Raw genomic sequence first — 72,089 nt, 5'->3', positions numbered from 1 at the left:
CTAGCACAGTTCGCCCTTTTGCATCCTGGTAAATGCAGTTCAGAGTTAGCGCTTACTTGAAAATTATCTGTAGTTTTTCACCAAAGTTGGTGCAGACATTGATGTATATCTCTAGACACATGTCTCTGGGTTTAGCCCTTCGTCAGTAGAGAGTAGAGAACAAAGAAAATTCATCTGGGGGTTGCTGGAAATGCTGACAAAATCCGCTCAAGTAAAGTACCACTCACAGGCACACTGGTGCATCTCCAAAGCTCTTCAGCTCACTGGCTCAAGGGAGCTTTTTAAACAGGAATGGGGGTTGGGAGCACACTGTCTCACATCTCAGCAGAGTTCGCCCCTTTGCATCCTGGTAAATGCAGTTTACAGTTAGCGCTTACTTGAAAATGATCTGTAGTTTTTCACCAAAGTTGGTGAAGGCATTGCAAGTGGTACTTGCCCTGAAAGGATCTTGGCAGCATTTCCAGGAACCCCAGATTAATTTTCTTGGTTCTCTACTCTCTACTGGTGAAGGGCTAAACCCATTTACACGTGTCCAGAGATATACAGGAATGTCTGCACCAACTTTGGTGAAAACCTGCAGATAATTCTCAAATAAGTGCTAACTGTGAACTGCATTTACCAGGATGCCAAGGGGTGAACTGTGCTGGGATGTGAGGCAGTGTGCTTCCAACCCCCTTCCTGTTCACAAACATTACTGTTAATCTTCTGCATTACTTTTTCTAGCGTTTTTCATCAGACTCTCTCCTGAATAAATATGGGGTGGGGCAACCCCTGTATGAGCTGGCAGGTGATGGCATGCCCTATGCAACGAGATGGGCTTCGGTTACCCGACGTCTATATACATTATCTGGTAACATAGGTTCAATACCTAAAATAATGGGCAATAGCTAACTACATATCCATACAAGTCAGGATTGAACAAGAGATAATTAGATGACACTCATTGGTGGGTCGTATCTGTTCACCGCCCTGATTGCCACCACAAAACATGGATGTGCTTGCCTTCACGAGCAAAGAATGGTGGGACCTAGCCCAAAAATTGCCTTATGAAACTCCCTACTCCCCGAAGCTGCCAGCGGCAGATAATCCCCTTTTGCCTCTTACTAGTGAGAGGGTTGTCAGGTGCCTATTGTGGCAGGCAGATATATAAACGTTTGGCGGCTCATTTGAAAACAATGAGTTTATCTCCTATCGTAGCTTCTTTGCCAGCTCTGATCAGACTTCATTGACATACTACTGCTTTTTCAGGCTCCACTCATTGGCTACGGCTAACCTCTTCACATCTCCTGCAGCACTGCCAGACATACAGCTCCTCAAGACATACAAAGATAGGCCCAAAGCGGAACACTCAGTCTCGTATCTCTCCTCTGCGTTCCTAGCAGATACACTGGATAAGTTACTACAACCTACACTTAAATGGGAGACCTCTTCAGGGCATCTGATGTCTGATAAAACATGGTAATACTGCTGAGCACAAGTGAAAAGCACATTGCTCTGCTACAAGTATAAACTCATACAATTTAAATGTCTGCTCCAATGACTACAGTCCTGAATGCATATCTAAATTTATTGAGGACTCAGAAACTAAGGGCCAGATGTATGAAAGCCTTTTCCCCATGTAACCATCCTATTCTGCGAGTCGGTAACCTGTTACCGACTCGCATAATAGGTTTTTGAGTCGCTATTAGGAAGGGGCGTACCAAGGGTGTCCCTTTCTCATGGCCAGTCACTGGGGTAGGTAATATTGCTTTGCGACTGTGAATGTGGTAGGAAAGCAATCGTAGTTCCCTCCAACTTCAAGTTGGTGGTAACCCATTTGCAAACAGAGAGGGGTCCTCAGGAGACCCCATCCCCTTTCTGAATGGAAGTGAAAATATTTTTTCAAAGCAGGTAGTGGTCCCATGGACCACTTCCTACTCTGAAAAAATGGAAAAAAATGATCATTTTTTTGTTTGAAATGCATCCTGTTTTCCTTTAAGGAAAACGGGATGCATTTAAAAAAAAAGAAACTGCCCCATTTGTATGTGCACTGACGGCACTCTCCACAGGCTCCTGACTAGGTTCGAGTGGCTGGGGGGGCCCTCCATATGCTTTGCAGGGGGGCCCCTCAAGTTTTGTTACGCCAATGCCTGAACGTTAGATGAAGCCCATCCATTATAACAACCTAACACTTTAACCTGTTATGGCTCATTCTTCTCTTAATCCTAACTCTACCACCTACTTAAACACTTGTGGTAGCCTTACGTATAAAATAAAGTGCCATTTTCATTAGAGCTATTCATAAATGTGGAGGCATATTTACAAGGAATTGGTGCATGGGTCCCAATGCGCCACTTTTCTTGCGCCCCCCTGCACTCCCCCTAACGGCACCATGGTTGCACTGTATTTACAATACGGTGCACCATGATGGTTGTTAACACAACAGAGTTTAAATTGTTGATGCTATAGTGGCACTTTGCTGCACTAGCGCCAAAAATGTTGGTGCTAGTGTAGCAAAGCACAGGGAGTCCCATAGGCCGATACAGAAGCGTCAATTTAACACCTGCCTTGGCGCAGGCATAATGGGGCTCAAGGGGTTGCAAAGTGGAGTAATGCATGCAACTATGGCGTGGGGTTATGTCCTACTTAGCGTCGCTGTAGTATTAAAGAAAATGACGCTAAGGTGGTGCTAAGAGGCACTAGGGGCTTGTAAATCTGTCCGTAGTTTTTTCTTATCTGATTGTGCACCAGTGTAGTTGAGGAGTACCTTTGCATACTTGTAAGCAAGTTGATGTCTTATATAATATTTTACTTTTTAAAAAACTATGCACATATACCTACAATTCGAAGGCGAAAATGGTTAATAGTCTAGTATTAACATTTTCGCCGTAAATTGAAATAGAGTAGCAATTGTAGGAGGTCAAGACATTTTTAAATTGCAAACTAAAATACTTGTGAATAAATAGTCACAAAAGGCTGCATGAAAGCTAGGGTACAGTTGGTTGAGACACCTAATAGTAAAACCAGGTCAGATTTTCAGGATAGTCAATAAAACATGCACATCATCTCCAAAAACATTCACCGTATACAACTTGACCTGATGCATATTCATTCTGGATAGTCTAAAAATTTCTGGATATTACCTGCACGGTGACTCCACGAATTCCATCCTCAATACAATTCTTACATGCAGTGATACATCTCCATGTTATACAGTGTGTTAGTCACTGCAAAGGATAAATAATCAAATCATGACGAAAGACATTAGAGTGAAAAGTGCTCACACCAGATTGGTTTCATGGTTTTCCTTGCCCTACATAAGAAGGTTGGAATATTACTCTCAGCATCAACAGAAGCTATGTTTTCAGTCTGAGCGTGCCTAAATGCATTATATGAATCATTTACTCTGTGTATCAAAGATAGATAGTTCGTGGAAGGAAATGCAGTCTTACTGTTTTCAATTCCCCAGGCCGTTGTTGATCAAGTCGAGTTACATTCCCAAGTTTGACAGATGAGATGTCTGCCTGACGTGACGCAGTTGCTGCTCAGAACTGTTTTGCACCTGCTTTTGTTCTGCATTTAGTTTTTCTGAATATTTGTAGAAGTATAGCTCCGTATTGTACTTTTTGTACATTTTGCTTAGAATGTAAATTCAGTTTTATTAGTAAGAATGCTTCTTATCTTTTAAATGAAGTACTTAATGAATTCCTCAAAACACATTAGGCGTGGTTTTTTTTATAGCTTTTTTGGTCGGGCAACGAAGTATTTAAAATTCCGCAATATGGTGCTATTATTTTTTTATTTTTTTATTTTTATCAGTACATTTGACCACCAGTAAGTATTCAGTTCTGGAAAATGAAGGCAAGCTGCCTCATTAGAGGTAGGCGTGACTGCAGATCAAATGAACCGATAAAGAATTGATTCCAGGTACACACGAAGAGATAGAAAATCAGTGTTTAAGACAGAGAGCATGGTTACTTCTGTTTAAGTTTTTTGAAAGACGCTCACGCCCCAAAACAATTTACAACCTCCTGTTGAAGAATGAAGTTGAAATCTGTAAGTTTAGTAAAGTATATAATTTACATCATATCGTACTTCATACCCCTGATTAAGTACCTGCAATTGTGGGCAGGTATCACACTTCTCTGTGGGAGTGCTTTGAATGGAAGTGTGAGTCTGTCAAGTGGTCTGTATGAGTTTTTGTTCTTGTGCACGAGGACCAAAAGTGCCCTTTTTAATGACTTCTGTCACTGTGCCTAGAGGTAAATTGAAATAAAACACCTCATGTGCATCGTCTCCTTACTTTTACTAATTATTGCCTCATATCTAATGTGACAGGACAATTCAGCCAATCCGTGCTCGGTTATAGAAATGTGTTAGTCCCCTACTTGCCCCATCACCAAATAGGCAAAGTAGGCACCTGCCTATGTGCACCACTTCTTTTAGGGGCAGCGTGACAAAGGATCAAAATAATACTGATTTGATTTTTAAAGAAAATTACAATTAAGCCATCTTAAATTGTTTCCAAAAGATAGAAATAAATGAATTAACTTAAAGAAATTACAACTTCACATTAAAGGCTCCAGGTGCACCTAACAGTTCGGCCCCGATTTAAGAGGGCCTGCCCCTTGCGACATTAGTGTCACTTATTTTTTACACAAAATCGCCGCACAGATTTACAAAGTGGCGCAATGCATGCTTTGCGCCACTTTGCAACCCCTTACACCACATTATGCTTGCCCCAGGCATAATGTATGCAAGGGGTACGTTCCCCCTTCAGAGGGGGGTGAAAAAATGGTGCACAGAAATCTTAAAGATTGATTTGTGCCATTTTTGCTGCATTTTTAATGCCTGCACAGAGTAGGCATTAAAAGAAGGTACACCATTATTTATAAGTGGCCTCAAAGTGCTTTGCAGGATTAGCGTCATATTTTTTATGCTAATCCTGCAAAGCACCAAAGCACCAAACTAGTGTAAAAAAATGTTGATGCTACTTCCCTAACTTCGGCCACGGTGTGCTGTATATTAAATACGGCGCACACATGGTGGCATTAGGGGGGTGCTAAGGGATGCAAGAAAAGTGGCGCTCCAGTGGATGCAGCACCACTTTTCTTAAATCAGGCCCTATGTCCTCAGTTCATCTTCTGTCAGCTGTCAGTTTGTAAAAAACAATTGGTGCAAACTACGTACGTGTAATGTTTAGTTTGGGGTATTACAAAAATGTATTTATCAAAATTGTTGATTGGTAAAATTAAAAACATATTAGGAGATAATTTATAAGGGGGGGCTGAAATTTTGACTGCCCTGGGGGCCTCCACAGGGTTTCATCAAGCACTGTGCCTGGCCCATTGTCCCATATTTCACACTCTCCATGAGGGTGCTCTAGTAGAGCAGAAGGAGTATAATAGAAAATGGTTGGTAGAGATGCAGAGGAATATAAGCAAGAGTTTTGAAATGCAGCAGGTGATGGCAGGCAACACGAGGGTATTTTGTGATCTTTGGTGTCAGTACTTAAGAAATATCATTGAGTGTGGTCAAGCATGCAAACACTACCTTCTCTAGCAGGAGTTGAGAACTGGATTTCTCTTGCTGCCCCCCACCCATTTGAAGTGTGGATTCTCCCTCCCAAAGTAATTATTGAAAAATAATCGCAAAGTGGTGTTTTTTTTGCCTTAATTTCCCTAAATGTTGCATAAAAAACATACATGTTAGAGGCAGTTCAGATAATATCACGGGATACAATTACGCATGGCCGATTGTTTTTTTATCTTTTAAAATTATTTATTTAACCAGTTTTTCAAGAATCATAGTACTCTACAGCATGAGCACAGTAACACAAAATACAGCAAGGGTAAGACCAATAACAACTATAATCGCAGTGGGTGGCTGCACCACCAGTGTCACATTCTAGATTAAATCATCAAGAAGAGGAAAATAAAGGAAAGAAAGAGGAGAGAGAGAGAGAGAGAGAGAGACTCTCATCCATGTCTATGGAATGGAGGTGGTGTAGAAGAAGTTTGACAGATGCAAAAAGAAACCGAAAGAAACAAACAAACAAAGAAACAGGTGGCAGTGAGGTCTGCGGGAACAAAATACCATACTAGTTGGGGTATGGAGCATGGCATGGGTTTCAAGTATATATTCACACAGAAAGAGAGAATATATTGTCTGGGGGTGTTGTAAATAAACTTCCATAGTGAGTGTGATATGGGCCAGTCTGAAACTCATACAAGGACCCAAAAGTCAAGGAGAGCAATTGGGATTTTAAAAGATATGACAACGCACAGCTCACCAACCCCCAAGAAGAGTCCCAGAATCTCTACGGTCCAGAAGAGGAGGTGAAGAAAGGGAGAGGAGTTGGCCCAAAAAATTGAGGAATCCACGGTTCTGATCCAGCATCTGTGGTCTGAATAGTCTTTGATCTCTCTTCTGAGGGGCAGGGAGATAGTTTTACCAGATTATTCAAATCCATTACAGTGCAACTCAATAGTCACATATTAAACCTCAGAGTCCAAATGAAAGTTTCAAAGGGCTTTATTAAAGACTTGAAGCCAAATTTACATAGGTGAGTCTCAAAACCATAGTATAGATATACAACATCACTAATGGAGAATTAAGGCGTAGGGCTTCTCTCAGACTCGCTAATCTCTATTGCACAATGCGCTTCTTGCCAGTTTTCAGCACCTGCAGCTTTGGAAAAATAAAGCTTTCACATTGACGATTAGAACATGCAAAAAGAATGCTGCTTTCATTCCAACCAACTAAAATGAATACGAATATACCTTTAGTTCAAATATGTTTTAAATGTCTAACTTGCAGAATATAAAATGATTATAAAGAATAACATTTCTAAAATACTATAACATAGACATTCTGCAAAAGAATATCAGATGTGGCTTACATTAAACATTAGCTTAATTGTGCACTTTTTTACTAATATATTTCAGTGCACTACGTTTAACAATTCGTTTTACACATTACAAAAAGACAAAAAAAACACCCCTTCACCTCATATTTAAAGAATCATAATGGCATAGCCACGTTATCCTCCTTTAGCTCTATTAGCCTTTCAGGAACGGGGACAATAGCTGCTAGTAAATGTCAAGTTTGTCTGCTAATGCATGAATAAGCTCCTCTTAAGATGCCATTTTGACTTGGGTATTTGCACAAAACGCTAGTGCAGGAGGCTACAGAGCTTTCCGAGGTCAGCACTGTAGCAATGAAATGGCAGTTGTGGCACATTAGAGGTGAGATATCCACCAAATCGTGTTACTGTACCATGTGATGCGGAAGTGGAGAGAAAATAGGTACAGTTCTGCAGAGGGTAGCTGTTACTGCCATCCATAGATCCCAGAGGGCCAGGCAGTTATAGAGAATATGGGACATGTTGCAGCCCGAATATTTGCAATGCCAGCACCCATAGTGATGCAGGAGCCCCGCCATTCCAATGTGGAGGGAGCCTAGTACAATTCCTTAATTGATTTGAAAATGCTGAATTTCCTCACCCTGTGGTCCAGGCCTTTAAGGACTTCCGCTCAAAGGTCATCAGCATAGGAAAAGTGTACCATCTCCTGACAAGTAACATGCAGACATTGTGATTGGGAAAAACAATACCTGTGACTCACCATTAGATTTTGAAGACCCATCATCACTGACTTATGGTGGCCCCAGAGATGAAGATATGAAACTATAAGTGGGGAGTCCAGTACCCAGGGGGTTTGCCTAATTTACTCAATAGGCAATGCCTGAGCTGAAGGTACCTCCATTTCTCAGGGAAATGAAATTCCATCCTCAGGGCCTCAAAACAATTTCAGAGCCCCTTCGTCAAGTATCTACAAAATTTCTTCAATACCTGCCTGACATATAGGCCAGCAGCATAATACACCTTCTATGCGGATACCAACAGTCTGCCAAAGGAGCACTCCTTCATGCAAATACATGTCAAGTGATAGGAGAATGTGGACATGCCTCCAGGAGTCAACTATTGCTTGGATCATTGGATTAGTGAGACTGACCATAGATGTGCCAAGTTCATAGAGTGAAGACTCAGTGCACTCCAAAAGAGCTCTCTCTCTATCAAAACGCAAAGGAGGGGGTTGGCACACCCTGTTGCATGAAGGCACCGTGGGTCCTATGAGCCAGCAGTTTGGAGATAGTCAGTTGTGAATGAGCAGCGCCCCAAATAAATCTCTTGATGTCTTTATCAATGGAGTGCAACATCAGGAGTGGTGTTTGGATGCTTTTTGGAGCATGACGAGATGACCAGTCCAGTCCTGTATGGGCAATATTGCAGATACTGCAGATGCTGCAGATGCTGCCGAAGCTGCGCGGCCAGAAGTCTGGCAGCTTTTCCTCCTGCTCATAAAGATGATATTTAAGTTTATGGAGTGAGTATCCACCTATGAGGTGAAAAGGACATTAAGGCCTATATTTATCAAATGCTTGCACCGCCTTAGCATCATTTTTTTTTTTTCCCTAAGGTGGCACAAACCCAACACCATAGTTATATTTTGACACTTGACCCTTCTAATGTAAAAATGTAGGAGTTAGTGCCATTTTTAGGGAGCCCCAATCCACCTTGTTTCTCATTGCGACAATGAGATGCAAGGTAGGCGTTCCATTCCTAAAAATGATGCTAGTCCTCTAGCACCACATTTACCTACAGACACAAAAACAACACTAACTAAGGAAGCGGATCTAATAAATGGTGCTAAGTCCGATAAGTAGGAAATTTGAACACCTGGTAAGACCAGCCTTAAAAAGTGGCCCTACACCACCACTGAAGGAAAACACACAGAAGGAACATTTGAAACCTCCAGGAGAACATAGAAGTGGTACTGCTCTAGCTTTGCACACTCCGCAGACATCAGCGAAGACAGCCGGTCCCTCCACCACCTCTGCAGAAATCCCAAACACCACAAAGGCAGCGCAGAAGGTGGGAGAGGATCTTCAGATAGCAAGATGTGATCAGGATGTATCCACTGGACTGCAAATCGCCTATACGCCTGCTGCATCACATTGCACCACACATAACAGCAAGGGTGCAAACTCCCAACACAATTTCACCCATGACCAAACTTCTTGATGTCCTCCATATGCTGGGGTCTGGATCTTTTTAGATAACGGGTGCACAAGTGGCTGGTATGTCGCAGCCATCCTTCTCGGTCCTCCTTCCTAAGGTCCTGGATGCTATCATATGCCTCACCCCCCCACATCTGCTTCACAATCACCCAGCATCTGCAGCAGAAAACAAGCAAAGTTTTTACCAAATCACTGGGTTCCCATATGAGCTGGGTGCAATGGACTGCACCCATGGGCAACTGGTGTCACCTACAGCAACAGAACACCTATATAGGAACCGCAACCACACATATTCAATCAATGTGCAGGCCATTGTGGACCACCGTGGGCTCTTCACTAACATCCTTGCAAAATATCCCGGCAGCATCCATGACGCATACATATTCCACCAGTGCAATGAGCGGTTCCAGGATGGCCAATATGGCAATGGCCTACTCATTGGTAAGCCACCATACCAATCATAACACACACAATGTACCAACCATCTAGGACAAACAAGACAAACACCACATTAAATACACATAGGCAGGAATACATAGATGTACAGACAACAACACATATGCAACATGCCACACTGCACTGCATTCATTGCACTTCAAATACACATACACCCACATGTACATAACACAGCCACACCCTGACTGGCACACCACGTGTGCACAGGTGGAGCCAAGTCCCCTTTTCATGCAGAAGCTGCTCACAAACCAGTACAAGTGTCCACAGGTTGACAACTAAATACAAATGATACGCACATTACACCAAGTAAAGCAAGGGCCAGCCATGTCAATGGCATAGGCCATGGCAATTTAAAGAAAGTCACACATGGGCACAGTCCCACGTAAATCATGGTGTACAAGCCTCTGGCAGAACCTAATTCAAACTTTATTCAATCAATTCAGAGTTAATTCATTAGTGACCACTGATAACATAATCCAATCAGAACTTGATTGAGAAAACATATGCTCTAATGCTTCAGTATAAGCTAACAAAGATGAATATGACAACCTTAAAAGCAAAGTTCAGCAGCCAGTTTGTCAATCATTTGTCACTGTCAACGTCACCCAAAGGAATCTTACCTAACCCAAATTAGCATCAGCATGTAGGACTTCATGCGAAAACAAGTTAGAACTTGAATTTGAAAAACATCTAGCTTGGAGAAAAACTATAAAAACAGTGCAGTTGGAACCTAGAAGAAAAGGCACAAAGTTAATCAGTCACATTGTCATAGTTACCTATCCACAGAATGGATCAGCAACAAAGTCAGTCTTCGTCTTCAGGTCATCAATCAATCAGCAATGCATCAGGCTCTCAAGCACATAAGCCCAATGACAGAATCTCGAATCGCGTCTTCTGACGTCATCAATTCTCCCCTCACATCTCCCTGCATCTCATCTGAAGTTTTTGCCCCTTGTCGTGACTTTTTATTAAAGTTTTCCACTCCATCCCCCTAATTCCTAATTGGTCAATTAATCACCAGCTATGACTCTACCCAATAATATTAATTTTGCAAATCTATGAATTCTAATATTTCTCTGTTCTCAGTTCATTGATTGGTTCACTGTATGATATCCTCATCATCCGGCTCATCAGGTATCGAAAATGTTGCATCTTCTTCTCCAGTCAATGTCTCTATTGTTCGAGTCCTGGGAAAGTACATCGAGTCTGTCTTACATCAAATTTGTTACATGTTTAGTTCCATCATCTCCTGGTAAGGTTAGTTCAACACTTTTGCTTCTGTTCAATACGCTAATAATTCAGCTTCTGCATGAGGCCCGGCAACAAGGCCACAACTTTGGCTAAGTTAACTCTACAATATAATGCAAAACATAGGTTATAAATCTTAAGATGACACACTACTACATTGTTATTACACATTTTCATTATTTCATGCATTTTTTCATCATTTTAGTGCAAGTTCGTATAAGTTGACTGTCACTCTCCGTGGGCACATTTTCAACGTCTACTTTTAAATTCTATCAATTTCTTGTTAATCAAAACACATAACCATTCATTAATAATTTCTAATTAGCATATCTGCTTCAACAGTCCCTCCTTTGATGACTAAATATGTCATCACACCTTTCTTCACCATCATTTCACAATTCGGTTTCTGATGTATTTTGTCTCCTCCTCAAGTCCTCCCTATAAATTCTTTCCCTGTTTCGTTCTTCCCTCCTCTGATTATTTTTAGACCTTCTCAATTTTATCTTTTGACATAATTTGCATGAACCCCATAATTCTAATATGAAAGCAATCACAATTAATATTCCCTGTATGATTTTTAACAATACCCCATTCCAAATGTTACTAAGCCAATTCCTACTGAATCAAATCCTTTCCGAAACCTTTCCCAAACACCTGGTTCTTTCAATTCCTTGAAATCCTTACTTGAGTTAGTCAGGTTAGTGAGTAGGGACCAGATGTAGGAAGGTTTCATTTTGCGAGTTGCAAATTGCAAGTCCCAGCGACTTGCAATTTGCAACTCACAAACGGAACTGCAGAAAGGTGTCTCAGACACCTTCTGCGACTCGCTATGGGGTCGCAAAGACCCACCTCATAAATATTTATGAGGTGGGTCGCAGTTTGGGACCCCATAGCGAGTCAAAGCACTCACGGGGATGGTGGCCTGCTGGTGACAGCAGACCACCATCTCCATGACTGCTTTTAAATAAGGCAGTTTTTTTTTCTCTTTGCAGCCCGTTTTCCTTAAAGGAAAACGAGCTGCAAATAGAAAAAGTACTCACACCTTTTTGTTTCGTTTTTTTTAAGACTATATCATGCACTTTAACTACTTTACTCAGATATCTAATAATAGGAACAAATGAAAACACATCATGGTTAGAATAAAAATACTGTATGTACTCTTGATTATAGAACCTTGTTAGCAGCAAGCTATAGCGTATTCCATAGGTTAAAGGTAAACTATGGTATGTAGCTCCTTCCTCTACTGACAAAGGAATTTGCGTACATACAAGACAATTCCTCGCATCCATCGTTTCAACATACTCACTCAATAAGCGAGAGAAGACATTAGTAGAAAGCTCTCCTTGAGCATTAGTATAGTAATGCTAGTACTTCTCATCTAATTTAAACCTCTCTAAAGGTAATAAGGTAGTAGTTTCATGAGCAGAATTAAAGTGGCTCTTTTCATATCATGAACAGACATTCCCACAACCATCACTATAAACAAGATCCCACACATAATTGCCAACCCAACACTCGTGTATCTACAGCGCCTAGCATTTCTACCTTGGTTATTTAACTCAGCCATGATCAGTAAAGAATCAGAAAGCAGAAGTAACTCTTATATAAAGTGCAGTAAAAAAAAATCAAAAAGAGAAAAAGAAAATTCTTCTCTTACAGTTCAGTCTTATACTCAGGGACCCTTTTTCCTTTGTCAAAATCAATTAGCACCTTGTCACATTCAGTTTTGAATGTGAAATCAGGTTATTAATGTTTCCTTAGGTTTTTCCTTAATAGTCTCTTTAAGGTTTCTCCAGAATAGCTCAACAATTCAGCTCTCTGATCACCTTTAGGTTATATCAAAGTACTGACTCTGAACTTCTCTATCAAAACAAAAAGACATAAACTTGTGTTGCCATTCATTTGTAGTTACATACGCCCATTCAGGACCTGCGTACCGTCGACTTGCTATTCTCTTTCTTTTCAACCTTCGGTCACCACTTAGTTCTCCTTCACTTAAATCTTCTTTTCTCGTAGTATCCACCTTTTCCTCTATTGTTTCATTAATGACCAATTCCTTTTTCTTCCCTATCTGTGATTCAGGCCAATTATCTCCTTTTCTTGATCCTTCTGTCAGTATTCTTCTCAGGACTAGACTCTTCTCCTTCTCTTTCTCTATGGTGTTTTCTCTTGATGGACCTGCAACGGGCTCAGAAGGAGTCGGATCACTTTGACTTTGATCTGTCTCAACTCTTCCCCCCTGTTGGTCTGGCACTTGCTCTGTATGCTTTTCAGCACCATCTGCTTCTAGGAGAACTTCTGCTGAGCTAGGCTCTCCTACTGTATCCGTTGAGATTGATTCCTCCGCACCCTCTTGCAATTCTTCACTTTCATCTCTTACAGGGCTAATAGAGCCATCTTCCACAAGCTCTGATTCAATTTCAGGCACTATTGGCTCTTTTTCTGTCTCAGATGCAGCAACCTGTTTCGCTGTTGTTGGTGCTTTCAACAACACTTCTTCATGATCCGGTGGACATACCACTCTCTTTGTATGGCTCGCGTGTATCCAGTTCAGAAGCCAGACCCTTGCAGTAGTCTAACACCATATCATCTCTAATGTTTACACGTGCATTGGCTGGAACTGCTGGCAATCTCATTGCTCTGCCCATGAGTATCTCATGGGGTGACAGCCCTGTTTTCTTGTCAGGTTTGTTTCTCATTGACATCAACACCAAAGGCAATGCATCTGGCCATTTCAAATTCGTAGCTGCACACATCTTTGAAATTCTTGATGTCAATGTACCATTTATCTGTTCCACTGATCAGGGTGGTAGCTGCAAGGCAACTTTTTCTTGATGATTAGTGCTGCACATAAGAGTTTAATCACCTCTTTGTTGAAGTGAGTTCTGCTTTCTGACTCTAAAGTGATTGAAAACCCAAAACGTGGTATCAGCTTCCTAAGCAACAACTTTGCTACTGTGAGACTGTCATTCCTTCTTGTAGGGTATGCTTCAATCCAGTGACTAAAAACACACACAATCACCAACACGTACTTCAGACCTCCACACGCAGGCATCTCAATGAAATCCAATTGCAATCTGCTGAATGCATCTCCTGCTCTTCCAATGTAGCTGAAATTCACCACCGTTCCTTTTCCCACATTTAGCTGCTGACACATTATACAGTGATGACATACTGCCTCTGCAGCCTGCCTAAACTTGGGGTTAAACCAGTCAATTTTTAACAACCTAACCATGGCATCCCTCCCAATGTGTGCCTGACCATGGTAATACCTGGAATTTGCAATAATAAACTATCGGGCAGGACCATCTGACCCTCCTCAGAAAACCAAATCTCATCAGGAAGCTGAAAATATTTTAATTTGGACCAGAGACGTTTTTCTTCCTTGTTAGCATTACTTTGCAATGTTTTCAGTTCTTCCAGAGTATCAATCACTTTCAATGCAAAACTTGTACATGTATAATCTTTTTCATTTAAGTTTATTTCGGTAAGTAAAAACATGCAATAGAAGTACAGTGCAAACATCATAAGTTTTTGATTTTTTTTAAGATTAATAGAACACTAAAGATATAAGCACAATAAAAATTTAAAAAAGATAATAGGGAGTTAAAAACCAAACAAAATGATCAAAATATATGTCTCCTAAATTTGGAATGCACCACACAGCAAGGACCCTATTCCCTATGCCCGTAGGTGTTCAATAATACAATAGAAGAGTGTCTTTGTCCTAAAAATTAAATACTAAAATCAGACATCAAAAAGTCAATACATATGCATACATAGATCTAAAAATTAGATACCCATTCTTGTTCTTTAAAATAGCTAATCTAAGGCGCCAGATTGATTCGAGAAATTTTGCCACTGGTAAAACTACCTGGGCAGATGGATCAGATTTTAAAATTCTCTCAACATGGAGATAGGACCTGGCGCCTATAGATTTGCAGAGCGGGATGATCCAAAAAGCTCTTTGTTTGTGATATGCATAACAGTAAAAAAGAACATGTGAAATAGACTCTTCACGTTGGCAGCCCATCGGACAAAGCTTGGATCTATTAGTGGGACAATGCCATTTGTAAGTTTGAGAACACAAAGGGAGGGACCCTATTCTGAATCTAACAAAAAGAGCTCACGCAAATGGAGATAATGCTATATCCATGTAAGGCTCAAATTCGTAATGGCATTTAATTGATAAATAATTGTCAGATATAGACAGCGGGGCAATCTTAGTAAATTGCACAATCTGAACGTTATGCCAAAAAGCACCCTTCAATAACTGCACAGCATTTTTAGGAATGGAAAGTGGGTCCAAACTATAGGACCCTAAACCTAGATGGGTTAAGGACTCTTTGACATAGGCACACCATTTCGTTTTACTAATAGTGTTGCTGCCCACCAGTTTGAGAAGCCCCCAGCGAAATGGAGAAAGGGCGTCTGTTATCCAAAGCCGGATCCAATATAATAAAGGCCTTAAAGCGGCAATCTACGAGATAGAAAAAAGATTTAAATCCATGCGGATGGGCAGAGATGGAGTGCTAGAAGGAACTTTTAACAATGATTTCAAAAATTGATTTTCCGCCCTTGCCAGATCCACCAGGTTGCAATGGCCCCAAAGTCCGGCACCGTATAGGGCCCCCCGGGCTTGAGATTTGTATATTTCGAGGGCGGGGGACATCGCAAATTTGGGAGATCTAGAAGCAAATCTTACGATGCCACCTGCTCTTTGCTTCAGGCACAATAAAGATTTCTGACGGTGTGCATGCCAAAGATGTGAGTCTTCCAAATTAATACCTAAATAGTCAAAAGTGCCCACTCTTTCAAAGGGAGCACCATCTAGGTACACTGGTCTTTTCATTTTGCACCTGTTGTCCCCAAAACCATATATTTGGTTTTTACTGAGTTAATTTCCAACCCATGGTCCTTGCAAAACTCCAAAAATCGTGATAGCACTCTGGAAAGGCCTGTGGCAGTTCGCGAGAGTAGCAGGGTGTCGTCTGCAAACAAAAGACAGGGGAACTTCTGCCCACCCAAATTCGGGGCATCACCATGACAGTCTGAGAGGTATGGGATACAGGCATTAATAAACAATAGGAATAGGGTGGCCGCAAGAACGCACCCCTGCCTCACACCTCGCTTTGTAGAAAAAGCTGGGGTCAGGTCACCAGCCGAACCCCAGCAAACTCTGGCATAGTTGTCAGAATAAAGGTCTTTGATAATATTAATCAGAAAACCCGGAACTCCAATATTGCTCAAGACCTCCCAAAGCTTGGCACGCGGGACGAGGTTAAAAGCAGATTTCAAATCGACAAAGGCCACAAATAAATGGCCGTTGTCTGCGTCTACGGTCTTCCACTTGATGGTAGTAAATCGGAAGACCTGATCGATGGTACTGACCTTGTCCCGGAAACCAGCCTGGAGATGGCTTAAAACCTGTTTTTTTGTTATCCAGTATTTTAATTTGGATAACAACTGGAAGGAGAATATTTTTTGCAAGTTATCTAATAGACTAATCAGTCTATAGTTCCCAGAGGAACTCTTATCTCCTTTTTTTATGTATAGGGACAATAATAGCCACCTTCCACGTATCTGTGTAAGATCGAGTTGTCAGAACAATATTTGATAACTTATTGATGTACCGGGTCCAAACAGGTAAGTCTGATTTATACAGGTCCGACGGAACACTGTCTAAGCCAGGAGCCTTCCCTATTCTTTGAGCACGGATTGCCAACTCAGTTTCCTTTAGGGTAAAGGGCGACACAGGAGGAAAGCACAATAAAGAATCAGTAGGAGTGTTGTTCAAATCAGAACAGGACCCATAGAGTTCCCGAAAATGGGAAAGCCAAGATTCTGCATCAATGTGGCATTCAGGAGTAATTGAAAGGGCGGGGTCTCTGCGTGAGACCAAGGTCCAGAAAAGTTTAAGATCATGGGCACTAGCTGCCTCCACCAAACACTCCCACGATTTTTCCTCATCTTTAAGTTTAGATGACTTACAAGTAGAAGCATAGTTCCTTCTCGCATGTATGATGGCATCCCAGCTCTTTTGCTTTAGAGCTTTGGACAAAAGGCTCTTGGCCTCCCGACACTCCTTATCAAACCACTTACGATTAGGCAAGGAAAAATTGTTTTGAGTTAAGGGTGGTTTAGTAAGGAGCTCCTTAAGATCCATGAAAAAAGTCGCATGAGAGGACATAACTTCTGAGGGAGATAAGACAATGGAGTCATCAAAAAGCTGATGGCAAGAAACTAGATCACGGAGCTTATCTTTGAGCACGTTGGATTTCAAGAACGAAGACCATCTCACTACGCACCTATTGCTGGATAATTCCAGCCAGTCTTTGGGAGCCTCCAAAACGTGAGATGGAGTGAGCCCTAAAAAAAGAGTTGCATTCTATTCAATTTGTAAGGGGGCATGGTCACTAGTGCACCGAGAACCCACCTCTACATTGACTATAAAATGCCAAACTTGCAGATCAAAAATAACATAATCCAGAGTGCTACTGTAGTGGCCTCTGTAGAAGGTGGGTCTAGAATTGTCATTTGAAAATCGGCCATTTCCAAAACGAAGGCCATAAGTTACTACAAGGTCTATTATCTGCATAACCCTAGGGGAAGGATTACATGACACTGGTTGGATTAAAAGCGGGGGAGATTCCATGCTTCATCTTCGGCCTGGAGAGACTCGGCAAAGGCTGAATCTAATTCAATTTGGGCATTGAGATCACCTGCAATAATAACACAGTATTTAAAATGAAGGTCAGATAAAAATGTGTGCAACAGATGAATGGTACCAGACTGGTGGTTAGAAGGGCCTGGCCTAATATAAATATTAATAATACATAACACTGGAATACCTGTAATAGGCCATATTACTATTGCAAGAAGATTGCAAGAGTCAACAGTGATTTCCTTTACCCTGCCCACCTCAGTCAGCTTAACCCAAGTGCATAGACCCCCAATCGCCCTTCCCCTAGAGGACTGAATCGCCTTTTTAGTAAAACAACAATAGCCTTGCCTAAACACACAATCCATGGACCAAGTTTCCTGAAACATAAATATGGAGAAAGTTTCAACATAAGCCCCCCAGTCCGGATCAGATAATTTGCTCTTGATGCCAGCCACATTCCAGGACAATATTTTCCTTGTTGTAATGCTACAAACTGTCGTGCAAGAGTCGGCATCAGGAGCTGAATTGGAAATCCCGTTAGTAATGCAGGGTAGAGCCCTCGTAGTGTTGGTACCCAAACCAAATGAAGATCTTGGGGGTAATGCTACCCAGGCATGTGGAACGTTATATTTGCAAGAATTAGGATGGCGTAGTCAATCCACATCTGATGTGTCCCCGAGGTAACAGGGTCTTGTGTAAAAGTACCTTTATTGTTACAAACCAGATCATCCCTGTCGCCAAGAAAAGGCAACGAGCCAGGGGAGACAGTTGAAACAGAAGCATTTTGAGGAATTGGGTTGTCTCTAGATGGGCGAAAGGGCATAATCTTGTGACCCATAGCAGGCAAACTTTTTCTAAAAAATATGTCAGAGTCAGATTCTTAGTAAATTACGAGCTTCCATCTGCAAAATCCCCTTAACTAAAGCGGGGCTGGTGAGATGAAGTTTAATAATGTCCCGCCCACCAGGGCCTCGCACACGAGAAGCGTAGACAATATCCGCATGGATGATAGAGCCACAACCCCTAGTGTGGCGAATCCAATATGACACCTTGTTAATAAGAGACGAAGTATCTTCCCTCGTGTGAAGTGAAAGTCGAGGGACATTACACATGTCAATGCAATTTCGGTTGGGTACATAAATAGAATGGGCCACAGGTTGACCCGGATTTAAAGAAAAAGATGGCGAATTCGCTTGAACTGAGGTCAAATGATTTCCATATTGATGTCTATGACTAGAGCCTTTGTCCGATTCCCGTAGCAATGGGGGGTCTACTGGTGAAGCAACAGGGACCAATGGCCGAGAAACTTGTGCTGTGACTGGATTCGGGATGCACTGCGGAGTTAGGTCAGATTTTTTGAGAAGTTTAAGGACCTTAAATAAAAGACTCTTCAATTCCCCGACTTCACGCTTTAGACTAGATACCAAAGTTAAGACATCGTCACTAGGTGGATCGAAAATGGGTTTAGAAGGCACATAGAGCAAAGGCTGTATAGCACTCGCCAATTCTGGTTGGTCCAAAACAGAAAAACGATTTGTGCATGGAATCTCATTGATAATGGAAACAGAAGGGATTACATCCAAATTGTGACCAATGCCAGGCGAAAGTGAAGAATTAGCCAAACCAGTTGAGCTGGGAGAGACAGCAACATGAGGTAAAGTTTTCTGAGGCTGTGTATCAGTAGGTTTAGTGGAGCCGGTTGTTAAAAATGGAAGTAAAGATCCTGATTTCAGTTTCTTACGGGCATTGCCCTCTTTTTCCTTAAGGATGGATTCCACTTCCTCAATTAAGTTATCAATTTCTCTGGAAACGCAATTGGAATGAATTTGCGTTACTCTGTTGGATTTAGAGCTTTTAGGTTTGGCTATAGCCGGGTCAGGACTAGAGCGAACCTTGCGCTTTCCCATTGCAAATAGGAAAAGAAAAAATAAATACACTTACTCAGCCCTCCTGGTCAGCACAATGCAAAAACAAAAAGTTGTGTGGCCCAGCCCAGCCTCTTCCGGGCGCTGACGGGCGATGTATTATCTTCTTCTGACATCAATTCCCACTTATCTTTGAATTATATACAGTTCAATGCACAAAACCTTGCGGCTTGATCCGCATATCCATTCCCTAGTGAGATGTAGTCCTGTGAAACCCTGTCCTGCCATTTGATAAAGTTTGTTTTGACCAATGACTTTGTGTTTCACCACTGCGCATATTAGTTGCTCAATGTTCACCAGTAGCACATGGTATGTTTTGTTCAGTTGAGCCGCCTATTGGCTTTGACATGCTGTATCCAGTCTAGCCGCCTATTGGCTTTGACATTGCATGCCTATTGGCTTTGACATGATATTCAGCTTAACTGCCTATTGGCTTTGACATGATATTATATATTGCATTTTGTATTCAGCTTAACTGCCTATTGGCTTTGACATGATATTCAGCTTAACTGCCTATTGGCTTTGACATGATATTAGACATTGCATTTTGTATTCAGCTCAGCTGCCTATTGGCTTTGACATGATATTATACATTGCATTTTATATTCAGCTCAGCTGCCTATGGGCTTTGACATGATATAAGACATTGCATTTTGTATTCAGCTTAGATGCCTATTGGCTTTGACATGACACTAGACATTGCATTTGCTATTTAGGTTAGCTGCCTATTGCCTTTAACATGACATTGCATTTGATATTTAGGTTAGCTGCCCATTGCCTTTAACGTGGAGTTCTGTATTTTTCCAAGCTGTGTTTTTGCACCACAGAACCAAGATGTTTTGCTCTCACAGTAGACTAGACCTGATAAGAGAGAGTACATGGGCGTCGTTTCTCTTCCCTTGAGCTTGGGAACAGGAGTAGTCTTGGAGACCTGGCCAGTCTCCAAAAGGCTTGCTCAGTTTCCCAGGTCTGAGAGGAGGGGGCACACCTTTGTAACGAATGTAACAGGCTGCAGAGAGTCAGATTCGAATCTGCCGGACCTCGTGCTGGAGCTTGGCGCAGGCTGCCAGCAATCCCGTGTGGGTAGATGAATCTCTCTTTCTCGCGGCTGACAGGGGTCCTCAGCTTGCAGACCTTAGAAAGATGAAGCTGTGAATAGTTCCCACACGGTGAAGTATTTGTTTTGCTTTGCATTCAATATCTTATAAATATAACCTGCTGTGTATATTGCAAACTGATATATTTTGTTTGATTAACGCGGACTTGAAAGCTACTAATTCGTCATTCATATAACAACAATAAAAGTCTTCTTTGACCTCAGAAGTGCATTTCTGTTGTGTTATGTTAGTGCTTAGAAACTAAATAAGAGGAAAGCACTACAATTGGTACCTGGAGTCGTGGGGTCGGTCATTAAGAGGTGATTAAAGGGTTTGACGAGTTAGTAGATTTCTAAGTGCACACTTTAAAAGTGTAATTGTTTTTTGTTGTTTGGAGAATTACAGAAATTGTTTTCTGTTTGGGGAATCACAGTAGCACGGCAGACCATGTCTGAGAATACATGTGTTGATGAACTGCCTGATGGTGCTAAGAAAAACTGTGAATTGTTTTCTGTTTGGGGAATTACAGAAGAAAATGCATGTGTAGCTAAAAGGCCTGATAATGTTTTGAGAAATAATTCCCGTTGTATATATGTAGAAAACGTGTCTTTTGGAAGTAATGATGACAGAAAGGTCTGGATACCTTTATCTGCTTACAGAGAAATGCAGGAGAAATGTAGGAAGTTGGAACATGAAAATAGGAATTTACGTGAGCAAATTAGCCAGGATACAATAATTCAAAATAAGACTGAAAGTTATAAAAGGGCTGTTTTTGAAGAATCTTTCTTGTCCCATTCCAGTAATGAGGGGGTTAAGACAGCTCCGAGCTGCACTGAGTTTCCGTGTGAGCCAGGGTTTTTGGCAGCCAAAATGCATTCCTTAACTGATAACACGGACGAGAGAGCTCAGAATGTGATTTACGAGTTACCGTTGCAAAATGTACAAGTAAAACGAAGGATTTTAGAGCAAGACACCCCGAGTTTCATTAGCTTGTTTGATTTTTGGAAAAAGAATAGCCCTCATTTGAGTGAAATCCTAACACTTTTGTATATGGTCACTGTGAAAAATAATATGCAGCTGCGCGCGTGTGATTTGGCAAATGAAATAATGCAGACTTTAGGTTTCTGCGCAGTGCAAGAAGGAAATACTGATGTACATGTAGATCATGAACAAGGGAAGAAAATAGTGCCCCTAGCTAGAATCATACAATGGATCTGGTACTTGCAAGACAGGGCTAGAGTACCACAGATAAAAGAATTATCAATGAAATTGTGTGCACCATTTGAATTCGTGTCTACTGAAGATAAAAAGCATGTTTGTTTTACTAATGATTCATTGACTGAAATGTTGTTTTCTGGCACAGGAGAAGGAACAGCGTTGTATAATGTGTGTCAGATTTTAAAGCAAGAGCTACGTGAGATGTGTCATTTTTATGCTGATTTTTGGTTCTTTGATAATGTTTTAGCCACATGGCTTGTACCTAACTGGTTCAATTACCTTGCAGATGTTAATGAGAAAAATTCAGAGAGAGAAGTGTACACCCAGAATTCTGCCTTAGAGGGGATGGCTAAGTGGGTGCCCCAGCAGCTGAGAGAAAAAGCCACTTACAGGTGGGCAGAGATGAGAGAGATGCACATTCCCCTAGATTTGATAAAAACTGTGCAGCACGCACAAAAGCAATCTGTCATGCAAGCAGTCACAGAGCAGTTGGGGAGAGGAACGTTACCAGATCAGAAATGGCAAATTGATCAGGTTTTAGGGAAAGTGATTGTTGCAAATTACCAAGGAAAAATCGAAATTATGCTGATACCTAGAAAAGAATCTGATTTATTCATACAAATTGGAGACAGAATGGCCCAAATTGGCGAAAATGCAGTGAATGGAGGTTTGGTAAAGAAGGAGTCTGCCCCAGCGCTTCTGACAGTGCAAGAAAAGGGAAGCTGTGGCGCAGCAGATAAAAACCTCAGTACTGATGTGTGGGCTGAAGCCCCAAGTGATCCTCCAGAACCTGCAGAAAATATAACAAAGGGCCTCAAAAACGTCCTGCTGATTATAAAACAGGGAAAGAAAGAGGAAGGGTGCAGTTTAAATGAAAAATGTTATTTGCAAGAAAAGTCATACTTGTTTCTTTTGCAGATCCGACCACGTTTCGCCACTGTCCCTGAGTGCGCTGTGTGGTCCCCCTTCCGGTGTGTGCATGTGGGGTCGGGGAAGGGACCGAATCCCCAACCTGAACCTGGCTGAGTAAAGTTCCAGCACCATGGATCCATTTTGCGCAAACTGCGCCTTCAGTTCAAGTTCAACTTGTTTGCTGTGTTTTTTTTTTTTTTTTCTTTTCCCCTCTCGTATGGAACTCTGACTTTTGCTTACCTTCCAGAAAACCTTTCAGGTGGACCGTGCACCTTTACATGAGCAGAACTCATGCCACATCAAATTGCTAACACTGTTGAATTAGAGACTCATTCAGGAAAAAAAAAAAAAAAATTGCCCAGTCTTTTTTATGTAGATGTATCTGATGTGAAAGGTTATGAAATCAATGTGTTAATTCACTTCTATTGCTTTACAGGGATTGCTTTGATCATTGAAATTTGATTTGATCATAATGTTTTTTTTTGTGCTGATGTTTTTTTTTTTGTTTGTTTGAAATATGAGATATTTGAAACAAAAATTCATTGGTCAAAGGGCGGAATGTCCTGCCATTTGATAAAGTTTGTTTTGACCAATGACTTTGTGTTTCACCACTGCGCATATTAGTTGCTCAATGTTCACCAGTAGCACATGGTATGTTTTGTTCAGTTGAGCCGCCTATTGGCTTTGACATGCTGTATCCAGTCTAGCCGCCTATTGGCTTTGACATTGCATGCCTATTGGCTTTGACATGATATTCAGCTTAACTGCCTATTGGCTTTGACATGATATTATATATTGCATTTTGTATTCAGCTTAACTGCCTATTGGCTTTGACATGATATTCAGCTTAACTGCCTATTGGCTTTGACATGATATTAGACATTGCGTTTTGTATTCAGCTCAGCTGCCTATTGGCTTTGACATGATATTATACATTGCATTTTATATTCAGCTCAGCTGCCTATGGGCTTTGACATGATATAAGACATTGCATTTTGTATTCAGCTTAGATGCCTATTGGCTTTGACATGACACTAGACATTGCATTTGATATTTAGGTTAGCTGCCTATTGCCTTTAACATGACATTGCATTTGATATTTAGGTTAGCTGCCCATTGCCTTTAACGTGGAGTTCTGTATTTTTCCAAGCTGTGTTTTTGCACCAGAGAACCAAGATGTTTTGCTCTCACAGTAGACTAGACCTGATAAGAGAGAGTACATGGGCGTCGTTTCTCTTCCCTTGAGCTTGGGAACAGGAGTAGTCTTGGAGACCTGGCCAGTCTCCAAAAGGCTTGCTCAGTTTCCCAGGTCTGAGAGGAGGGGGCACACCTTTGTAACGAATGTAACAGGCTGCAGAGAGTCAGATTCGAATCTGCCGGACCTCGTGCTGGAGCTTGGCGCAGGCTGCCAGCAATCCCGTGTGGGTAGATGAATCTCTCTTTCTCGCGGCTGACAGGGGTCCTCAGCTTGCAGACCTTAGAAAGATGAAGCTGTGAATAGTTCCCACACGGTGAAGTATTTGTTTTGCTTTGCATTCAATATCTTATAAATATAACCTGCTGTGTATATTGCAAACTGATATATTTTGTTTGATTAACGCGGACTTGAAAGCTACTAATTCGTCATTCATATAACAACAATAAAAGTCTTCTTTGACCTCAGAAGTGCATTTCTGTTGTGTTATGTTAGTGCTTAGAAACTAAATAAGAGGAAAGCACTACAAACCCAAATCTCATCAGGACGCTGAACACATTTTAATTTGGACCAGAGACGTTTCTCTTCCTTGTCAGCATTACTTTGCAATGTTTTAAATTCTTCCAGAGTATCAATCACTTTCAATGCAAAACTTGTACATGTATTATCTTCTTCTGACATCAATTCCCACTTATCTTTGAATTATATACAGTTCAATGCACAAAACCTTGCGACTTGATCCGCATATCCATTCCCTAGTGAGATGTAGTCCTGTGTCTTTTGATGTGTACTGCATTTTACCATGGCAATTTCTTCAGGTAACTCTATTGCATACAGCAATTCTTTTATTCTGTCACCATTTCTTACTGGTGAACCAGTTGAGGTCAGGAAACCTCTTTGCGCTCACAATTGACCAAAATCATGAACAATTCCAAATCCATTGTGACTGTCAGTATAGATTGTGACTCTCAGTCTCGCAGAAACATGACACGCTCTAGTAAGAGCTACCAATTCTGCCACTTGTGCAGAATATACACCTCGAAGACAGGAAGCTTCCAATATACCTGTGATTGTGCATACAGCATATCCTGCTCTCAAAGTCCCTGTATAATCTCTGAGACATGAATCATCAACAAAGAAAATTTGATCACTTTCTTCCAATCGTGTATTTCTGATATCAGGTCTTGGTTTTGTGCACAATTCATTTGCCTCAAGACAATCATTCTCAATGTCTTCCTCTTTTTCAATTTCAACAATATCACTTGGTCTGTTCAATGTTACATTTGGAGCACCTACAATGCGCGTCTCATACATTGTCAGTCTTGTACCAGTCAAATACTGTGTTTTCGTCCTTGTCAGTAAAATCTCAACAGAATGAGGTACCATTACAGTCGGAGGGTATCCCATCACTACTACCTCACATTGTGGAAGGCTTTGACCAACTGCGGCAACAGCATGCAGACAACCTGGTACAGCTGCTGTGACTGGGTCCAAGGTAGCTGAAAAATAGGCTACTGGGCCATAGGCACCTCCATGGACCTGTGTCAAAACAGACAAAGAACAAGTATCACGTTCATGGCAAATCAATGTGAATGGCTTTGTGTAATTAGGCATTCCCAATGCTGTAGCCCTGCACAAACTCTCTGTCAACTCCGTGAACACTTTAATCTGATCTTCATCTAAGGTTATGGGGTCAGTAACCTCCTTATGTGTCAACTGCTACAAAGGTTTGGCAATCTCAGAATTTTTTTGAATCAACTAACGACAATAACCTACCATCGCCAGAAACATTCTGTCATCTCTCTGTGAAGTTGGAGGACTTCTCTGCAATATCATTGTAATCCTCTCTCTAGAGATTCTCCTCAACCCTTTTTCAATCTGGTGTCCTAAGTATTTCACTGACTTCTGACAGTGCTGCAATTTCAAAGGTGACACTTTATGTCCAAATTTTCCCAAATGATTCACTAGAGCAATGGAGTCATACTTACTCTCGTACCTTTTCTTGGATGCACTCAGTAAATCATCAATGTACTGCACTAGAGTCGATTGGTACGGTACTTGACTCCAGATTCTTTTTCAAAATCTGATTGAACAGAGACAGTGAGTCCGTGTATCCTTGAGGAAGCCTGCACCCGCTGTAGACTCTGTCTAGGAATTTGAAACCAAAAAGAAACTGACTATCGTCATGAAGAGGCACTGAAAAGAAAGCTTGTGATAAATCAACCACTGTGAACCACTCAGCATCGCATGGAATCTGAAACAATATTTCAGCTGGGTTTGGCACTACAGGACAACACTTGACCACCATGTCAATCACTTTTCTTAAATCCTGCACAATGCGCACTTTCCCACATGGCTTCTTTAAACCCATTATCAGTGAATTACATGGACTGCTCAATACTTCTTTTAAAACCCCTTGTTTCAGAACGTCTCCAACTATTTGCACCACTTTCATCAGACCATCCTGTGCCATGTTAAACTGTAGAAGCTGTGGAAACACTACATTCGGCTTCAAAGTGATTTGAATTGGCTCCACTCCCTTGATCAAGCCCACTTCCTTACCTGTCAGGTCCCACACATTTTCCTGTACTGTTCCCTGCAAGTCTGCATGCAACTCTTTCACAGTAAACATCGGGAGAAACTCAAATCAACGGGTACTCTTCATTAATATCTTCATTCTCAGTTTCTGGTGTCTATTCTTCCTCATCATCTTGGTCTTGCATAACAAGTTCCTTCCCAGTAGGGATACTAGACTTGAATCACAGACTACAAACTTATGTCGTCCCTGGAAGTTACCAATCTCAACCCATACCGGATCTGTGATCGGATTTGTCAACTGTCTATTCGCTATCCCTACAACTTGAACTGTTCTTACTGAAAGAGGTAAGTTTGGCACTTCTGTACTCCTTACTGTTGAGCGTGTAGCTCCCGTATCTACTAAGAATGAAACCCTGTGACCCATCACTTTTCCTTTCACAAAGGGTCCTCTTTGATCTACTTCTAACGAAGCTGCAAGCATTCATGGCTCTTCATCCGAACTAATACTCATCCATTCATCATTTATTTCATACTCACTATGTAATGGGAATCGGTGCACTGTGTCACTATTTCTGTCTTGTCTCTGACCTGTGACCTGCTGAGTAAGCATCACCTGTTGCTGCTCCATCGGGGCTTGAAGTATTTGCATTTGCTGTCAAGGTACCATAGGAACCTGCTGCTGCATTCGTTGCAACTGTGTCACTTGTTCAGGCGGCACTTGCACCTGCTGCATGGGTTACAAATTCTGCACTTGATTCTGAAGATTCAGATTAAATCCTCTCATTTTAGGAACTTTCACAGTTTGGAATGTATTGACATCACCACTTTGCTGAACAACATCATCCTGCACCATCAACGGACACTCCCGCTTCCAGTGTCCAACGTTTCCGCGAAGATGACACAGTAACATCTTTTCATCCCTTGCACATGATTCTGAACCACTAAAGTACTCAAATCCGGACCTTAATTCATATTGACTCCACGACCCCACCTCTCACCTGAGGCTGGAACATGACAGTTCCCTGCTGTTGCAGCATCTGTTGCACTAAAGCTCATTGCACTTCTGTTTGAGCTGCCTTAAATTGCATCCCCATCACCTTTTTCCTCAGCTTTTTCTGCTTCAACTCAATCTCAACACTACTGTATTTTGCATACTGCATCACCTCATCAATCGGCTTCACTTGCCAACAAATCAAATGACCCTTAATCATCTGACCTACTTCAGGTTTCAATCCTTCGATGAATCTGAACACAAAATGCAACATGCCTTTCGGGTCAATTGCTTCTTTATCACCGTACTCCTTGAATACTTTCAGCAATCTCTCATAATAGGTATGTATCAATTCTTTCACTTCCTGCACTGTCCTGTCAATCCTCTGCCAATCATTATTCTTAGGCGAAATTCTCGTCTTCCTGAACTCAATCACCTTATAATAATGTTTCATCACTTCAGGTGATGGTGCACCTGTAACTTTATCCCTTTCCGGTCCACTCGTCAGCTAATCCACTGCTCTCTTACACTCGACCCACAAGTCAGCTGGAACCACTATTTCCAACAGAGTATTCAGGTCTTCCCACAGACATTTAGAAAGCTTAACAAATCCATCTGTCTGCCGTTTTTTCTCTCAATTTTGGATAATCATTTGTGAATGACAAAATATCAATTCTGTCCCAAGGAACGTGAACAAATTGCCCTCCTGGAATTTCCCTCATCGGTAAAAATTTTACTGGATCCTTTTCTTTCTGAACACCTTCAGACCCTTCTTGTGAATCTTGTTTCCATTTATCCTTCTTCTTTGCCCATCTGCCTTCCCAGTTTTCTAATGCTCCCTAAATCTGAGCACCCTGTAATAATTCTTTGAGATGCGCTTTCATCCCTGCTTACCTCATGTGTTCAAAATCCTTTGCCTCGAAGTCTAGCCTGTAACTTCATTTCAAGTGCTTTGTTTTCTCAATCTCTATATCATGTTTGTCTGCCAAATCTGCCAATTTCTGATGTATCTTGCCTACTTCTCTTGTAATCCTCGGACACAAATATCTCAGCTCTTCTTCTGTATAGGATTCTAACCTATTCACTTCCATTGATCCCTCGACTAGTTCAGTTATTTCTGTAGCTAGCCTTACACAATCAATCTGCTCTTCACTCTTGGAAGTATTTCGAGGCGTATTCAAACTATCTAACCACTCATTCAACTGCTGTGCTGTCAATCCCTGTAACAAATTGTTACTTGCATTCGGCATTGGCACCTGTTGTACCATTGCACCTGGAGTCTGCGGCATCAAAAGCTTCAAGCTCTGACTTACACTCGGGCCATTTACCGCATCTGGAAGTGCAACAAGTGGACTAAGGTCCATTAACGGTCTAGATCCATCAAAGGTCTGACCCATAGACGATATCACCTGCACATGATCTCTCGCCCCCCTCCTCACGAGGATCTGTCACATTTCACCCTGTTCTCCTGCAATTCGGCTTCTTTCATACAAATAATGGTACCGCTGGACCAGCAGTAGTCGGCAGCAATATTGCATCTGGTGCTGCTCTGACACCCGCCTTTTGTGGAAGGACTACTCCCATACTCTGATTCATCACTGGTGTCACATCTGACTGTGTCCCTGTCATTGGTGTGAACTTCGGCAAACCCTGTGGCTGTGCCTGAGGCAACAACATTGGAGTCGGCTCGGCCTGAACTAACATTGGCCTCGGAACCACTTGCTGCGTGGAAACCACCAAGTTCGAAGTTATCTTAAGAATTGGTACATCGGGATACATTCTCTGTATTGGTGGTGGGTGCATCCGTGCTTGGACCACCAAAGTAGTCACTGCATTAGGAGTACTCTGCACTACCCCTTGTACTTGTCCATTATCTATCTGTACTGGTCCCACTGTCCCCATCACTTAAGCTGGGGCAGTTGGAGCAGAACAAGTACCTGGACCCCCTTCCCACACCACATATGGTAGAGGTCGGTCCCTCAGTACCTGAGTAATAAGATATTCAACATCTGAATCTTCCTCTTCTACGTAAGTCTTTTTCTTCTTCTTACCCCTGATGAACTCTTATCACTCTTGCTAGTATCCTCTTTCTCTTCTGACTCATCTTCGTCTGCGATAGCAGGAAACAATCTAATGCCTTGTAATGTCACCATTCTCCACTTCTTTTGTTCCCAATCCCATCTTGCTTCTGCTAAGGACTTCTCTACCTTCCTTATTCTCCTCTGGAATTTCATCTCTTGCTGTTGTCTTGCTATGAGCTCCCAAACTGGTAATTCCTCAAACTGTGCCGGTGTCAGAAGTGGCTTTGTCTCATATAATGTAATTCTCAATTGATCCAAAATTCTCAAATTAAATGTTCCATGCTCTGGACATGCTAAAGCTCCCTGTTCCTCTGTCAATTTGCACCACTGCTTTAACCAAAGACATGGTACAACACCTCGTTCCTCCATCACAATAAATGCCAGAGAATTTTCCGGTGAGGCTGGCTCTCCAACCGTCACCTTAATGTAAGAATCACCCTACATGGGACTCCTTAACCCTTTGAAAAACTTCATCTGTGCTATCTATTTTGTGTATTCGATTCAATGAGGAAATGACTTTTACTCCCAAGATTCCTTTCACCCGCTTACTCAACCAATTTCCTCTTACGGACAGCTGCCAATCCGCTCGTGACTCTTGTTACTAACCAACCTATCCCAGCGCGGCTCACTCTGACGTCACACTCACACACTGCGGTTGATAAAGTCTTGCGGCTTGTCCTCCAAATTTTCAACTCACACCAAACTAATGCAAAATTATTGCGAGCATTAACCAAAAACAATAACCAAAAACAAATCAGCTGGTTTACTACAGGAAGGTGCACAATCGCTTCAGAGACCTTGCAGATTTTCACTGATGGCCCTTTCGCTCATGGAGCTATTCCTCTTTCTCTGTCTCCAATATTCGCAAGCAAAATTCAACCCACAAATTTCACTCTCAACTGATCAGTGGGTCTGTCCTGGTGTCACATAGGACTCGTCAGTCGAATATTTCCCTTACTCACTTAACTCACACACCGACTTGTTGACCACGCCCGATCCTCCTACTAAACCAGACAGATTACAACATATAACCAAGTGTCTCCTACACTTGTCAATGTACTCCTGAGTCTTAGACTACACAGGGTCCGTACAGCAACAACAACCATGTGGCAGATTTTTTTGCACAAAGTGCCACACACATGTGAAGTTTGACGACTTCCCTACTCTCATACTGCGGAGTACACACACTCCTACTAAATCTCAACTGGTGTACGCAAACTCCCTTCTTTACCTCACATACATCACAATTCACCTGCGATCTGCATAAGCCTTTGCAAGCGCAACCTACCACTTTCACTCTATCACAAGAACGCCAAGAACATACCCAACTTTACTACTTTACCAGCGGGATCCAGGATCTGGGAAAGTCATTTCTGGGCTTAAGGGGACATCATCTTTGCTACAACTGCCATTACAGAAAATAAAAATGCAGACCTCATAAAATAAACAACTAACCCTAACTTAAACTACCACCATAACCGCTAATCACCACATAACTAGTTCTCCAAGGAAACCAACCATCAAGCTGCTACCAAAAACTGCTAGCGCGTCTGGTCCTTAGTAAGTAAACTTACAAGGGGACGCATAAAGGGCCGATTAACCTTTTGGATCGCTGGGAGTATCCTAGCGATGTAGTGACCAACGTTATCAATATTTAATGTAAATAATCAATAATCACTAAGAGAATCATTAAACAACAGACAATTAGATCAACATTCCATAAATAACCACAACTCAATATACGTTTTAACAATTTTTATTTCCCTATTAGTTACAATTCTAATGCATCAGGATAATTCAAACTTCATTCAATCAATTCAGAGTTAATTCATTAGTGACTACCAATAACATAATCTAATCAGAACTTGAGAAAACATATGCTCTAATGCTTCAGTATAAGCTAACAAAGATGAATATGACAACATTAATAGCAAAGTTCTGCAACCAGTTCGTCAATCATTTGTCACTGTCAACATCACCCAAAGGAACCTTAACTAACCCAAATTAGCATCAGCATCTGGGACTCCATGCGAAAACAATTTAGAACGTGAATTTGGAAAACATCTAGCTGGGAGAAAAACTATAAAAACAGCGCAGTTGGTACCTAGAAGAAAAGGCACAAAGTTAATCAGTCACATTGTCATAGCTATCTATCCACAGAATGGATCAGCAACAAAGGCAGTCTTCGTCTTCAGGTCATCAATCGATCAGCAACGCATCAGGCTCTGAAGCACATAAGCCCAATGACAGAATCTCGAATCGCGTCTTCTGACGTCATCAATTTTCTCCTCACATCTCCCTGCATCTCATTTGAAGTTTTTGCCCCTTGTCATTACTTTTTATTAAAGTTTTCCATTCCATCCCCCTAATTCCTAATTGGTCAGTTGATCACCAATTATGACTCTACCCAACAATATTATTTTGCAAACCTATGAATTCTAATATTTCTCCTTTCTCAGTTCATTGATTGGTTCACTGTACGATGTCCTCATCATCCGGCTCATCAGGTATCGAAAATGCTGCATCTTCTTCTCTAGTTAGTGCCTCTATTGTTCGAGTCCTGGGAAAGTACATTGAGTCTGTCTTACACCAAAATTGTTACATGTTTAGTTCCATCATGTCCTGTTTGTCTGTACATTGCAGAAAATTCTAGCTAAGCAGATTTTATTAACACAAGTGGTCAAGGTTAGTTCAACACGTTTGCTTCTCTTCAATGTGCTAATAATTCAGCTTCTGCATGAGGACTGGCAACAACGCCACAACTTTGGCTAAGTTGACTCTACAATATAATGCAAAACGTAGGTTATACATCTTAATATGACACACTAGTACATTGTTATTACACATTATTTTACACATTTTTTTATCATTTTAGTACAAGTTTGTGTATGTTGGCTGTCACACTCTGTGGGCACATTTTCAACGTGCACATTAATTTCTTCCACATTTAATTTCTATCAATTTCTTGTTAATCAAAACACATAAACATTCATTAATAATTTCTAATTAGCATATCTGCTTCAGCAATACCATGAGGCAGAATCATGAGAAATGGGGCAGCATCTACTCGAGTGCCACCTCATATGTGCCCCTAGTGCCACCTAACACCACCATGTCTGTTCCATACACCACAAATAGTCCACCATGATGTAAACTTTGTGACAAAACTATAAAAATCATGGATGCCATAGTAGGACTCGGTAGGAGTATAGAGGACATACCTGACCTTACATGCACTGTAATAAGGGACCCATGTGAAAAATAGCTGTGTCCTCTCCCAAAGCCTTCTCTATGCATGTGTAATACGTGTCTGTGAGAAATCATGTATTGGAAGTTTGAAGATACTACTGCACCAAATTATATCATCCTACTAGTGTGTGATACACACCCTTGTACACTTGATGGCTTGCACAACCATCATCTGCCGCAAAGGGTCACTAAGTGTCACACGGCATGCTTAGTGCCACATGGTAACATGGACAGCACAGTCTGGCTTTGTAAGGCAACTATGGTGTCTCAACATCTGACAGCATTGTGGAGCAAGGAGGTGGTAGGCTCCATCTAACAATAGAACACCTCTCCAAATATGGACTACACAACACATTTTTCTAGATTACAACCATCATTTTGGGATCAATATGAAAATTCCTGGGTCCTTGGGTCCTGGAGCCACTAGCAAAGATTGTCATGTCCATCAACACAGTTAAAGGAAACTATTTCACAAGAACAGGAACATACACAATGCCACAAACAAGTCTGAGTCACCACTCCAACTAAAACTAACAATTGCCATGGTATATTCCAAACCACTATCAAGCTATACCAACACATCTCCTCTCTTTCCTTTGCAGCTGATTAAGGGTATGGCATACAGCCATGGGTTATGACTCAATTTGCCAACCCCACAATGGTGGGAGGGCATGCCTACAACGAAGGACACAAAAGAACATGCAGTGTGGTGGAGAGGACATTTAGGCTCCAGAAATCAAGGTTAATGTACCTTGCCCTCACACAAGGAAGCCTCTTGTATGCTCCACCACTCGTATACAAAATCATACTGGAATGTGCAATCCTCCACAGGAGACTCCACAATGTAGAGAACGTCTATACATAGTCACTGGACTAACAATATCACATTGTAACTAGCACAAATAAAATACTTTACACCTGATTCTTGACTCAAACCTCACGGAGCAGATAAGAAACACAAGAGTTACAACTATGGTAGCAACTTCGTTTGTGATGTAAGAGGGTCCACTGCCTCCAACTCACATATCAGTGACAGGCAATTCACGGGCATGTGACTCCTGAAGGTCTAGATCCATGGACCAATACATATATTGTGCCGTCATGTGGCCAAGGTGCTAATTCCTAACCCATTTCTCACAACAACACCATGCATAGCAGTATGTTTACAAGGGGGGGGCACACATAAGGTAGGGGCTGTCAACAAATGAATTTTAAGGGATGTTTGAACTGAGCACTGTCACAACTCAGGATGACTGCTGCTTTGTCTGCACGGTACATGTGTGACAAGGGTGGGACATCGTAGATAACTATGGACCTTAAGTAATTATACAGGAATTGTAATCAATGTCAAATACTGAGCCTGCACAGTGTATCTATGGGATTAAGTCCTGGCACTGCCATTGGGCATAACCCTGACACATGGTGGACTGTACCTCACGTATGCCACACACACGTGGTTGTGGAGCAATGGGTTGCCAAACAAATTAAGCAGCAATGGGTGCAAAATCACTATCCAAACACATGACCTATTGTCAGGATCTAAGAATTTAATGGGACAATGCACCACCAAATAACAGTCTGGGTAGAATGTAGGCAGAGTGTGTTAAACTCCCTATGTAGATAAGATGCACACTTTTCACACAAATCTGCTGTTGTGACACATGCCTGGTACGGGTGTATGTCCTAAGTATCAACAGGTTTGCCAGTATCAACAATTCTTGACATGTGTCAGCATGTTTACCTAGTATGCTCTGTGTAACATATCACACAACACATAGCAATACACACCTCTCATTGTCAGTCACATCCCAGAACAAGTGCATTGTAGCAACAATAACAAATTATCTGTTACATGTTTTGGGCTTCAAAATCGCACTCAGATGTGGGATCTGCTACTATGTCCCGCATTGTTCAATTATGTCAGAGACACAACACAAGCTGAGTGGGAGTAGACCTAGCCATATATGTTGCATTTGGCTGATGAAAAGTACAGCACTGAGATGGTTTCAAACCTCAACATCATTCAGGTTGTGGCATGCTGGAAGAAATGAATACCCATGTTCAACTGAGGATGTGGATAGACAGCTTAGCGATACCCACCAATACTTGCCAATACAACATGGGATGTTACTTAGAGACAACACAAGTGCAGTGGCAGGTGTAATGATATGTGTGCGTGGCACTCATTACATCTCAAAAATATCGTCAATGGAATGGTAACTATCAAGTAGCCAGTAGTAGGAGATGTGTATATCTACATATTACACAAGTCACATGTTGCATCCTGTTCATGAATGACCAGACAATGTTGATGCAGACGATGTGTACAAAGTGCAAGCAGCCTAAAGAATGAGAGCAATGTAGGAAACAATACATACCACACTAGTAATGCTGGAAAACATAGAGAAGGAACACACATAGACCAATACTGACTGTACAGCACATCAATGTCTACATGTCAACATTTAACATATGTACGGAGAGGGTGGCCAGGTTAGTACATAACCCAGTCATGTTGGCTACCAGCATACCCTGGCATTTGCCCATTGCATTCCACCATGACAGGAGGCAGTGACAGACAACATCATCTGTACCCTGGCACGTTCCCAAAATTGAAGTCACAATAGATATATAACCTCTGAACAAGCTGCCCATGGAAACAACTAAGGACATTGAATAATGAGACATGTCCTACACGTGCAAGCACCCAGACCACTATACATGAGAGGGGAAGGCTGACATCAAGTACCACAGAGGAAAATGTGTATCCTGGTCTGTTCGATCACAGTTATTCATGTGTCTGTCTGCTGAGGAGTGTGCATAGTTCTGCTGAGTAGCAATCATGAAGAGTCTAGATCCCTGCTCAATAAACCCACAAACCACTGCTTTGGCTACATAAACATTTCGCATTGTCGGGGACTGATGCATGTGCACAGGGGGCTGAGTAAACTGGAGCTCTATTAACCTGGCCCTTCACATGTAACAATGGGTTTGTGTTGCCATACAAACGCACACAGTTTTGATGATGAGTAGGCTGGCATCTATGTCAGACTGCAACACTGCTACACAGTGGTATGCCATTGTATGTGACAGACATAGCAAACTCAATGTGGACAAATGTCAGTGCCTAGTTGGAGGAATTCACACATATACCACATATCTCAGCACACATGTACTACTATATTGGCTCAGGCATAATAATCTGTATGGACTTTGAACAAGAGGCAACCTAGCACAAAAGTAAGGGCATAGGTATAACAAGTGAAAGAAAGAAATTACCTTGACATGTGTTCTGACATCCGGAAACATAGGTGGCACTGATGTTATTACACATGCATCTGTCAAATGCCAACATGTGTCCATGCAGGAAAAAAGTAATGTGAAGTTTCACATTCCATGAACACACCACTGTGGTCATATGTTACAGAAATGACACTACACATATCTTTACACACACACACACACCGCATATACCAACCTTCAGTAACACATGTCTACATAACATCTCCAGCAACTAAGATGCATGGGGAACCAAATGCCACACGTGTAGCAGAGCATCATGAAGAAAAATCCAACAACACACCACATAGTGGACACACATGCACACACACATTTACAGGGGTAACAAGATGTCAATGCAGTTCTAGTCCACTGCATACTCTGAGTACATCATGTCATGGTTGTCACATGCCTTACAATGTGTTGGAGATATGCCATCATATATATTGTGTTGTTGGTATGTGTATATTTGTATCCTAGACATAACAATGTAGTCCATCCACAAGTTAATATTCAAACACATATGTATACACATAGCACACATGTGCCAACATGTATGTGGACACAGTGTAGCTACACAATCACATATGCACAGAGTATGAGTAATCGCATGCAGCAGACTCATAGACAAACCTATGGATTCAACATACCAATGTCACCATTATGACATTACTGGATAGGTACGCACATGTAGTCATACCACATAAACAACACTGTAGCACAGCCCATGTGACATCATAAGTGAATCAGGGTGTCCTCAAGGCCTACAATGCAAAATCCACACAATTCCATCATGCGTCCAAAAAATGACGCAAATACATCAAATCCGCAGTCTGCAATGTCAGTAAAATGACGCCTGGGCCCTGAGCATCAATCACACGTTCACACACCTTTTAACGAGCCATGGTGAAAAATCAACGCATAAAAAAAAATTCACGCATATGCACCTCCCATACAAATCCCCCAAGCTAAAAGACGCCTAGACCCTTAACGTCTACCGCATGTTCCCAGGCAATTTCACGCAAAATGGGAAAAAATCGATGCACCAATCAAGGATTTGAAAGGTGAGGCCAATCACTGGTAGGGCCTCAAGGCGCTGAAAGTAGGCATGCTGCTCAGTCGAAGAGCCAGATCTTGAGGTCCTTCCTGAACTGCTTCCACGTCCGGGCTGCTAATTAGGAGAAGGATCTTCCTCCTGCTGTACTTTTCCGGATCTTGGGCACAGCTACAAGTGTGAGCTGGGCAGAACAGTGACATCTGTTGGGTACGATGTTGTTTGGTGATCTTAGCGAGCAGGGCCATGTAGTCTTGGAAATCGTCGGGCTGTGTGAGGATTCTTGGGGCCCTCTGAAGCAAGTGTCTTTAGGTTTTGATGTGAACAGTGGTAGTCTGACCTTCTGTGTTCTTCTGGTGAGGAAGGACCTGATCCAGATAAGGGCTTTGTCTCAGATACTGGCGTTATTATGTCTGTCACAGAGGGTAGAGTGGGAGACAGTGTCAGATGCAGTGGAGAGGTCGAGGAGGATGAGTGCTGCAGTGCCTTCGTGGCCTAGTATGATGGGTATGTCATTGATGGCTGCTAAGAGTATGGTTTTGGTGCTGTGGTTGCTTCCCAAACTGGGCTGGGCAGGGTCCAGGAGACGATAGTCTCGAGGAACTTGGTGAGTTGCTGATTGACTGCTTACTCCATTACCTTGGCTGGGAAAGGGAGCAGAGAGATGGGTCTGTAGTTCTTCAACTCCCTAGGGTCGACAATGGGTTTCTTGAGTAGTGGGCTGATTTTGGTGTGTTTCCAGTCTGAGGGGAATATGGCAATCTTGAAGGATAGGTTAATGGTTCAGCAGAGCTTCAGTGATATTGAGGCACTGGCCAAGTTGAGGATGTGATGAGGGCATGGATCCGAGGATGCTCCAGAGTGGATGGAGTTCATCAGTCTTTGGATGTCCTCCATGGTGATTGGGGTCTAGGAGTTCAGGATCTGGTGTGGTGCAAGGTCCCTTGTGGTGAGTGGTGCTGGCAGGCTTTGGTTCCTGAAGCCTTCATAGATGTCCTGGATCTTATGGTGAAAGAAGGTGGCAAGACCGTTCCAAAGGTATTTGGAGGGAGGGATGAATGGGGTGTCTTCCCCATGGTTCATGAACTCTTTGACGATGACGAAGAACTCTTTGCTGTTGTGAGTGAGTGCTGGTGTTGAGATGTGATTGAAAGGCAGTTTTTTTGGCAGTTCTGATGTTCTGGTTGTGCGTGGTGACTGCTATTTTGTAGGTTATGCTGTCTCTGGTGGATTTTCTCAGTCTCCATTCACGTTCCAATCGTATGCAGGCATGCTTGGATTCCTGTAGGTCTTACGTAAACCACTTGGGTATTTTGCTCTGTCAATTCCCTGCAGATTTCCTTAGGGAGGGGGCTACGTTGTCGGCACAGTTTGAGAGCCAACAGTGTAGATTGCATGCAGCATCATTAGTGTCCGATGCATCCAGTGGGAGGGAGTGGTTGAAAGCATTGGTAAGATGTGCTTCTGTGGCTGTGCCCCAGTGTCTTTTGGGAGGACGGGGTGTGGTGGCGTGTGGTGTTCTTTATGTAGGTAAAGTGGATGCACTTGTGGTCAGTCCAATGGTGTTTGGAGGTGTGGGAGATGGTGATGTTGTCCTCTGTTGAAAATATGGGGTCAGGATATCCGGATCCATGAGTGGGGATGTTGACGAGTTGTTTGAGGTCAAGAGTTGTGAGGTTGTCCAGGAGGTTCAAGGTGTTGGGGTCATCAAGGGTATCAAGGTGGAAATTGAGGTCACCGAGTAGGAGAACCATGAGTTACAGAATGCTAAATTAGAACTTAGGGGCATATTTATGAAAAATGGCGCACAACTGCGCAAGTGCAGTTGTGCATGATTTTTTTTAACTCAAGCTAGCATCATTCTTTAGCGCCATCCGTGCGCTATATTTATGAAAATGATGTAGGATGGCGCTAAGGAATGGTTAGCGTGAAAAAAAATGACGCTAACATCTGTGACATGCTATAAGGATAAATTGAGATTGGTGGATCAGTTGGTAAGTCCCCCATTTCCATACAATTTAAATTTTTTGCATGTGCATGACAGTTGCAGATACGGTTGAGTGCTGCATGTACTGGTTGTGGATTTGGATGTTGTATGCTACCTGTATGAAGAGCCCTAGCTTAGGCCTGCAATTCAAATGTACAATAATGAAGCCGATGCAGAGCAGATGTACCTTTGTCCCTGCACAACCAATACAAAGGTCCTCATTACAACCCTGGCGGTCGGTGTTAAAGCGGCGGTAATACTTCTAATGGGCCGGCGGTAAAACAAATGGAATCATGACCACGGCGGAAACTGCCAACACAGACAGCCACTTTAACACACCAACCGCCATGGCGGTAGCAACAAACATCGCACCGGTAACCGCCAACAGACAGGCGGAAGACAATGTATCCCCCACTCTATTACGAGGCACCAATCTGCCAGCTTTTTCAGGGCGGTACTAACGACATCAAAAGCACGACCGAAACAGTACTCTGAAGGGGAATCAATCACCTTTCGACACTCAACGAAGAACCAGGACGCCATGGAGCCCGAACTACAGGCCCTTCCAATGCTGGTGTGTCTGCTAATATACCAGGAATATCAAGGAAGGCACCAGTGACGACCACAGTGAGTACTGCACCTAGCACACAGGGGCAGGGGAGGAAAAAGAGAGTGACACACACACGCAACACCCCCACCCCCGCCCTCACCCACAACACCATACAAAAAAAACATGCAGCAATATTACATTTACACCCCGTAACCCACTTGAAGAACGCAAGGAATTGAGTGAAATAAGTGATATTTTGAAATATGCAGATAAACGATTGTAAACAACAGTACATACAAGTATATACAACTATTTACAATATGTACAGAATGCCATACACTGTCCTTTGCAAATGTCCGTGGCCCAGTGGGCCAAAAAAACATGGGCAAATCCCACACTTGACTCCTGCCTCAAAACGGAGAGAACACTGAAGGGGCATCAGATCGAAAACACACAGGCACTTCAGGGGGAAGGGGAGTGAGGGGCACATCAGCTGGAGGATGGTACTACGCCACTGCTCCTGGAGGGGGTAACATGCCCACAGCGATGTCTTGGGGAGTGCAAAGCCAAGGTCTCTCAAGTCTCTCAAGTGGGTGCTCTGCCCACTGCTTGGTCCTGGGGAGTGCAAAGCCAGAGTCTCTCATGTCTCTCAAGTGGGTGCTCTGCCCACTGCTTGGTCCTGGGGAGTGCAAGGCCACAGTCTCTCAAGTCTCTCAAGTGGGTGCTCTGCCCACTGCTTGGTCCTGGGAAGTGCAAAGCCACAGTTTCTCAAGTGGGTGACATGTTCCACTGGTACTGGAGTGGGTCTTGTGCCCAGTCTGCATCATCCTGCCAAGGATAGGGTGAGTGGATGCATATCTCCACTGGTTCAGGAGGGGGCCTTGTGCCCAGTGATGCTGCACCTGGGGTGTGGCAGTTCCCATTCCTTCACCTGGATGTCTGAGGCACAAGATGTGTAGGGAACAGGTAGCATGATACTCCATGGAGGCAGAGCCAGACTCCATCCTGCGGTGACTTAGGCTTCAAACTGAAGGTAGTGCCAGTGCTGGGGGTGGTGATTCAAGTGGTGGGTGTAGGGTCCAGGCCATCTCCTGCAGCCTTGGATGGGTGCCCACTGGGAATGCTGCTGATGACAAATGTAGTGGCACCGCCTGGGCATGTGGCGGTCCATATGGCGGTGCAGGTGGTGATGCCTACGGCAGTGTCTGCGGCGGAGATACTGCCGGTGCTGGCTGTGGTGCAGGTGCTGGCAGTAGTGGAGGGAGACATCAGGCCGTCTCCTGCAGCCTCGGATGGCTTCCCACTAGGGATGATGCTGCTGACTGTTGTTGTGGCAGCCGCGGTGCAGGTGGTGCTGCAGATGGCGGTGGAGTTGGCGGTGCCGTCGGCGGTGCTGTCAGCGGTACAGGATGCTGGGCTGTCAGGACTAATGGTGGGCACCAGTCCCTCACCTGGAGGCTCTGAGGCCTGAAGTGCCTTGCCTTGGGTTTTCTTGCCCTTCCCCACCCTGGTAGACGCTGTTGGAACCTTGGCACTGGCAGATGCAGTTTTGGAGGAGGCCTTGCTGGGTGGGTCGTGCTTCTTGGCTGTGCTGCATGCTGGACCCTTCTTCACCTTTGCAGGTGGAGGACTCGGTTGGTCTTTGGTATTGGTCAGTGGCACACTGCCAGCCCTGACGGGTGCCCCCTTTGATCCCCTGGGACTTGCAGGTATCACAGCAGAAGCCGAGTTGGTGGCTGAGGTGCTGGCTTCGGATTTTGACACCCTGGCCCTAGGGGAAGGACAGAGGGGGGAGGCGTAGGGAAGAGGTCAATGTTAGCCAGGAAAATCTTTTTAGACATACTGGGACAGGAAGATGGAGGGGGTTTGGGAGTGGAGGGAGAGGGAGTGGTTGAAGGATGTGTACGTCTGCTGAGTTTGGGTGAAGGTGCATGGGCTGGATGCTGTTGTGAGGTGGATGGCTGTTGGGTGGGTGTGTGCTTTTGTTTGTGTACTTTGGGAGGAGGGCTCACAGACACACTGGGAGAGGACACAGGGGACGTGTGCTTGGTTGTGGGGGTGGTAACTGGCTGTGAGGGGTGTGTAGTAATGGGTGTGCTGGTGATGGAGGTAGTGGATGAGGATGTATTGCATACAGGTGTGAGAGGAGGTGCTACTTGGAGGGAGGTGGACGAAGAGGAGGAGGGGGAGACGGTGGAGGCAGTGGATGTTGGTATGTTTGCATGTGCATGGTGCTTGTGTGAGTGCCTGTGAGATGATGTGTGGTGCTTATGTTTTCCTGAGCCACTTTTGTGTGTTGATTTGTGTGCATGCTGGTCTGAAGGTGTGCTTGAGATAGGGTGAGGTAGAGGTGATTGGGTCTGGGTAGTGGAAGTTGGAGGGGGGAGGCTGGACACAGGGACAATGGCTGCCATCAGTGCTGAGGCCAGAGCCTGAAATGCTCTCTGTTGGGCCGCCACGCCAGAATGAATGCCCTCCAGGTATGCATTTGTTTGTTGCAAATGGCTCTCTAAACCCTGGGTGGCATTCAGAATGGTTGACTGTCTAACAGTGAGGGATCTCAGGAGGTCAATAGCTTCCTCACTGAGGGCAGCAGGGCTGACTGGGGCAGGGCCTGAAGTGCCTGGGGCGAAGGAGATGCCCACCCTCCTGGGTGAGCGGGCACAGGAAACAGACTGAGGGGCTACTGGGAGGGCAGTGCTGGGGGGTGGCAGCTGTACTCTTGTTGTGGTGGGCACAGAGGTGTCCGCCACCGCCAGGGAGCTTCCATCAGAGGAGGAATCACTGTCACTGGTCTCCCCCTCGTGGAGCTCCCCTCGCCCTCCGTCCCACTGGTGCCTTCACCCTTGGTGGATTCGGCCTCCAGGCCGATGTGGGATGCAGCTCCCTCTGTTGTCGGTGCCTCTGCAACCTCCGCAAGATGATGCTAATGCACACAAGGACAGGGTGAAAAAAACAAAAAAGGGGGGAAGAGACAGAGGATACACTTGGTCAATGCCAGCAACACCACTACTGTTGGCGTACACAACACACAGGGAGCATCCCTATGCACTAGGAAATACCCAACCAGTCACTAAAATAGTCACCAGCCCATGGGGTACAATGCCTAACGCCATTATCTGCACACCTGACACCCACAGGACCCTGCCCAGTAGTAGTTGGCCACTTGTACCATTGGGGTGGGAGTGCTTCAGAGCCTGCACACAAGGGACCTACCCTGTCAGGATCACCCTGGCCTACAGGCACCCACCGCCCCCATCCCCCACCCTGTTAGCTCCTAAAGCGCACAAAGTCCGCTTTCATAATCTTTACTCACCCCCTTGTGGCTGCTGTGATGCCCTCAAGCACCCATCCAACTCCGCATAGGCCACCGCCAGGATGCCGAACATCAGGGGGGTCATGGTGCAACTGGCACCCCTTCCACGTTGGGAGGCTTCCCCAGCTGGGCCTACACTGTTTTCTTGGTCCAGCGGCACAGGTCCTCCCATCTCTTGTGGCAGTGGGTGCTCTGCCTGTGATAGATCCCCAGGGTCTGCACCTCCTTGGCAATGGCATGCCAAATACCCTTTTCCTGGTGGGCGCTGACCTAGAGGGAAAAGACAGCGGAAAAGGAAATTACTCACATGTCCGGACCGTCATACTCATTGCTCACCAGTTCCCACCCTGACGCGCATTCACTGACCACCTCTCATGCAGCGCTCAAACCAGGACGCCTTAGTACCCCCCTACATGTGGCTTACATCCACACCACTGCAAACATGCTTTGCCCACACATCATGCTCGCAGTGTACTCACCTGTTTGTCTGGAGGACCGTAGAGTAACGTGTACTGGGGTAGGACCCCATCCACCAGTTTCTCCAACTCCTCCACAGTGAAGACAGGGGCCCTTTCCACAGACACTCTAGCCATTGTCGCTTCCAGACTCAGGTCACAGCAGCACATGCAGTGTAGATCCTCTCCTGTTGATGGTCAGGTAGCAAGTGAGTGATTAGCTAGAAAATGGCAGTGATGTACATCGCCATTGGCTCCTGGGATCCATAGGGCCCAATGATTACCAATGCGAAGTCGCGCAGCGGTCATTGACTGCCTACTGCGATGCAGCACAACAGCAGCTTACTTATCTCATTTCCCCTTTTCCCTCCTCACAGGTCATTCACCTAACTGCATCACAGCAGACATTGGCACATCAACTGACTCTTGACTTCACACACTGCTTCTGTGACGTAAATTCAACAACAGTTGTGTGATCTATGTGGAAATATGACCTTCTTCTCGCTGTTCTCCTCCATAGGCTATAACCGCTGAGGCAAATGATGAGATGGCAGCATCCTCCGGTGTACAGACCCCTGGTGGACTCTCGACAATGGAGGACAGACACATTATCATCACATACAGACTTTATTGTGCCACAATCAAAGAACTGTGTGCCCAATTGGAGCCAGACCAATGTCAGCTATCCGTCAGCCCACAGGTTCTGTCAGTGCTCCATTTTCTGGCAAGTGATTCCTTTCAAACCACCGTGGCCATGGCATCAGGAATGTCTCAGCCAATGTTCTCCAAAGTGTGGACCAGAGTGTTGTCTGCCCTGCTGAAGCACATGCGCAGCTACATCATTTTCCCCCAGGTGGATGATTTGGCCACAGTGAAAGCTGACTTCTATGCCCTGGGACATATCCCCAACATCATTGGTACCATTGATGGTACACATGTGGCATTTGTCCCGCCCCCCCCGAAGAAACGAACAGGTGTACAGGAATAGAAAAAGCTATCACTCAATGAATGTGCAAATGGTGTGTTTGGCGGACGAGTACATCTCCCATGTGAATGCCGAATATCCTTACTCTGTGCATGACGCCTATATCTTGAGGAATAGCAGCATCCTTTATGTGATGGGGCAACTTCAGAGGCACCGGGTGTGGCTAATAGGTGAGCCCAAGGTCCCCACACAGTATAAGTTGGGATCTGAGTATGGGGTTGTCCCGAAGGGTTAGTGTGTGTCTAACAGTTGCCCCTCGATATTTGCAGGTGACTCTGGTTACTCCAATCTGTATTGGCTAAAGACCCCAGTGAGGAATCCCAAGACAAGGGCAGAGGAATATTACAATGAGGCACATGGGCGTACAAGGAGGATTATTGAGAGAACCTTCGGCCTCCTGAAGACCAGGTTCTGGTGCCTCCATCTGACAGGTGGATCCCTGCACTACTCACCCAAGAAGGTCTGCCAGATTATCGTGCTGTATGTTGCACAACCTGGCCTTGATACGCCAGGTGCCTTTTCTGCAGGAGGATAAGCCTGGAGATGATCTTGTGGCAGCAGTGGAGCCTGTGGACAGTGAGGAAGAGGAGGCAGAAGAAGAAGATGTGGACAACAGAACAAACATTATACAGCAGTACTTCCAGTGACACACAGGTAAGAGACTGTAACTCTTTACATTACAGTAATCTTTTGGACATTGTACATGGCAGGCTCTTACCCTCTGTCTATGGACACTGACTGTTCCCTTTGGATTCTCTATTTTCAGATCTGTGTACCCCATTCTGGCTCCTGCTATATGTACTGCTGCACACCAAAGGTCACCCGGTAGTATATTTCACTGAACATAGACGTTGCAATGGTTTGATAATGGGTTTGATAATGTTGTAATAATACATTTTTATAATCATAACACGACTCCAGTATGGTTTATGTTTCAAGGGTGTTTATTTTTGTGCAAATAAGTATGGGGGTAAGTGAAAGGGGCTGGGGTGATGGTGGAGGAATGCCCAGTTAGAGTCTAGTCTATTGGTATCACAGGTGCATTGTCCAATGGGGCATTGGAAGTGGAGTAATGGCAGTTCAAGGTGGACAGGGTGACAGAGTGGGACAGAAGGGTGACAATCAGGAGAGTCTTATTTCCTGCTGGGGTTCTTGGCAATGTTCTCTACTTCTGCCTGGATCGCAGGGACCGTTTGCAGGGTGGTTCTCCTTCTGCAGGGGGTGGGGTGCTGGTGGCCTGTTGGTCCTGTGGTGGGTCCTCCTGTCCACTAGTGCTGGTGGAGGTGGAAGGCTGTTCCTCGGTTTGGCTAGTGTCAGGAGCCCTTTGTTGTGCTGATGCGTCCCTCATGGTCTGGTCCATGTCAGCTAGCACCCCTGCAATGGTGACCAGGATGGTGTATATTTTAGTTAGGTCCTCCCTGATCCCCAGGTACTGTCCCTCCTGCAGCTGCTGGGTCTCCTGTAACTTGGCCAGTACCTGGCCCATGGTCTCCTGGGAATGGTGGTATGCTCCCATGATGTTTGAGAGTGCCTCATGGAGGGTCGGTTCCCTGGGCCTGTCCTCCCCCTGTCGCACAGCAGTCTTCCCAGCTTCCCTGTTGTCCTGTGCCTCTGTCCCCTGAACCGTGTGCCCACTGACCCCAGGTCCCTGATTGTCCTGGGTTTGTGGGGTTGCCTGGGGACCCTGTAGTGGTGGACAGACTGCTGATTGACGTGTCCTGGGAACAGAGGTATGGGCCCTCTGGGTGGGTGCTGTGCTGGTGTTTCCTGAGGGGGGAGGCTCTGTGGTGGTTTGGGACTGTGGCAGGGGAACCGACTGTCCAGAGGTCCCTGATGAGCCAGGATGGTCAGCGTGATCCAGGCGTGCAGAGCTGCTATCTATCATCCCTATGGGCCTCTTCTGGAGGGTGCTAGATGTAGCTGGCACCTCCTCTCCGATTGATTAGGGGTCCTGTTGGGATGCAAATGCATTGTTAATGTATCTGCGTGTGCCATCTTGTGCATGGGTGTGTTTCCCTGTATGATTGGGCTTTCCCTGTTGGCTTGACCTTGTGTGAGTGGTGATTTTGTGGGCTGGGTGAGTCTCTCTATTGGGCATGCTGGGGTGATGGGTGCCCATGAAGGTCTGTGATGGGGGTCCATGCATTGTTGTTGCATGCAGGGCTTGGTATTGGGATGGGTGGGTTGTGATTGTGGGATATATGTGAGTTGGTGGAGGGATGGGATTGAGGGTAAGGGTGGGGGTATGTGATGGCATGCAGGCATGGTGGGGGATATAGTAATAAATATTTGCCTCACCAGAGTCCAGTCCTCCTGCTATTCCTGCGAGGCCCTCAGGATGCATGATCGCCAAGACTCCCATGTTGTTAGTTGTGGGGGAGGAGGTGGGGGTCCACCGCCAGTCCTCTGTACAGCAACCTGGTGTCTTGAAACCATGTAACGCACCTTCCCCCGAAGGTTGTTCCACCTCTTCCTGATGTCATCCCTGGTTCTTGGGTGCTCTCCCACGGCGTTGACCCTGTCCACGATTCTCCGCCATAGATCCATCTTCCTAGCAATGGACATCTGCTGCACCTGTGATCCGAAAAGCTGTGGCTCTACCCGGATGATTTCCTCCACCATGACCCTTAGCTCCTTCTCAGAAAACCTGGGGTGTCTTTGGGGTGCCATGGATGTGCTGTGAGTGATATGTGTGAGGATGTGTGAGGTGATGTGTGGGGTGATGTGTTGGGGTGTATACTGTGATGTGGATGTGTGGTGTATGGGTGATGGTGTTCTGTGCCTCTGATTGAGTGTGTGCTCTTTGCTTGTCTCTCTGTGCTTGGTCTCTTTTTTTGTTGTAAGGGGTTGTGGGTAATGTGGGTGTGTTTTTTATAGTGGTATGAGTGTGAGGGTGTGGTGTGTGTATGTGTGTCAGGTGTGTGTATTTTGAATTGTCCAATGTGGTGTGGTTTTGTGAGTGTGTGTGTATTTTGAACACAGCGGTATGTACCGCCAATGGTTTACCGCGTTTGAAAGACCGCTGTGTTGATTCGTGGGTCGTGATATGTGTGGGCGTATTCCTGTTGGCGTAACGGTGTGGGTTTTACTATCACCAGTTTATCACTGACCTTTGGTCTGGCGGACTTGTGTGGGTGTCTGTATTGTGGCGGAATTCTCTGTGTGGGCCATAATACCCATGGCAGACTACCGCCGCGGGCACGGTATGTTGGTGGCTGTCGGCACGGCGGTAGGCAGCATTTATTGCCAGGGTTGTAATGAGGGCCAAAGTGTTGTGATGCATGCATAGGGCAACTTGGTATTGAGCAGCACAAAATGAGGCCTGTGCCATGCATCATGCATGGAAGGGGTTCCCTAAACCTGTTTGGGAGGCACATGTATAAGCCACTGGAAAAATGAGAAACACCTAAATTCCATATTTCATGCACTTTGGAAGGCTGCTGAGAGCAGTTGTGATATGGGGGCATATAAATGTATGTGATGGACCCCCATGTACTCAGCAGAAGTCATAATGATCTGCTGTGTTGCAACTGCTGCTGATGCAATGTGCATCATGGAAAGGTTCTGGACTGTCTATCAGTTTCTGCCTACTTGCATCAACTGCTTTGTCTGAGCACCAGAAGGATTAGGGCCAACTGGAACATAGCCCTGGAAGCAGTACCAGAGCAGACTGGCCTGATAGACATAGTCAACTCCATGAACCAAGCACTCTTGTGGGAAATGAAACTGGATCATATTATTCTGGATATTTGGCACCCTCTACACCCGATTGACAAATAGTATGCCTTTGTGTGAGCAGTACAAGGCATACAGTCTAGGCTTGATTGTTTTCTCACCTACCAATACCTTCTTCCACCGGTACTAGACACCCATTTCTGGAGGATTCACTCTTGGCTCAATTGCCGATTAGTATATTCTTCATCTGGGGTTCATAAAGCCCATCCGTAAGCCCTGATGACATAAGGGCCCATATTTATACTTTTTGACACAAATCAGTGCCGGCGCTCGTTTGCGTCAAAAATGTTACAGCTGGTTAACTCCATTCCTACGCGCCATACGGGCACCTTATTTAAGGAATGACGTTAGCCGGCGCTGCGGACAGGTCAGAGTAAAAAAAATGACTAAAACCAGGCAGAGCCGGCATAGGGGAAAATGGGGAGTGTGCGCCAAAAAATGGTGCAAGTCAGGTTTGAGGCAAAAATCATGCCTCAAACCGGACTTGCGCATTTTGTGACGCACAACCCCATTGAAATGACTACTGTCCTAGCAAAGACAAGAGTCATGCCCCCTTGCTCAATGGCCATGCCCAGGGGACTTCTCTCCCCTGGGCATGGTCATTGGGCACAGTGTCATGCAGGGGGGCCCAAATTAGGCCCCCCTCTGCCACGTTAAAAAAATAAAAAAAATACTTAGCTTAACTTACCTGTACTTACCTAGGATGGGTCCCCCCATCCATGGGTGTCCTCCAGGGGTGGGCAAGGGCGGCAGGGGGTGTACCTGGGGGCAGGGAAGGGCACCTCTGGACTCCTTCCATGGTCAGAGACCATGGAAGTGAGCCCTCAGGTCCCTTAGTGCCTGCACTGACCCAGACGTTAAACAACGGCGCACATCAGGCTTTGTGCCATTTTGTAAGGCTCGCCCTCTCCTGTGCGTCAAAATGATGCAGGAGTATAAATAAGGGGCACAGGCCTTAAAATCATTTTTTGGGCGGGAACGCCTACCTTGCATGTCATTAACGCAAGGCAGTTTCCCACATCCAAAAGATGACTCACATGGAGGAATTGTGATGTCCGCGGGCTCCGGCATCAAAGTTTAAAAATGGTGCACGGTTTGCGCCGAATGTGCGTCAAACTTTTTGACACACATTCGGCGCAAACAGAGTATAAATATGCCCCTCTGCCTCTTATTATAAGATGCCAGAGCAGAAGGCACTCCTTAAAATCCATCTTAAAAAATATTATGCTGATAATGCAGTTTGGTCCCGTCCACATGGATGTTCTGGATGACAGCAAAGGCCACCATCTTTTGACAACTCATGCACAATGCGGTCCTGCATAAGGGGCCAATCCTAGACATGATTCACTCATACACCTCCTACCTCAAAATTCTCTCTCACCATCAGGTAGAGAAGGCTAAATTGGAACTTAGGGGCATGTTTATGAAAAATGACAACTGCGCAAGTGCAGTTGTGCATCATGTTTTCTAACTCAAGCTAGCATCATTCCTTAGCGCCATCCGTGTGCCATATTTATGAAATGACGCAGAATGGCGCTAAGGAATGGTTAGTGTGAAAAAAATGACGCTAACATCAGCGACATGCCATAAGGAAAAATTGTGCTAATGCTGCAAAAGTGGTGCCAGACCATTTTTTACCACATTAGAATCAAAACAAAATGCACAAGCAGAAAAGAGTGCAATTGCAAGAGAAGATGGAATCATCAGGTCAGGAGTGAGTCCAGGGAGACCCCAATCACAAAGTACCAGCCAGCAAGGTCTGAAAAAATCCCAGGAGAAGAGAAATATCAAGTGTCGCTTTAGCAAGGAGGAGCATGACATCCTGGTCAGAGAGGTGATGGAGCACCAACACCAGCTCTTCATCACCTCAAAATTGCTCACTGAGGTCAAGAAGCACTGGCACGATTGCAAGCGCAAGACTAAGGAGAAACTCCCCAGAAACCATAAGGCAGTACTGCAGACTGGAGGTGGAAGTCCTGCACCACAAGAGGACTTGGATGAGCTGGAGATGGTTGTAGCGGTCATCCCGGAGGAGCTGGTCACTGGAATCACAGGACAGCGCAGACTACCAGGAACCACCACAAATGCAGGGTAAGTTGCAGGGGGGATATCTGGAACTCCACAAATGGCAGAAGGGGGAGGCACATAGGACACGCTCAAAGCATGCTAAAGGGTTGCATCAGGACACATAGGCCCTGAATCAAGATGCGCCATCCCTATCCAAGCCACACATGTACTAACGCTTTGGTTGTCCAATGCACTCCAACATATACACAACATCAACGTAGGCCACTCACTATGGCTATACTCCAACATGTAAACATACACCACATTGCCTAGTAGGCACATGCAAATAGTGTGGCTGTGCCATTACAACACCCATTGCATATAGTCAAAGCCACCGTACCAATACAACGTAGACATCAGAGGCTAGGATGGAAGTCAATACCACTCCAGGGGTTGTGATAGGGTGGTGTATCTGGCTAAAATGCTTCCCTTCCACATTGTCACATTGCCTTTACTCATGTGTGCTGCATCTTGCGCCACTTGAGCCTCACCAAAAGTGACACTCAAATGGCGCTTGAGTCACCAACATATGCGCCAAAATACCTAGTGAGCTTGACCCATGTGTGATGCACAATGCTACGCATAATTTCAACCACAACCTTTGGTCAATAACATGTCTCTGAGCGACCAGTGGCAAATGCCTGATATCCCATGTCAACAGCCAACACAATCAAATATTAATGTATTTATGCTATCTCATTGAAGAGGATGATGGCTTACCTCCTGCTGTCCTGCCTGTCCTGTATTTTGCAGATAACATGAATGACCAGCTGCCAACTATCAATGAGCAGACTCTCCAGGATGTCCTAGGATCACTCCAAACACCTCCTCCAGTTGCAGGAAGGACACACAGTGTTACATGGTCTCCGCTTGAACCACCCAGCTACCAACATATGCCATCAGCCAGTAATCACATAGCCCTGGACTCCGAGGACCCAGAGATCAGTTTTCAGAGGTCAGTGGCAGGAGTCCAGTGGGAGCTGGCCAAGCAGGTGCGGGTGGGGATGGGGACCATGGCAGGCAGCCTAGAGAGAGTGTGGACGTGCCTGAGTCCAAAAAAGGACAGCTCAGCTACCATCAGAGGCACCCAATCCTCGCTACATGGACTTCAGCAGTCTCTGGCTGACATAGCTGCTGTCATGAAGCAGAGACTACAACAAATGCCCTCCCAGCCTGGCAGCAGCATAACAGACTACAGGCTGGGGGCTATGCAGAATACCCTGGAGTCCATACAGTGGGAAGTGGCCGCCCTCAAGAAAAACATGGCTACTTACTACTGTGGTGTTGCTGTGGTGTTGAAAAATCAGCAGTTCCTCCTTTCTTCAGTGATGCCTTATGTGTTGCCACAAAAAGTAGCTGGCGGCACCTTTGACTCCACATTTCTATCCCCTGAAGTGTGCGTGGCCCCCTCTACCTCTACACCAGCATCAGCCATGTCACAGGAGGCACCACACTCATCAGAGGATGAAGATGTGGAAGGAATAACATTCACAAGGAAAAGTTCCCCGTAGCACCAGTCTGTGCCACATGGACAGTTTCTCCTTAGTTCTGGGCTTAAGATCATACCAGTGTTGTGACAGTAGGAAATGTTCCTTTTCACCTAACCACTATTGATTTGTTTGCTATGTGCTGTCATTGTCTTTTTCATACCAATTGCACATTTTTAACTCCTCACTAATGCACACTACTCCTAACCATGTCTCTTTACATGTCTCTCAACCCTGGACTCTAATGTGCTACATAAGGCCAACGTTCACTAATTGGGTCTGTGAAATGGACATTATGTAGAATTCACAAATACAACTGCACCTGTAAATGAAGCACCTTGTAGACATGTAGCATTTCTATGTTTATTGAGATACATCTACTCACCTAAAAGATAGCATTGTATCAATCTATGTCAATGTGTACAGAACATCAGTACATGGGTGCATGACTGTCAGGCACAATGCCACACACTAGGATCCTAACATGCTAAAGGGGAATGATGGTGTTGTCGGCCTCAACCAATTTACTGAGTATACTATAAACATTTTGAGCAAATATCCTTTGAAGTAGAGATACGGCATGTATTGCTCTGAACGAATTGAATGGTAATTTACCCATATGGGAATACCAGTACAGCCTATTTGTGTGGCATAGGAGAAGCTAACCTTTTCACTGATGGCCACCTGTCAGTGTTGCAGGATACAGTTCCAAATTTGCCTGTTGTCAGATGTGCCACACTTTTCAACAATGAAATTGCAGAACCCAACCAATGACAGGTGAAGTACCATATTTACATGTCCAAGATAAATTATACATACACATACTGAATGGCTGGAACACTGAATGGCAAACGTATGCACTAGGAGACAATATGTAGCAGCCATTCTGAAAGGGGGATGCACATGGTAAATCTGTGAAACAAGACAGTAAGCACACCCTAGGCCGTTCCCCTACCTTGGCCTGTGCACTCATGAGAACCGCGAGACACTCAATCAACTTACATAAATATTAGGCTAAGAAAACATGATTTATTGTGAAACCATTTACTAAAAAAGAACCTAAAGCCTACCCTATGCTAAACTAACCTATACTAACTAAACTAACAACTACACCATCTAACCTATTCTAAACTTATCTTACACATGTAACACCAAACTCGGAACATTGGCCCCGTACCCACCTTAAGAGACAAGATACAAGTAGGACAACATAAAGCATCCACTCATGTACTAACCTAACCCATGGCCTAAACAAATCTATATTTTATGGTATTTTATATTTCTTATTTTATTGTTTTTATTTTTATACACAAATACCCCAACAGGACCCCTCCAACAATAAAAAAATATGGAAAACCCCGCAACCCACTATACTTAACCTACCCTATGCCTAACCTACACTAACTTAATACTACCCATCTAAAACCCAATCTAAAACTATATAAAACAGTAAAAGGGAGGGGAAGGAACTGGGAAGTTTTACAACACTATACGCTAATTTCTTTGTTTTCTTTAGTTTCTTGTTGATGTATTGCAACATCCCCAGGTTCTCAGCACTATCCTCCTCCAATATTTTAAGTCTGGTTAAAATCTTGGCCATGTCCCATCTCATGTCTAGTTCAAAGTAGCTAACAAGAACTGCAGCAGCTGGCTTAACTGGTGCCTGGGTCATGACTGGTGCAGCTGACGTGGAGGGCCTTGGACCGGCTGTTGCCCCCTGCGCCCCTGCACCCCCAATGTTTTTGCTCCAGTGTCCAGTGCTATAGAGGTCCACCATGCTCAAATGCTCACCATTCCCCAGATGCCTTCTCACTGCGGAACCTCCTTTCCATTCAGTGAATCCTGCTTCAACCTTCATTATGTGCCAGTCGCATTTGGCCCTCTTGTGAAAAGCATGCCTCTGGTCTTGTGTCGTATTGGCAACTGAAATATGAAGAGAAGCAAGCATCAGTTTCAGCACTGGGTGGAGGTTGTACAGACATATTGGGCCTGATTACAACTTTGGCAGAGGGGGTTAATCCGTCCGAAATGGGATGGATATACCACCCACCATATTACGAGTTCCATAGGATATAATAGACTTGTAATAATGTGGGAAGGATATCTGTCACATTTGGGACGGATTAACCCCCTCCGCCAAAGTTGTAATCAGGCCCATTATGTACACTGCAACTGCAGAAAACACATACAGTCCGCCACACATTCCTCAACAATGACTTACTTCTCATCCATGACTAATTCCTACCAGCCAACAACGGTATCATGTCCCTGTCACTGGGTCTTTGCTAACCATTGTTAACAACAGGGCCCAGAGCTGATTGGACGAAATTGACCATGATCAACATTTGTGTCATCAAACTTGTGAGGATCACATGCCTCAACAAGTCTGGATTTCATGTGTCCCTGTGCATAAGGGGGGCTGTGCATGCAATCCAATACCTCTACACCCCTGGTGAGATATCAATGCTTGCCCAGTCATCATGGATGAAAGGTGGGGGCCACATGATAGGGGGTCTGGTAACTTCCCACCGGCTACTCTAAGGTTTGGTAAATCATCATTCATGTGTCCTGGTGTAAGACCTGGCCTGAGCATACGTTACAAGGGGGCACGCCATTTTTCATGATGTGTCCACATGTGCATCAGAATAAGGCGCACTGCTGTATTTGGAATAATCTGCAGACAGTGCAACAAATAAGACTGCATGCCCAGATATAACCTGTTTGCATAGTCTAACTTTGAAGTAACCATGGAGTGGACAATGGTCTCTCGACTGACTTTATGAACCAAAAGGAGAATCCTCCTAAGTCATTTCAGAGTGCAAAAGCAGCTTGCAGATGCAGCTTTAACCTGCCGTTCAAAATGCAGGTTGGAGTCAAATTTGGAGCTTACATTTCTTATAAACAAAGATAGCATGGGGGGACCAAGCTCCGAAGGCCACCAGTTATGGAAGTTTGGATAATTACTGATGCCAGAGAAAATTAATTCAGTTTTATCAGAATTCAAGTTATGGCAATTGTCATTCATCCACAGCTTTCCGACAATGCTTAAATTAATTCAGAGCTTTCACTTCATTATCGTGAACACACAGAAGCAGCTCAGTATCATCAGCGTAGGAAATCACCTGTAAACCTCAGGCCTCCACAAGACTAGCAAAAGGAGCCAAGTAGACATTAACAAGCATAGGACTCAAGGCAGATCCCTGAGGCACCCCACGGTGAGGCTTAGCAGTAGAAGTAAAAAGGTAAGAAATACTGCTTATGTCCAACCTTCCAAGTCAGATTTAAGCCAGGCCGAAGTCTAACCTTGGACTCCAACACTCTTCAGCCTGCTTAGAAGAATAGAGTGAAAAACTGTATTGAACACTGATGATAAATCTAATAGGACTACCATTGCCAGAGCATTCTGATCAAGATTGCTCTTTATAACTTCTAAGATTTCCAGGAGAGCAGGCTCTGTGCTGCAACCTACAGGGAAACCAGATTGAGTATTGCGTAGAAGGTGGTTAAGCTCCATGAAATGGGATAGTTATCTGTTGACCAGTTTCTCCAACATTTTGGCTGATGCAGGTAGGTGAGAAATATGTCTAATGTCACTGAGCACCTTGGGGTCTGCATTGGGTTACTTTAACAAGGGAAGCAAGAGGACCTGCTTCCAGATCCATGGCACTACAGCATACTCCAAGGGGGAATTCATCAGCGTGTTTACAAAATGGGATTAACAAGCAGAGTACCCAATTTGAGAATGTCAGGAGGACATTGGTCAAGAGGTAGCCCAGGCTTACAGTTGGCCATTATAGATGTTCAGTCCTTCAAGAAAACAGGTTCAAAATGTAACAATGACAAGACAGAAGAAAAACTCTCATCCAGGGTGGTTAGCAGTGCCCCTTGAGTGGGAAACTGGTTGTGAACTGGGGTACAGAAAGTAGTTTACATGGTTTGTTTGAGATAAAGGCAATTGAGGAGGAGGTAAACTCCTTGTGTGCCTTGTGGTAAGACCTGTAAACCTGTAAAAATTTATTAATGCTCTCTCATACCCAGCTTTCGCCTCCCTATCATAAGATTTACTCAATTTATACTTTTGGAATTTACATTGCTCCCTTTATTCTTTTAAAGCAGGTGAGAACCAATGTGCCAAAGGTTGCGTTTTCCTCTCCTCTGTGATATAATTTTTATAGGGGCTATGAGATCTGGGGCAGAGGATAACCAGTTATTGCAATTATTGACCTTTTCCAGATAGGAGTCACCAAGCCTGCAAGTTCAAGTGGAATCGATTGGCCACCCTCAGATAGCAGCGGTTCCAAGATGTGGTGCCAAGGTCTTGAGACTTTCTCAAATGCTTTTTGATGCTTCATGGGAGGGTTGGTGACAATTGTTAAAGGTATCAGAAAAAAGGTCGGACCAAATTAGCTTTAGGGCTGGGTTAATATGAACCTTCAGGGAGTGAGAGAAAAATAAATCCAAGGTGTGACCAGCTGTAAAAGTGGGGTCACGCATGTGTACTTCAAGATTAAATCCATCTGAGGTAGTCAAAAACTGTTTGGCCAATGAACAGCTTGAATCATATATGTGCAGGTTAACATCTCACAAAATTAAGAAATTCAACTGAAGTATGAAGAGTTGGCCTAAGAAGTCCAAAAGTAAGCTGAGGAACTTATTGGAACAATTAGGTGGTCTGTTAATGAGGACCCCAAAACAGTAAAAAAGGGATCTAGAGTAATAGAGAAGAAAAGGCCATCTATGGCCCCCCATTTCAGTAGATAAGATATTGTACTCAGAAATGTATCCCAGTATACTACAGCCACCCCACTGCTTTTTTATCAGTCCTAATAATAAACTGAATTGAGAATCCAGTCAGGGTGGGTAAAGCAATGTCTGTAAGCCATGTTCCCATTAGAAAGAAAATATGCCACTTATTCTCTGCAAGGAAATTACAAATCTCAAAGCATGTTTCGATAAGGATCTACAATTAATCAAGCAAGCTGTGATAATGAGGCCCGGCCGAGCCATTTTCTGACTCTCATTCTCAGATAAGGGATTCACAATCGTTCTTCACTGGGTGCTGCCTCAAACGAGAATCCGCAAGATGGACACTTAGCCCTACCATCATTGCTAACATCACTATAGGAATTGTATTTGTGAGCACACAAAAGAATAACAGGAGACTTTTGAGACATTAACAGCTCATCCCTTGAATATACCTGCACCAAAAGGGGCTCACAGGACTCACTGGAAGCAGGGCTGGTGCTGGACGTGATCAATAGGAATATATGTGGAATTGACTTTTGTGTGCCAGCTAAGCACCCACTGGGTGTCCACAACATTTCCCGCCTTTTGTAGTGAGAGGAAAAGCCTGCTTCCAATAAGTCAGAAGAGCAGCTTCAGAGCCAAGTGTCCGCACTTTGGGTGGGACAAGGGGGAAACACAGAGCTCTTGTAATCACTTGTGCTAAACCTCACAGGGTCAGATATTCAAGGTCCCAAGAGGTCACTGAAAGGAGGAGTTGCGTTCAGGACCCTCGGTACCTGACAGGAGGAAAAGAAAAGAGTGGCATCAGCAGAGGAACTGTATACACAGGCTGCAATTGCAGACCTGAGACATATTTATAGGGCTACTTAAGTGGTAGTACAATCAGTGCTGCAGACCCACAAGTGCAAAAAGAACAGATGGTGGACAGAAAGCTGAACAATGCAAACATTCACCCAATCCACAGATCTGGGTTTAATCCATCTTTTGTTTTGCCCACCATGCCGCCCCAGTTTGGACCAGCCATACTCAAATCAGTCTTGACCCTGCTCACAGTGGGAATGATCCAACCCGACCTGCCAGGTCAGGTCATCTCTGGACCGGACACAGACCCACAAGTAGCATTTAATTTGCAGGCCCTGGGTACATTGAGTACCATTGTACTAGGGACTTCAATCAATCGATATCTTTATTTTTGTTAAAAACCATAAATGTATTCATTACAATGCAGCAATAAATACATTAATAATTCAAATGAAGGAATCCTACAACTCATCAGGTAAAAACAATACATTAAATACCATAATTATGAAAGTCCTTTGTTAAGATGCAACAAATCGAGCCGTTATATGTCCCACCAGTAGATACAGTGATATAACCCAGGCAGCAATAGTCATAATTGTCAGACCCTCCATTATCATTTAAGCAATAAATGCTGCGCACAGCAATTAAAAACATTTCTGGGTGGCTAATTCAGACTTTGAGCTTTTGTCTTTTTAGCGACATCTAAATAGGGAGCTCCATTGTTCACAATTTCCATGACCACAACAGGAATCGAGAAACAGCAAACACAATCGTAACACTTTTTAAAATCCTAAGCGACTCCTTATGGTTCCTAAGCCTTAATAACTTGTATAATGCAACAATCCACTTTGACTGGGGGCTTCCACTATTTGGGGTAAAAATAGGGAACCTATGCGTCCATCTCATTGTGTGATGGCCAATAAGGACAATCACTAGTTTGGAAACTTGCTTTTTCCAATTTAGCTGTGACAGAATGTAAAGGTAGTATGCTCAGTCTGAATTTTCCATATAAGTGTTTAGCCTGGGAAGGATAGATTCTGTCCTGATATTGCTCATACCTGGGAAGACACTTGTGATTAAAAAATTGCCCTGTCAGACTTTTCCCTGCCTGGTCTTTCCAGATCTGTCTTAGCACAAATTCCCAATAAGCTAGTTTTATGTCTTGGGTAATGCCTTTCGTTATTTTCACTAGGGACTCCCATAACGCCCCCTTTTTGAATGAGTGGAGCAAGTTCTTAACATGTCTGAGCCATGGTGTGCAGAGGTGTTTATCTAGGCAGATTAGTTATGTCAAGGCATCCCTGTAAGGGCTCAGTTCCCCAGATGTCCGCAGGCATACACAATTAAGTTGCCTTTTTATGGAGGTTATACTATGGTTATGCTTAAGGGCCATATCAAATCTCAACTGCGTAAGTAGGGCACTTGTGAGCAGATTTAACAAAGCCCTAATAAATGTTTTTTCAGTCAATGTAAGGGCATGGCAATTAGTGTAACCCCAGAGCTTGGCACCATATGCTGCTGGTACCACCACTGATGCGTTATATACACTAAGGGCTGACAAAATAGACCCCCCCATAGAGCCCTTGTGTTTCGTAGCAATTACAGGCACCCTTTGGTGGAGAATTATCCTACTCTTTTCAGTTTGTGGGGCCCACATCAAATTGCCTACCAACCTTATGCCCAGGTAATCAAAATGTTTAACCTGCTCAATAGGAGCTCCTCCAATGGTCATCTTGCCCTGCAATACCATGTGCGGGTTGAGGTCATAAACTTGGACTTGGAAGGATTTGTTTCTAAACCTCTGCTCCAGCAAAATACTGCAAAGGAGTCCAATTCTGATTGAAGGCCCCTTGGGGGTCTCAAAATAAGAAGGGTGTCATCAGCAAACATCAAAATTGGCACTGGAACATAAGCTAGTTGTGCAGCATTATATTTACATTGTGCTAACCAGTCCACCGCACCACTGATATACAGGCTGAACAGGGTAGGTGTCCATACAAATCCCTGTCTTACTCCTCCCTTTATTGCAAACTGGGTTGTAAGATCCCCCCGCTTCCACTTCACCCTGGCACAGGTATCAGTATGTACAAGTCTCAAGATCTAGAAGAGATCATCGGGAAGATCATAAGATTCTAAAACATCCCACAGATTTTCCCTTGGGACCAGGTCAAATGCCACCTTCAAGTCAATAAAGGCGAAGTAGAGATGGTCCTGCCTGAGGGTGATATACATCCATCACATGATTTTAAACTGAAGAACTTGATCAAGAGTACTAATCCTTTTCTAGAACCCCGCCTGAAAATCATCAAGGATATGATGGAGCCTTGCCAGAACTTGCCTAGAGAATATATTTTGGGTGATGTAAATTAGGCTCACAGGTCTATAATGAGACAGAGAGACCCTATTCCTTTTCTCATATATTGGCACAATCACAGTGCCACGCCATGTGGGGGGTATCCCATCCCCCCTCTCATGACAGCATTGCTTCTCAGCTGTAATAAATATAGTTCACTGGGAATACCATCCAGTTCTGGGGCCTTTTCTTTTTCAACAATTTTAAGACATGAGCTGCTTCTTCCAGGTCAAACCTGTAGACTCTCCTCTACGCTTCCCCTTGGCTTCAACGCCAGAATGGAGGTTAGCTGGGGACTTACATGTAAATTAAATATGCCAATTGGGGATAAGCCAATGATACCATGTTTTAAAGAGTGAACATGCACTTTATAACTGGATAGTGGTGGTAGTGACAGTGGAGTCCTAAGACCAGCAAAATCGAGATCATGAAAAATAAGGGGAGAAAGTCAAAAGGTTTGGGAGAAGACCTCCAGAAGGCTGACAGGTCTAACTACCACCATTGGGCTAGAGTCCCCACTTTGAGGGAGCTAGTTATTATGTCAAGAATCCCCACAATATGCGAATCATGGACACCATTATGCCATGGGTTGACCCTTGCATAGCAGATGATTACTATTATTCCAGGGCCTGGTTTTTGTTGGGCTGGACACCGTCATTGCAATGATGCCCACAGAAATTTGGATATGGCCTAAATTATGCATATTTTGGTCCCTTTATAAGGTACAGGACATCAGGCGTGAGCACCATCATGCCAGAGAATCCCATAAATGCAAGGGTCAGCCGCCATTAAGCCATAGTCACTGTCATGAGAAGGATGCCCACAATATGCTAAAAATTGCCATGATTATATCAGACAAGGGCCTGCAATAACAGATAAAACTTTAACAGGGTAAGAACGGCTACTGTTATGCCTGGAATATATATAAGGAATAAGCACCACTATGTCAAGAAAGTCTCCAATATATAATGCATGGCCATCATTATGCCCAGTGTTGGTCCATCCAGGCCAAGAATACGCCAAGAAGGACCATCATTACAGCAGAGCTGGCCTTCAGTCACAACATAGATGGTTTTAGTGAGACAGAGTGAGTCAGGACTTAATGTAGTTGTATAGACCCAACCATTCCTTGTGACCAGTTGACCATCCGCCTGAAGCAAAACACCTTTTAGGGATCTAGTAGACCCTAGAGAAAGAAGTTGAGAGAAAACAACCAACTAAACTAACAGCAGCAAAAAAAAAAAGATATAAAAGCTTTGTGTTCATCTATGAAGCAAAGGATTATGTTACTTGTCATTTATGTCACTGTCTACTTAGTCCCCTTACCTACATGTAGAGAAAATGCATTGCACCAATAAAGGGATGGGTCCTCTTGTTGAATCAGTTGACTAGTTCTAGAATGAAATGGTCGAAGAAAGTGATGATAATTTTCTCTCTCTAAAAGAATGTATAAATAAATGTACAGTCGCAGCATAGGACTGATACGCAGAATTACCTACCAATTGTACTTGTCAGTGTGGCTCACACAAACTATGTGTCACTGATTTAAACAATACTTCAGAAATGAAATTTAGGTGATACAATCAAAATGTGCAAAAAGGGTATAACATTAAATAATATTAACATATTTATAAAGTGTTTATAAATAAAGTGGCTAAATGTACAATTGAATATGTTAAAACGTGCTGTAAATATTAAGGAATTTGAAATTGGAGGCTAAAAACGAAATTGCTATCTTCAGATTGATTTGTGGAGCTGTGCAGGTGCATCAAACAGAATATAGTGTGAATGATATAATTGAATTTAGGAAAGCTTTAACATTCCTATTAAAATTAAATTTGTTTTTTATTCATATCCATTTGAAAATTAAATGCAATGTGTTTCTATTTGTGTATGTGTTTGATGAATGCTTGTTTCTGTATTTTTTAGGTACTGATTTGCGTTTCACATCATTGACAGTGTTGAGGCCGGGATCCCCAAGGATGCTGGAAGGTATTGTAGCTATAAAAACATATATTCCACCTGGGCATCAGGGTCATAATTATTTGGTGTTTATACAGAATATCGGAAACAGACATTTCATGGGACAGAATATTGTGTCAAGAATGTCAAGGACAAAACTGTGGTGAAGGTAAGTCTCTATAGGTAAGCAAAGTTTTCAAATGTTACTATATACTACTCCACATATATGCACATCAATGTTATGTATATATATATATATATATATATATATGTATATATATGCATTTCCGACTCTGTTTTCCACCAAGTAGCTTCTCCACTCTCGGGCTGGTGCACAACCTTATCATGAGTGGACATGAACCAAATACTCAATCCCAGAGAAGCAGTTGGCACTCATCAGGGAGGAAGAGAAAACATTTGTTTATTAAAACAAGATCACCAAAACAAACTAATTTCAGCAAGTGCCTTCCTCAGTGTTGGGGGCTTGCTGCAAGAAACCAACATTTATACAGTTCATTGTTCAATCCTGAAATATGTCATAAAAAATCTAAAATTACAATTCATTAGCCCCCATACTCACGAAGGTTACAATCGGCGGCCATCTTATTATGTCTTGCATCATAGGAATTTGAATAGTATGGTCATCCAATACACGTCATCATTCCACATTTTATCATGCTAAATCTCCAAAAAATAAAATAATATGACAATTAAATTAAAATTAAATATACACAAATGAGTAAGATACATACATGTGGAGTTAAGAATAGTAAATCTATACTTAGATTGCCTATTTGCACTTACCTTCTTGATATTTTGGTCCTACATAATTTTTACATGATATTATGTCCAGTGATCCGGTGGCATAAATGCAAAGATACCGCCAGTGAACAAGGAAAGCCCTTTATTTGGAAATTGCGAAGAGAAAATAGGCATCCCAGTCCAGCTCTTAAATAGAGTAAAACCTAATAAAAGAGGCAAAAAACAAGACAGCATTTTCAAAAGCTGTAACCTCACAGTGATAAATCGACAGTGCAACAGTTAAAAGGCTAAGTCTAGTCTGTGTACTGCCCACTCTGCTAGTTTCTAATATATAGCTGATAACCCAAAGGACTTTTAAATCAAGGATGTTTTTTTCCACCTAAATTAGATCAAGAATATATACTGAGAAAGTTTTATGCAGACAATACAATCTTTTTGACCTTACTCCAATCGGACTGCAACAAGCTTTAGGTGCATGCGCTAGATATAATAACAACTATTCCAACTATAACTACTATTTACAGGTCAACATACTGAGACAAAAATAATGGTGTTTCACAGAAGATGATGCAAGCTGAATTTCTCCTAAAGGCTTAATAATTAGCCATTAGAAACTTTAAATGCAAACTCCTGCCTGGGTGTGGTCTTTACTAACAACATGCAATTTCATTAACATGTTTATTCAGTGGTAGAACGAGCAAATATAGTAGCTAGAGCCTTCAGAATTCTTGATCATAATATGGCTTATAAACCAATAGAGGTATTAAGATAATCCTGTGTACTCAAAATAGAAAGCCTGATACCATATAGCAGAAAAGTGCATGCCAAATGATTAAGAGGCTGATTTAGAGATTGACAGAGAGGATACTCCATTGTAATGGCGATGGACCATCCTCTGAAAGTCTGCCTGCCTGATTTACAGACTTGCCATAAGTATATTATTGGCAAAAACTACTCAGTCTCAATTGCATATGTACTCCTCTGGAGGCCTTACAGAGTAAGAGCAGTCTAAGTTTTAGCCGTTCCCTTGCTTCCCTGATTTAAAATAGTAGTTGAATGGCCAGTTTTTACTCTCCAATACCCGCTTACAAAACATGATTGTAAAGGACAGTAAAAATGTTTAAATGACCCCCATACCATAGGATAAAACACCCATAGTGTAGGGATCACTATTTTTTTTTTTTAACAAAATAAATCTTGCTTTAGGAGCTTGTATTTGAAAAAATAGAAATATGCTAAAAGTTGGATAGATGATACCGTCATTTTATCGGTACCATCCTTCAAGATTTTATACATTGACAGGAACTACCATAATAGCAGATTCCTGCCAATGTTGAGAGTTGTCTGCAGGGATGGTGGAAGACTCTAAATTTGATGGGCGGAGGACCCTTGGTATGGGTGGAGAGAAGTACTCTGCTGTATCAATAGACTTACCTCTGCTGGCCAATCTCAAATCAGCCCCTAAATCAGAATCCATTCAACCTAAATTCACATCTGAACGCTGTGGATGAGATTACCACATATAAATTGTGGGAATTCCCTGAGACTGGTGCTGGATATTGTCAGTTTTGTATATAAATCATATAAAAGTCTTATAGTGTTGCCATTGCATTACATTAGTGTCAGCAATTGGGTTGTTTAGTTGACTGAAGTGTGTGCCGTGGTCAAGCAGCAACTACAATCCTAATCAAGGTGTCAGGCAAACCCTAAATTAACCTTAGCACACATCTGGTAGCTTGGCACAAAGCAGTCAGGCTTAACTTAGCAGTAAAAAGTAGTAAACAGGCTTAACATAGTAAACACTAAAACAATGAAAACACCACACAAAAGGATTCCACACCAGGCTAGAATAATAGAGAAAAAGTTAATAAATTAAAAAAGAGCAGAACAACTAAAATCCTAGAAGCGCCAACTGGGACTATCTGGTCATGCCAGACAATGATAAAGTCAAAAGTTCAGGCTGACCATGATGGAGTGTGAGCCAGCTACAGGACCCAGTTAGGTCTGCTGAACCAAAGTACCTTAAAACCTGGTTTTGGAGCATTGTGTTGGTTACGAACCATGCAGTAAAGGTGATGTGTTAATTTTCACCAAGCTACATTGGTGAAGCGTCGGTTCCGAGATGCGGTGGAGTTAGTGTGTGCTGATGTTGAGGATCCAGGAGCCATGACATGCTATGAGAAGATAGGTGTCAAGGATGTGTTGTGCAGCTGAGGCAATGCATTGGTTCAGATGAACACAGCCTGCGATGTAGAGATTCAACATCAAAATCAAGGCTGTCATCAGTGGGGATGCAAGGACCTTGTGCCGGTAAATGTGTTGCAGTGGCAGTTCCGAAGGTGATGTGCTGGTTCTGTTCCACACAACAGCAGCAATGTGATGATTCTGCTCCCACAGCAGAGGATGCATCGGTTCCGCTCTAGCAGGCAGCTTAGGCCCACTTCCAAGGGTCCAGGACTGGGGTGGCACCACTTATCCGGGCAGACTCACAGATGGCAGAGTCCATGTGCAGGAGCATGGGGTTGGAAGTTTGTTATGTACCAGAGACTTCAGTTAAGGAGGTCAGCCAGCTAGACCTTGGAATTACTCCGGGGTCAAGTGATGCAGGTCTAGCCCTTCTCACATTGCAAGTATTTAACTCCTGACCCTTAGAAATCTACAGATGTGAAATGTTCCAGCATTGATATCTTATGTAATGAACTGTAAAGAGTTTGGCCTATGTTACAAATTGGGAAAATTTGGGACCACATTTTAATACCGTGGAAGGAAAGATAGACATGGTAGCTTTTTTATGAGTGTATTCATATGTAGGGATATAAATATTGTTTTACTGTAGTAAATTGTTTGTATGTGTTTTACATTTGTTTGTATGGCCTAAATAGATGTATTATCAAACAAGTATATTTTAATCTTGAAAAGTCACAGTATGCAAGAAGAGAGGATCTTTGTTACTCTTCTGAAGACAAAGAAGAATCCTAGAACAAATTAGAACACTAAGGATTGTAATTGGAAGGTTCAAATGTATAGACACACTATTGCATCCTAAAAAAGCATTCTTAAACACTTCCCCAACCATGTTTTACAGCCATAGAGTTTCAAAACACAAGAAGAGGTATAAGAATGTAGCATGATCTACATAGGCACTACCCAGACCTCCTGCCTGTCCAGGAACCATACTTGGAATATAATTATGATGTTTATAAAGAAGATGTTCCAACAACCTGATGCCAATTCTTGACAGAGGGTCAACATATGGCAAATCGGGGGGAGGCACCACCCCAAGTACATGTTCACTCTTGCATGCTCTATTAAAGAAATACATCCACACATCCCCACACACAGCTACTGAGACAGCGCCTTTAACCTAACTGTCTCATCCCACCAGCAATGCCTTAGTTCTGACTCTTCGTGTCATACCTTGTCAGAGCTTAATACTAGTTATTCACCTTGTTAGAAATTGGGTCTTTAGTTGGCATGGGTATGCACCCAGCCTACATAGGGACCACGACTCTAGTCGGGGTAAATCAGATATCAGATACATGCATGGAAGATTACCTGTGCTCAACCTCTGATAGCTTGGCACAGAGTCAGGCTCATCTAAAGAAGCAATTTGTAAAGCATTTGTGCAACACACACACCAGCACAATGAAAACACCAAAAAAGAGACTCTACACAGGTTTGGGAAAATAGATTATTATATTCTGAACACAACAATGCCAAAACAACAAAAATCCAATAGGTACGAGTCAAGATTTGAATTTTGAAAGAATAAGTGTAAAAATAGTGCTTAGGAGAAATTAGAGCTTTAGCGGTTACTTGAAGTCACACAGGACCGGGGCAATGTCAACTGATCGAGCTAACCCCAATAGTGCGTGGCCCACGTAGAGGAGCCATATACACCCGGAGAACAGAGTACCTTGATACTGGTCACAAACATGAGATGCGGGGTTGATGCACCGTTAGATGCATCAATGTCAATCCCACAGTCGAGGGATGGATTGATTTTACCAAAGCGTTGATGGTGACACGTTAGTTTCTGGAGAAGAGCGTTGCAGCTGCAATGCCTTGGTTCCAAAGCCGATGCCCTTGATTTCTCCATGTAGTCAGAGGGAGACATCAATCATCCTTCAGAGATGTCGGCAAAGCAATGCTTTCAGTGCTGCATCAATGCCGATCTGCTGGCTGCTGCTTCAAACATGCACTGTATGCATCAGTTGATGCTGCAGTTCCAGAAATGCTGCTTAACTCTGAAGTGCAATGTACCCATTTTACTCCTGCTACAGGGTCAAAGCATTGGTCGCCTCTTCCAGCACGTAGGAGAGGTATCAATTTCACTGCTACAAGTATCTGGGTCTGCTTTCAGTGAACCAGGCACAGGAGCGGGGGTTGAGACTTTGATATCTCTTAGAATTTAGCAACAGGAAGCAAGCCAGCAAGCACTTGTAGATCACTTCAGTGACAAGGCAGAGTCTAGCTATCATGTTTAAAGGGCTACTCAAGTAGGTGGCACAATCAGTGCTGCAGGTCCACCAGTAACATTTAATTTACAGGCCCTGGGCACATGTATTGCACTTTATTAGGGACTTATAAGTACATTCAATATGTCAATTGTGGATAAAACAATGTTACCACATTTTTAAGGAGAGAGCACAAGCATTTTTGCACTGGTTAGCAACAGTAAGAGTCCTGAAGCCAACAAAAACTAGGTCAGAAAAAGAGAAGAAAGAAGGCACAAAAAATTGGGGTGACATTTCAGAAAGGGCCAGGTCAAACACACGTCTGGATGTCCGGGTTAAGTTTCACACAAACAGCCACTAAACTCAGGGTCTGGTTGGCACTGTGGACCTGCAATAAGGTCAATAATGGTTCACAGAGATGTTTGGGGGTAAAACAGCAGTACACTTCGAGCAATCAAACACTGGTATTTTATTAGTTTGGGTACAGATACTTAGATCATTATCAAGAAGCATTCTAGTACAAGAAGAATTGGGGGCTAAAGGAAATAATTTAGAGCAGCATAGGCTGATAGGCCTGCAAAACACTAAAAGGACCACAGGTGGCTGTTAGAATAGTACAGGATTGTAATAGTGCCTTTAGTGTAGAAGAGGTCTGATAGACAGAAGCAGTTTCCTAGAAAAGCAGTACTGAACGCATAAAGAAGCAGGAAGCTGGTAAAGCAGTAAGATGCTATTAGTGGGGGTGTAAAAGAGTAGGGGACTTACGCAGCAGGGCCTCATGGAGAAGATGGTAGTTGATAGAAGAACAGTGGTTGAGTGGAGCAACACAGGCCAAATACTAGAATGCTACAGTCCATTTGGGTATTGTTTGCTATGTTCAATAGGGGGTGTATTCTTTTGTCCTAACTGTATTTCTCTGTTATTACTTTTTAGAGTTAAAAAAAAGAGCAACACATGTCTCATAAAGAAGCAACTAGAGTGCAGAGTGTCAAGGTTGGTGGTGGGGTAGGGGGCGGGATGAGATTTTGCGCATTCTCAGAGCCAGTGCCTAATTTGTACCAGTTGTTGCTGGTGGCACTCATTTATGGGGGTGCCTACTTATTTGTCATCATCAGACTTAAATACAGAGAAAGTAAGGCAGAAAAAATGCAAAAAAGAAGAAGAAATAGAGGGAAACAATGACAAATGGAGGAAGCAAAAATTTACTGGAACCTTCGGGTGTGAGAAAAAGAGACAGAAAAAGTAGAGCAGTAGAAAAGAGAAGGATTTGATGAAATCTAGAGTAGGCAGCTTTGGTATTCAGAAATGTTGCCATTAGGCAAACAGGGCTTCTTAGAAAAACTGAACCTCTGCACTTATATTTTTTGCTTCAAATTAAGGGCTGCAATCTGCAGATATATAGATTAGCAGGGATTTGATAGAAAAGCAGCAGATGTCTGAATCTGCTGAAAGATGGCAGAACCGTAGAGTAAAAGGTGGCTTCCAGAGTAGCAGGAAACATGTAGAGACTCCTAGGGAGGTGCATGTAGAGAATTGTGGATCAGCTGGAAGTGTGTTCAGATTTGGGCAGGTAGGGGAGGCTATTAGGACAAGAGACGAGAATTAGACAGGTTCTGGACCTCAGAACATTGGGCCTGATTCAAAAAGGTAAAATTAGAATTTTGGTATAAGTTTATACCAAAAGTCTAAGTTTACAACTTTTCGATATTCACAAAGGTAAGTTACGAGTATTATCTTTATGTATGCACATAGGTCAGAATCTCCACACTCACGGCAGAGATCCGTCCAGAGGGTGGAGATTATTTGCAGAGGGTACACTCCAGGTACAGAGATAACACTCCGGGTGAGGAGTGAAAACTCTACATTCAGGATGTAGATTCCTCCCTGAGTGTAGAGATTTTACCCCGAGTGCAGACAAAAAGATACTACTCATAACTTACCTTTGTGAATACTGAAAAGTCATAAACTTAGACTTTGGCTCTAAACTGAGACCAAAAGTCTAAGTTTAACTTTGTGAATCAGGCCCCATTGTGTAACTTAAGGTGTATGAACAGGATCAGGACTGATTTTTACATAGCTCTCTTCTTCCAATGAAGACTGCCTACTCTGTTTTTCTCTCACAATTCCTTTTCATAACTGCCTAATGCACAAAGATAAAGTCTGCCTGGCCCCTACCCAACAGCGGTAACAAACATGGTTTGTTGTTGAGAAAGCTCTTTCTGGCTCAAGTAAAAATAATAATGTATTTATGGTTGACAAGAGTCTTAAAAATGTTCTTGAAAGAACTCAAAAGCGTTGCATGGAGTTAGCTGTGTGACTGTTGAGCTCTGGCACCTACGGCCAGCAGGTGTCAGTATCCTGACTTCCATGGACACTTTGGCCCATATTTTTCTTTTTTTTAATGCAAAACTGTGCAAACACCATTTTGCGTCAAAAAGTATAGTGCCGGCATGCTTCATTCCAGAGCGCCAGCCAGGCGGCAAATTTATGGAATCCCGCAAGCCGCGGCAAAGGGTGGGCTAGTGTCTGGGAAAATTATGTTAGCCAGGTAGGGGTGGATGTACGGAGGTAGGGGGATTTGCACCAAAAAATGATGCTGGGCAGGTTAGAGGCAAACACAATGCCTTTAACCAGCTGAGCGTCATTTCCTGACACAAAACCATCCATAACACATGGCTCCTGTCTTATAAAAGACAGTAGTCATGCCCACCACCCCAGTGGCCAGCATGGGGGACATGGGTCCCCTGGGCATGGCCATTGCACCCAGTGCCATGTATGGGGGGCCATTTCAGGGCCACCAATAGCACTTTAAAAAAAATCTTAAAATACTTACCTCTACTTACCTCGGATGGGGTCCCCCCATCCTATGGTATCCCTCTGGTGTGGGTGGGGGTGTTCCTGGAGCTTGTGGTGGGCACCTGTGGGCTCTTTCCATGGTGTTTGACCATGGAAATGGGTCCACAGGACACCTAACGCCCTGACCCAGGCATTAAATAATGGCTCGAAGCAGGCTTTACACCTTTATTTAGGCCTGCCTCCCCCGTGTACCTTTTATGTGCTCGGGAGAGTAAATAAGGCCCTAGGGGCTTTGAGTAATTTTTTGGACAGGAATGCCTACCCTGCATCTCATTGAAGCAAGGTGGTTTCACGCATCCAAAAAATGACTTTAACTCCAATATTTTGATGTTAGATGTTAGATGGGTCTAGCATCAAAATATAAATATAGAGTTAAATTTGGCCCAAATTGTTGTAAAAAAAGACACTAATTCAGTGCAAACAAAGTATAAATATGCCCCCTGGTGAGCTTGAGCGGTGGAAAGAGCCACTGGGGGTGCAAAATGGAAGCTTGGGGTGCCAAAGGGGCCCTCTGAGGTGCCAGACCACCAGAGAGTGACTGTCAGGACCAGTGGTGGTGCTGCCTCTGCCATCTTGCCATAAGTAATGGCAGTCAACCTAATTGAGGTGGACAGAGAGTGTTGATGTGGCTGAACTTGGGCAGCTGGGACCCCACAGACCTGTCAGACATAGAAGAGGCACCATGGAGGCCCAAAACAGGAAAGGAGGCAGCATCCCAGAGTGGGAAGAGAAGCTACCATCTTGACATAAGGTGAACGGCATAGGCCAGTCGGCTTCTAACAGACAGAAGTACCATGTAAAAGCAGTAGGGAACTTGGGGGACACCAAGAGGGACCTGCCAGAAGTAACTAGAACACTGGAGGAGACCCCAACATTGCAGAGTAGCAGCAACCTGGGACTGGAGAAAGCCTGACCTCCCATTCTGGCCATCACAAGAGGTGTCCGGGTCGCATGCCAAAGAACTAGCCCTTGACAAGAGCTCAGGATCCCCCAGAGACTTGGTGACCCCTGTGCCCAGAGGTACCGCCCATTAAAAGATAACCACAGACAAGAGAGGACGGTGACCTTACCACCCTGCTGCCCTACAGACAGACTCAGAGGATCTAACCCTTCAATCCCCAAAGCAAATTTGCCTCTAACCCCCCAGAAGAAGAGGCCTCCACCATGAGAGATATGGGTAGAGGTAAGAGGAGAGGAAGTAGCTCCCACCCCTGCCAGAGAGACCTGAGAATAGTGTAGAGGTTCACAGACCACACTAACAGCATCAAGGACTTGAGAGAGTACTACAGGGGATATCCAAGAAGGTACAGGGTTGTGTGGGTGTACATGTCCGGGGTGCCACAGTTGGAAGACCTGGATGGGGCTTACCTGTCCACACTGCAAGGATTCACCAGCAACCATTATTTCCTTGTTGACACAGGGTGGATAGGGTGCACCTACCCACATATTAGACATGGCATCTGCAGGTGGTTGCCCTTAATACCCAGAAAGAAACATACAGGCCCTAGGAATAGAGGCAAGGAAGGGCTGCATTACGCAATGAACCCCAGTGAATGCGGGGAAACAGGCACAGATTACAGACTGCGGAGGCACAGTAATGGTCACCCAAAGTCCACCAAACCTTCCCCATTCAAAAGCCACACCAGAGAGCAATAGGAATGGGCGAATGGTTGTAATGACTGAACAAGGGTTGGAGGCACATATGAAAAGCATACTGGAAGCTATAAAAGACATCAAGGCAGCTTTAAAATCTATGCTGTGGCATAGGAGGTGTCCTATTACGAACCAACAACAGGAAATTAGTTGAAAGATTATTTGATGTAAAATCTACCTTAGTACAGATCAAGGCCACTGTGGTCAAGGGTGCCACCCATATATGAAACTTTGAAAAAAATGGTGGCCAGCCTAATGGAAAAAATCAACAATGCCGAGGGTTACTCCCACCGCAATAACATTGTGTGGTAAGGATCCCAGAAAGAACAGAAGGTACCTGCGTAGAGCTGTTCTTGGAGGACTGGCTATTATCAGTGGTACTGGGAGTTAAAACCTTATAATGGTTCATAGTGAAAGAGGCTCACAGAGTACCAGAAGATCACCATCTCCCAGTGCCCCGCCAAGGGCCATTGTGGCCAAGCTGTGAACTTCCAAGGGAGGGACAGAGTGAAACAGACACTGGAACCTGGGGACCCTAGAAAATGGGAGGGATGACTGTCAATATTGATCTGGGCTATAATGTTGTACAAAAGAGAAGCCTTCCTGAGAGTTAATAACACCTTCAGAAGCTTGATCTCCTATATGCCCTTTTTTCCCTGCAAAACTCCGGAAAATAGCCCAAGGAGAGACACACTTTTTAACAACAGCTGAAAAGGTGAGTGGGACTGTCTCGAGAGGGACACGGCTACATGATCCCTGATGATAGGGAGCCGGCACAAACAAAGGGATGGCAAAGACACAGGAAGCATAACAAGACTCGACAACAGCCACAATTGGCCCCTATAAAAGATCAAGGTCAGGTAAAAAGAGACAAAGTGGCAGCAGACATCCAGCAACAGGCAGGGAACACTGGGGGACGAGACCAAAGAATCCACTAGTACAACCCTGAA

The sequence above is a fragment of the Pleurodeles waltl genome, chromosome 2_2 (genome assembly GCF_031143425.1).
Source record: "Pleurodeles waltl isolate 20211129_DDA chromosome 2_2, aPleWal1.hap1.20221129, whole genome shotgun sequence".
NCBI classification, from domain to species: domain Eukaryota; kingdom Metazoa; phylum Chordata; class Amphibia; order Caudata; family Salamandridae; genus Pleurodeles; species Pleurodeles waltl.
The sequence above is the reverse complement of the archived record's forward strand: the minus strand, read 5'-3'. Positions refer to the sequence as shown.